At 33.1% G+C, this 72,089-nt stretch overlaps 6 protein-coding genes and 1 pseudogene across 10 annotated transcripts in view; 3 read left to right on the top strand and 4 right to left on the bottom strand.

Annotated features, from left to right (window-relative positions):
- Positions 1-3,365, bottom strand: part of LOC130826170 (kinesin-like protein KIN-10B) — a 6,206-nt gene extending 2,841 nt beyond the window's left edge. The window contains exons 1-11 of the mRNA XM_057691732.1: positions 2,962-3,365; positions 2,230-2,395; positions 1,715-1,915; positions 1,465-1,630; positions 1,157-1,362; positions 767-1,068; positions 628-670; positions 485-538; positions 356-409; positions 211-270; positions 1-34 (exon numbers count right to left, since the gene is read on the bottom strand). The exon at positions 1-34 is cut by the window's left edge and continues 35 nt beyond it. Of these exons, the coding sequence (XP_057547715.1) occupies positions 1-34; positions 211-270; positions 356-409; positions 485-538; positions 628-670; positions 767-1,068; positions 1,157-1,362; positions 1,465-1,630; positions 1,715-1,915; positions 2,230-2,395; positions 2,962-3,164 (1,489 nt within the window). The 5' untranslated portion in view covers positions 3,165-3,365. The remainder of the gene's footprint in view (positions 35-210; positions 271-355; positions 410-484; positions 539-627; positions 671-766; positions 1,069-1,156; positions 1,363-1,464; positions 1,631-1,714; positions 1,916-2,229; positions 2,396-2,961) is intronic.
- A 14,617-nt stretch (positions 3,366-17,982) lies between these two features.
- LOC130824898 (uncharacterized) lies at positions 17,983-18,654 on the bottom strand. The gene has a single exon (XM_057689919.1). The coding sequence runs from the start codon at positions 18,652-18,654 to the stop codon at positions 17,983-17,985; it is 672 nt and encodes a 223-aa protein (XP_057545902.1).
- Positions 18,655-27,323: 8,669 nt separating this feature from the next.
- LOC130825794 (pathogenesis-related thaumatin-like protein 3.5) lies at positions 27,324-29,848 on the top strand. The gene is made up of 3 exons (XM_057691201.1): positions 27,324-27,461; positions 28,644-29,319; positions 29,444-29,848. The coding sequence occupies exons 1-3, from the start codon at positions 27,395-27,397 to the stop codon at positions 29,577-29,579; spliced, it is 879 nt and encodes a 292-aa protein (XP_057547184.1). The 5' UTR covers positions 27,324-27,394; the 3' UTR covers positions 29,580-29,848.
- Positions 29,849-34,788: 4,940 nt separating this feature from the next.
- Positions 34,789-40,169, bottom strand: LOC130825860 (uncharacterized). Of its 2 annotated transcripts, XM_057691306.1 has the most exons (6): positions 40,051-40,169; positions 38,715-39,517; positions 37,617-37,675; positions 36,634-36,762; positions 36,391-36,526; positions 34,790-35,503 (listed from the first exon to the last, which is right to left on the bottom strand). In XM_057691306.1, exons 2-6 carry the CDS (start codon positions 39,417-39,419, stop codon positions 35,177-35,179), a joined length of 1,356 nt encoding a protein of 451 aa, XP_057547289.1. In that variant the 5' UTR covers positions 39,420-39,517; positions 40,051-40,169; the 3' UTR covers positions 34,790-35,176. The 2 variants fall into 2 exon arrangements, with proteins under 2 accessions (XP_057547288.1, XP_057547289.1); XM_057691305.1 differs by having other exon boundaries at positions 34,789-35,503; positions 38,715-40,154.
- Positions 40,170-49,489: 9,320 nt separating this feature from the next.
- On the top strand, positions 49,490-51,461 carry LOC130825988 (60S ribosomal protein L36-2-like). 2 transcript variants are annotated; one of them, XM_057691450.1, is made up of 4 exons: positions 49,490-49,682; positions 50,133-50,243; positions 50,913-51,112; positions 51,251-51,461. In XM_057691450.1, exons 2-4 carry the CDS (start codon positions 50,142-50,144, stop codon positions 51,279-51,281), a joined length of 333 nt encoding a protein of 110 aa, XP_057547433.1. In that variant the 5' UTR covers positions 49,490-49,682; positions 50,133-50,141; the 3' UTR covers positions 51,282-51,461. The 2 variants fall into 2 exon arrangements, with proteins under 2 accessions (XP_057547433.1, XP_057547434.1); XM_057691451.1 differs by having other exon boundaries at positions 49,554-49,682; positions 50,139-50,243.
- A 1,078-nt stretch (positions 51,462-52,539) lies between these two features.
- LOC130825990 (uncharacterized) lies at positions 52,540-61,536 on the bottom strand. Of its 3 annotated transcripts, none has more exons than XM_057691452.1 (10): positions 60,830-61,536; positions 59,730-59,816; positions 58,618-59,537; positions 55,760-55,848; positions 55,573-55,676; positions 55,379-55,478; positions 54,321-54,396; positions 54,131-54,245; positions 53,513-54,044; positions 52,540-53,378 (listed from the first exon to the last, which is right to left on the bottom strand). In XM_057691452.1, the coding sequence occupies exons 1-10, from the start codon at positions 61,146-61,148 to the stop codon at positions 52,886-52,888; spliced, it is 2,835 nt and encodes a 944-aa protein (XP_057547435.1). In that variant the 5' UTR covers positions 61,149-61,536; the 3' UTR covers positions 52,540-52,885. The 3 variants fall into 3 exon arrangements, with proteins under 3 accessions (XP_057547435.1, XP_057547436.1, XP_057547437.1); XM_057691453.1 differs by lacking the exon at positions 60,830-61,536 and adding an exon at positions 59,927-60,785 and having other exon boundaries at positions 59,730-59,827; XM_057691454.1 differs by having other exon boundaries at positions 52,541-53,378; positions 59,730-59,827; positions 60,830-60,968.
- Positions 61,537-66,097: 4,561 nt separating this feature from the next.
- Positions 66,098-69,076, top strand: LOC130825991 (60S acidic ribosomal protein P2-4-like; annotated as a pseudogene).
- Positions 69,077-72,089: the final 3,013 nt, after the last annotated feature.

The raw sequence follows: 72,089 nt of genomic DNA on the forward strand, positions 1-72,089 counted from the left end.
AAGCAATACTCAGTGCACTGACTGCTTTCTTTTCCTGAGATAAAAAGCACTCAGATTACCATTCTTCCTTAAACAAAGTCGAAAACTATATTTCTAATGTTAAAAAATTAAAGTAGTCTTATTGACACTATTAGATGGGTGTTAATCAGGAGCTCGACTTTTAATTTAGGTGATAGGTTTCACAGGGGTTACAAAGATAGTAAGCACTACCTCTTCCAAAGGATGCTGAGAAGAATCCATATCTAAAGAAGTATTTGATGCAGACTTCTCCTAAAATCAGAAGTAAACAATTTATAAAAAATATCCCAACATGCTCATATACATAATCTTATTAAGGAATGTCAATTAGACCTACCTCTTGCTGTGTAGAAAAACTAGGTGCTGCCTCACTTGCTTGTGAGAGACTTGCCTGCATACAAGAATCACATTACTTGCATAATCAACTAAGCATAAGTTTTCTTGTATAATGCTTGAGATAATTTACCTCTCTATGGGCTGAAGATTCCATGGTTGAAGCACTTTCAGGGCAGATGTAACCCTGCAAAAAGGAGTAACTGTAGTTAGCACTATGCTTCAAGAATAAAGTTCATAACAAAGTATGAACAGAAACGGTGGATGAAACTATACCAGTTCCAACTTTTTTGATGGATTAGCATCATCAAACAATTTCCTGAACAATATAACAGCACATCCCATTTTTAGAATTCAAGTTAATCAATCACAATAATGTAATAAATAGGCAAACATGTGTAGTATAATCACAGACCTTCCTTTCTCTTCAATAGTTTTAACTTTAGCCTTTTTCATAGACATGCCCAGTTGTGATCCTGCTTGTTTTCTCCCAGAAGCTGAAGCACTCATGGGTTTCACAACTTTAAGAGACATCATACTCGATCTCACATTAAATTTTGAAGCTGATTTTAAAACTTGTGGGGATGATTTTTCAATTGTCTTAGAACCACTTCTACTACTACTCTTTCCAGGGTCTAAACAAGCCAAAAAGCCGGCCATACAAGATCGAGAAGCTAGACTGATTGTTTGCACGGTTTCTTGGCAATGAAATGGATTCTACACATAAAAACATTATCACGATTACATCAACATCCAATTTTTCGAACTTATACTAAGTACCAAAACCAAGAACAAAAATACTAACCATGCATGTAACCATCAAAATCCTGCTTTTGCCACCAAGGGAGTCCTGCAGCATCCTAGTTAACTTACATTCTCTAAAGGGCACACGAGTTTCATTCGCATTAAGTGCATACAAAACATTGTGCACGGCATAGAGGGACTTGTTGATCCTTGTCGCTTCTATTAAGTTAGAGCCATCATGACTCTTTCTCCTAGAATCTTCATAGCCTAATTCAATCATAAATATCATACATCAATCAGTAATTAAAATAAGGAAGACATATAAAAATATTTTGATATTGGACGAACATTTGGAATAGAAGAACATACTTGCCAAGTCAATAAAGTTCATCTTGCCCAATAATTGAGCATTTGATTTCTCGGTTTGAGGTGATACAACATAAATAATACAGCCTACATGGCTTCTACTAGGTTTGCGCGCATTCGTTGCCTGAAGATATAATTTCTGAAAATCCGAAGTTGTATTAACTTTCACCTGAAAAAATTGAATGAAACAACCAACAGGGTCAAAAATGTGAAAACCTATTCAATCAACATCCTTATAAAACTCTAGCTTCACCTTTGACAGTCCCTTGAGTCTAATTTTGCCTTGTCCATCCTCAAATACAGAAACCTCCGGCCTTTTAGCATCTAAAAGATCGGAAACTCGGTCCTGATACACCTCAAATACTGAAACAGTGACAATTTTTCCTTGCTCTTCTGCTCGAGGTAATATTGCATCCACAGTAAGCGCAGTCAATCCAAATTGTTCTTCACATCCCTACACCATACATGCAATATGATCCATGAGTGATCTACTTTCTCAAAAGAAACACTAATTGATAGTATCCTCGTACCTTTTCAATGAAAACACTCCTCAAAACAGGCATATCAATGCACATTTTTTAATTCTAAGATCTCTAGCTATAGATAGCTAAAATTCGGTGTCATCATCACGTGAGTATTTGACTATATATTTTTATTAAAGATAATAAAACAATGAAAGCCAAAGCAAAAGTTATAAGCAGTATGAAAGTCTATATGTTGCAATTAAATATAACTAGAGGATGTAGTTCTACAAGAAACAACACTAACCTGTATGGTGTAAGTCTTGCCACTCCCTTGAGGTCCATAGGCAAAAACTGTGCTATTCTGACCTCCAAATAACCCAGAAATCAGGGGTTTTATCTCTCTAGAAAACACCTCCTCAGTGCCCACATTTTGCTCATAACATTCATCCACTTCATAACACTGTTTCCCACTGAACAAATCCCAAAAGTCATTAGGTAGTTGAATCACACCATTTTAGTTACTTATCAAGAAAAGCAAGCAAAAATAAACTACTTATTTTCCCTAATTCAGAACAAAAGAATGGTACTTTTAAAATCTACACCAAAAAATCTAAAATTCATTATGAATAATGGATGAATTGATGTTTCCCAAAACACCCAAGAAACTAGTTAGACATTTCTTCAGTTTAGTCGTCATTCACTCAACCCAATTAGAATTAATTACATGTTAGCTGTTGCAGTAACAACAATTTTTTTAGTTGCCAACCCAGAATACTATTCAGAAATTAGCACAGAACATTGAAAAATTCAATTCAATAATCACCAAACAAGATATCATTTTATACTACAAGAAATTTATCGAGCAAAAAGATGAACAATTAAATTATAAAAAAGAATTAGATTTTAAAAAATGCTATAATCTTGGATTAGCCCAGTAGTTGAGGGTTTTCCCTCTTCTTTGCATGTAGGAATCTTTAGTCTATCCCTAAATCAAATAATAATAATAATAATAAATTAAAATGATGCATTCACTAACTTGGAACTAGAATTCTGATCTGACCCAAATGAGATTTTAACCCTTTTAGACCTCAAGTTCGAATTGGAAACAGGGTCAGGTCTCAATACAGAAATCCAGGGATTTGAAATTGAAACCCCGTCTGAATTATCACCATTACTGGTATTCAAATCACCTCTAATCCGTGCAATAATTCTCACTTTTCCACCTTGATTTGAACCCATTTATTTCTTGATTTTATTTGGTGAATTATAAGGGTTTTAGAACAGAAAACAAGAAAATGAAGATTTAAAGAGAATTTTTAAAAAAGCGATGAGAGTATAATTTGTTTGGTTGATGATTTTTGAGTGAGTTTTGATATGATAGATAGAAGTAGCCGTTATAAGTATATCGAACTTCTCCCCGAACACCCTGATATTTGATTAATTTGAAAATTATATTTGTTTTTTATTTTTGTTTTGTTTCTGGCGCTCCTCTTAACACTGATTGAAACTTACGCTGGAAGCTTTATTGAAATTGGGTCATTTTAGTCAATTCATATATAGTGCTGGGCCTGCTGGCTGCTCGCCCAAATTCATCCGGTTTAGCTTTAAATTTTGAACTACTTTTGTATCGCCAAAACTTGCGAAAGATACATCTCATATTGTGGTCGTTCATATGGATTGGCTCAAATGCCAAAAATTGAAGAAAAAGATTTAAATTCTATGAATTAAAAAATAAAAATTTAATTTTGACGTTAATTTCTACTTATAAGTTTATAGCTTTAAATTAATCAACTTTTAAAGTATTCAATTTCAACGTTAAAGTAATTAATTTAAACCTTCAAGTGATTAATCAGTTATAACTTTAAAAAGATATCTATTTTAACCTTAAATGTATCAATTATAACTTTAAATGTATTAATTATAACCTTAAATAGACCAAGTATTGATTATGTATTGAAAAAAACTATAATTGTGCTGATTGGGCTATTGGTCTCGTATTGAGACGGTCACACGCAAGATTAGTTGCTTTGTATTACCTTTGTTCGGAAATACTTACAGCTGATTACAACATGTTGTGTGGAAAAATGTCATTATCAGTTGCAAGTATAATGTAACAAATGAAGTAAATTTTATCACATTGTCTCAAGGTGAGATAAATTTGTACAATAAATTTAAATTTTTTTGTAAAAAAATATTTTATTTCAACACGTCTTCTACTTTCTCCGTTCTTATTTGTTTGCACCTAAATATTTTTTTGCGCATTCCAATGCATTTGTGAAATTGTTTATATCTAGAGTAATAGATAACTAAAATTATAAAAAAAATAATATTATGAAAATAAGTGACGAAATGAATAAAATAAAATCCCACATGACTATGTTCTTTTCTCGTATCATATTCACAAGATGCAAATTATCTGAAATGATGGATATTGCAAAAGTTAGTTTTTGTGCAAGTAAAAAGGACGGAGGAAGAATGAAACTATTTTACTATGATATAAGTCCATATAATTAGTTTAATTTCAAATAAATAATTATTGTAAAGTTATAATAAGATTATAAATGATCACTGTAAGGTTATAAGTGATCACTTTAAGTTATACATAATCACTTTTAAAATTATAACTTTGTAGTGATCAATTTAAAAATAAAAATAATATTTAAAAAATTTTGAAATTTTTTTAAAAAACTTTTTTAAATATTATTATTATTATTATTATTATTATTATTATTATTATTATTATTATTATTATTATTTTTAAAAATATTATGTTTATTTCTATTATCATTATTATTATTTTTATTATTTTTATAATAACAATAATAATAATAATAACAATAATAATAATAATAATAATAATAATAATAATAATAATAATAATAATAATAATAGTAATTATTATTATTATTATTATTATTATTTTATTTTTTTATTTTTTTTAAATATTGTTTTCATTATTATTATTATTATTATTATTATTATTATTATTATTATTATTATTATTTTATTATTATTATTATTATTATTATTTTAAGTTTAGGAGCATTTTTGTCATTTCATTAATATAGGGGTGGCGATAAAATAAAAAGGGTGGCGATGTTTAACCACATTTTACACCAATTATAAATCCCAAATACCCAACTCATATCATACCCAAATAATATCTACTAATGAAATACCCAATTGATACTTATGTTCCCAAATTTGATAGTAGAACCTAATACACATACTAATCAAATAAGAACCCGTAACTCAACAATACCAACCAATAAAATCCAATTGAAGGATAAATAATAACCCTAAACACTTGATAAAAGGAGTAATCAATTTGAATCCCAACTTTAATTATTAACAAGTAAATTCAAAATGTTACTTCGGATTTTTAGAATAACGCGACCGTGACTTAGAGCTCTAAAATCTTATGAAGAAACCACAACCTAAAAATGATTGTAACTGTCACGAAAACAGATGAGAACAAACGGATAAAATCTTGTTCCAATGAAATGAACATTACTCTCAACTACATGAATCAAAATTCCAAATTGTAACCACTAATCAAATATTACCACATGAATTAGAACTCAAAAAGAACCCAAACGAATCCAACATCAATACTTGAACTAATTACCAAAGATAAACAAATTCTGTAACTTCAGATTTGAATCAAAGTATATAAAATCTCAAAATAGAAGAAAGTATAAAGTGATTCTAATTTTTGGTCTTTCTTTGAATGAATAAAATGACGAAGATGATGACTATAGTTTTTGATAATGGAATGATATGGGACTTTCTTTTCTGATATTGGGGAAAAGTAATAAGGATTAGTGTCCTTTAACACCTAACTATGTTGTAGAAATGCAAATAGATGATCAAGCAACAAGAGGGGGGTGAATTGTTGTGTATTAAGTTTAAGATTTTTGCCTCTAATTTTGCGGAATTATAATAAAATAAAACTTAAACTTAAAATGAAAAAGATAAAAGGAGACAACGATTTTACGTGGAAACCTTCTTGGCCTAATAAGAAGGAAAAACCACGACCCCCCGGGATTTCAAAATTCTCACTATGTTTTAGGCAATCAATTACAATCACATAAAACAATTTGCTTCACTTGAAGCTTCTCTATTCTAGGCCTATTTCTCTTTCTCTTCTCTTTCTCCTTCTCTTTCTCTTCTCATGCTTCTCTTGAAGCTTCTCTATTCCCCTAGACTTCCCTTAATTCTAGTTACAACAAAACACACAAATACCCTTACAAGGCCAAATTCTCAAGAGGATAAAAATTAAATAATTGCTTTAAGAAAAATATAATAAATTAATTGGCATTAGGTAGCTGAAAATATTTTTCTTAATAGATCTCCCTTTATGGACACTCTCGGATACTCTTTTCTTGGTTTGAGTATAGTCCCTCCTATTTATAGTGGGAACAGCCGGCAGTTACCTTAGACATATCTACCACTATCCTACACGTTCTCAGAAGAAAAAGATAGTGGAATGCCAAAAATAGACTTCCGGCTATCATTTGCTCAAAGTGGAAAACGGTTTTGTAACACCCCCATATTTTCCGATATATTAAATGATTTGCTAGTAATATTGTTATTATTATTCTTTTTAGAAGAATATATATTCTTTTTATTATTTATTTTGTTAGTGGGTTAGATCATGAGATTTCAACTTTTAAGTCAATTAAAACCATTTTAAGCCCAAACCTTTTCCTAATCTATCTTTAATTTCAAAAAAAAAAATAAAAGAGGGATTTGAATCAATTTGGCCGGCCATATGGGGAAGTTGGGGGATCTGTAACCTCTTGAAGAATATTGAAAGATTAAGAATAATTGCCTTCCATAATTATGCCTTTATTTCCTTAATTCCTTTATTTCCTTAATCTCCTAATTAACTTGCATCTTTTCATTATAAACCATTTGCAAGTAAGAAAACACTCCCAAAACACTCTATTCCTCACGCCTAAATCACCTTGGTTCATCAATTTTGGTGTTTTGTTCTTGTGCAATTGTGAGTAATTCTTAATCTAGTTTTATTTTTAAAGTTTTAATTTAAATTTTTATGATTTTTTTTATGTGTGTTATTTTATAATTTATGATTTGTTTATGATTTAAAATTCATGTATGAAAGTATGATGTATTTTTCTATCTAAATTAATGTATGGTTTTAGGGTTTTAAATATGTTTATATGGGTGTGAAGGATTTGTTTGATGGATGATTGAAAAGTATATATATATAAAAAAAATGGATGCTCATAGAAAAAATGTATGTGGTGCTAGAAATTTATTTTTATTAATTAATAGGAGAAATTTATAATGTTGGTAGAGAAATATACATGTATATATGTGATGTGTATGTGTGTGTACATTTGTGTAAAAAGAATTATTTTTGAGGAAAAAAAAAATAATAATAAATAATTAATTAATTAAAATTTATTTTGTAGATGATCATGAAAATTATGTAAATATTGTTGTTTAGATTTAATAGGAAATAAAGCATTGAAATTTATATTTTTGTGATAAAAAAAATGAAATGACAAAATCCCGTAGGTTTTGAAAATGGTGAAAAAAATGTGTTTTTGGAACATTTCTGGCTTTGAAATTAAGTTAAAAATACTTATATTATGTTATAAATTATGAAAATTGGTACCCGAGGATTTTGACGCCTTCCGGACGCAACGGTGAAGTCGGATTTTCAGTTTGACAGTTTTAAGTTGAGTTTCTGGACAGATTATATAGGCTGTCCTGTTTTGTGCATTTACCATGTTATAGTATGTGATGGATGTTCATGTTGTGTGTAGTATTCTAGGTATGGGTGATTTGTGTGTTATGGATGATTTGAGGAAAATGTGTATGTGTGCTTATTTTCCGAATACGATTGAACCTTGTAGGAAGTCGATTCGTGACCGGGAATTGATTAAGACACTTATGAGTTGGTTATCTTGCTTAAGGTATGTACATGCAGCGAAGTTCGCATTAGTCCGATGTATCATATAGTAATGGTATACAAAAGTAAATCATGGATATATAGTACGAATAATGTTATCCTTCGAATAAATAATTTTTATACATTGTTTTGATAAGCAGAGGTAGTATGACCTCACTAACCTTAAAGTGGACGTAGTATGACGTCAATTGGTGGAAATGAATTACTCGCGGTATATGGAGGCATTATGAGCCACCGCGGGGGTATGCATACTTAACCATAGGCACCGAAGTAAGGCGAGTGTCTATGGTAGAGACTTGCTGAGGGGTCAGCTCCCCCTAATGTATTGTCTCACTTATGGAGATTGGAGTGTACCGACAGTATGGCTGGATAGTACAGCAGTATGGCTGACTAATCTTTACATGAAAATAGTTATTCTTAATTAGCATGATCGAAGCGTACGGTTCTGTGGATTGTCAGCTATTAAATTAAAACTTACTCTTGTGTTATTATTTATTTGGTATGCGACGATTGCTGACGTGTACTTTTGGTCTTAACGACCCTGCGATGATGTTGTTTCCTATCTGGGCAATGACTAGCAGTAAGTTAAGTTGCAGGTTTGGGGAGTGAGGATTGACCCTTGAAGAAATAAATCATTAGGATATAGAAGTCTTGATAAGAACTTCTAATTAAGTTTAAAGAACATTTGGTGTTATGAGGCGATTTTCGTTCTCAAGTTGTAATAAGTAGATTTAACTTTTCGTGCTTATCCGCTGCTAAGAATTTCTTATATTTAGTAGTTCATAATAACACTAATAGAACTCGATCCGCAAGTTTTCCTTAAATTTCAAATCCGTTTTAACTGCCTTCTAACATCCCGGTTTGACTCGGATAATATTTATCTCGTTTTTTAAAAGGGCCATCTTCTCTTTTCGTACGATCCGAGTTATTCCGAGATGTTACAGGTTCCTTCAAGCTAAAAATAGCATAGGAGTTAAAACAAAAGATCCTAATTAAAAGGAGATCTTTTCTTAAAAAGAATAAATCTTAGGCTATTTTTAGATATCCTAAAAATAGTTTTGCCAACCAATTTATTAATTAATTAAGCAATTAATTTAAATCTTAACCGTTACATCAACTTAAAAACAGAAAATAACTTATTTGCAATTTTCCAGCCGATGTTTTCTTCAGACCTGCGCCGTGGGAACAGTTTACTGTCTCCATCTACAACTTCTGTCAGATTGTCAACTTTGGGAACAGTAGACCGTCTGTCTACTTTTAACGTCCTAAGCATTTATCTAACTTCTTGGATATTCTAAGACACGTACAACTTCCACGAACCAAGTCATAGGCTTCATCAACAATTTTAACAGAATCGGATATTCACCTACAAAACAATCTCTAAAACATGTTTGTTTATTTAAAAGTGAAGTCATCATCAAAACCTAAGAGGCCAACATATGTGACACATTAGTTGCATGTGTGTCATCAAATGATATTACCAAATTTTTATATGTTTTCGATTATACCCAATTTTTATCGTACAACTTACTTTTTGTCCCAACATAAATACGAATAATACCCAAATGTAAATATTTCATAAATCCCCATAAAATATCACACTTAAGATATACTATCCCATCTACGCTTAATTAATTACAATCAACTAAGCGGCTAATTTTTCGGCTATTTCATAAACATTTCTAACCACTAGTAGAAAAAAGCTCTTATGCTATGATTTTTGGGCCAATACATGCTGCGATTTTGACCCCAAACACTTATGATAGAAGCAAATGACGCTTATTTTCTACTTTGGTTCAAAATCGCATCATAAAAATGGGCTATCTACTGTGGTTCTCCCTGAACCACAACAAATAGTCCCCCTTTATTTTTTTTAAAAAAAAGAGGAACTATATGCTATAGTTCAGAGAAAATCCTAGCATAAAAGCCTTTTTTATTTTTGTTTTTCCATTTTATATGAATTCACCAATAAATAATATATATATATATATATATATATATATGTATATATATATATATATATATATATAATAATTATTATTATTACAATAATAGTCTTTCAATAAATGTCCAATCATCACCAAAATTTTCTCACATAACTCCAAATGAATCATCACTAATTAATATAGTGATAAAAAAAATGCTAATTAACATATCATAATATATATTGTATAATAATTTTAATATAAACAAATGCGAAAATATATTATATTACAATTTAACAATGTAATTATACAAAATAGAAAAATCTAACTAACTACTCTATCTTATGCATAAATTCAATAGAAACACAACAATTTTCTCCTTCATTTTATCAATTTCGCGCTTGGTCAAAGAATGTGATTCCCTTAAAGTGTTCAAAACCTAAATAATATAATATAAAAAATTATACATTAGATTTTTAACATAATATTAACAATATACCATAAGTATAATTTAAGAACGTAAAATACATACCATTTCAATATGTTCTAGTCGAACTTCCTTGATGGCTGATAAAATATCGTGCATAAAAATCTTACTGTATAGTAGCTGCAATCAATACTACTATTTGTTTGTTGAAAGCACTTACAGATCATAGAACAAATTACAAAAAGTTTAAGTTAAAGTTCATTGAAAATACACAAGCCAAGGTCTTAGAACGTATTAATTTCAAGCATATGTCTATTTTTACAGGTCTAACCATCTCAAAACCATCATGTATACTAATTATTATAGTGTGCAAGATTTCATGCTATACAAATCACGTTTGAATTAGTTTAAGCAAGTTAGTGGCATAAAAGCTTAAAAAGTATTAAAAACGCAACTTTGTACTTAATTTCAAGCGTATGCCTATTTATTCAATTTTAACTATTTCAAAACAATAATATATACTATTTAGTGTTATATGCCAAATTTCATGCCAAACAAATCAAGTTTGAACTAGTTTAGCAAGTTAGTGGCATAAAAGCTTAAAAAGCTTTAAAAATGCAACTTGGCACGTAACTTTATACATATGCTTATTTTTTTAATTCTACCCTTGGCCGGTTCAAAGGGTATCTCGGGTAGCCGACCGCCTAGGGCGCCGAGAAAGAAGGGGCCTCAAATATTATATGGTGCTATTCAGCCCAATTCTGAACAATACTTTTTAAGTGATTTGTTTGTAAACATTTTTTATATTTGAAGTAATATAATGTTATAATACATTTAGTCTTGAATTATTTTTCAGGAAGTAGAAAAAATTTTATCTTTTAATATAATAAAGGGCCTCATTTTAAAAAACACCGCAAAATTAAATGGGGCCTCTAAAATCTTTACTCTGCCTCTGATTTTAACCATTTCAAAACAATAATATATATTAACTAATATATATACCCGTGCTAATGCACCGGTGTAGTTATGTTTTCAATTTTTTATATGTCCTACTATTTTTTGTTACAATTTGGCTTATGATTTTTAGTAAATTATAAAACGTAAATGGTTGTATTGCATTACTATTGATGGAACAAAGTGTATAATTAAATACTCTTCAATAACATATAACTGATAGAATGAAAGAAGAATTAAAAACTAATAGAAGAGTAGGTATGATAAGCAATTGATAGAAATTAAATTTTGGTATGATAAGCACTTGATAAAAAAAAGTATTATTTCAAAAGAGTATTTGTAGAAAAGAATAATATTAAATCTATTTATTGGTATGACACGATAGAAAAAAAAAAAAAGAAAAGAGTATGGAATAAATTTAAATTTCATTAGAAAAGATAAATAACCAAAAATTATCTTAATATCTTTAAACCTTAAAGTCATAAAAGGCGTTTAGCATATTTTCATTATATGTTAAGTTGATTTTGGGTTACTTTAATTAATTATAGGAAAATTATCAATGATAATCCTGAGTTTTGACACTTATTAATGGTATTCGTAAGTTTTTTTTTTATTATCAATGGTATCCTCGTATTATTGAGCATTTTACAATTGTAACTTTTTTTAACTTTCTTTCGTCCAAAATATTTTAAAATCGTTAACTTTCTTTTATGTTTTGAATTGAAAAATAAAAGAAAAAGAAAAATAGTTAATGATTTTGGACGGAAAAAATTTAAAAAGGTTACGGTTATAAAACGCTTAATAGTACGAAGGTACCATTGATAATGAAAAAAACTTAGGGGTACCATTGATAAAATGTCAAAACTCAAGGGTACCTTTAATAATTCTCTTAGTTATATACTCCCTTCCTCCCATAAAAATTTGACCTTTTCCTATTGTAGAAGTCCAAAAATAAATACTTCCTCCTATTCATAGAGAATGAAACATTTGGGTTTTGCACCAAAACCAAGGAAGGGTGGGGGACCACTTAAAAGTCGGTGGAAAATTCTCTTTTTCCATAAAGGGCATTGATATTTATGTGTTATTGTGTTGTTGTAACAAGGGTAAAAGGGTAAAAAAGAATAACAAAATAGTAATGGGACATTTTAAGTGAATTGACCCAATAAGAAAATGTCTTATTCTCTATGAATAAGGGCAGTGTTTCATTTCTCATAGTAGAGTGCAAAATAATCTAATATGGTAATTAATGTACTCATATGGAAAGAATATTGCAATAAATGCTAATTTCTTAAATTTATTGACTTTTAATTTGTCACAATTTTTATGAAACGGAGGGTAGGGATGGCAATGGGTCGGACTCGGCTCCGATTATACATACTCCAACTTTGCTCCGGAGTTTAGTCGAATTTTTTTTTAGACCACCTCCACTCGGAGTCGGATTATGCATACTCCAAGTTTGCTCCGACTCGGACTCTCGAACCTCCAACGGAGTCGGATATGGAGTCGGATTATTATCAAACTTTATCGTTGTGATATTGTACTAATGATTTAAAGCATACGAAGTTAACAAAATATATTTTTCAAATACAATTTAACAAAAAAATATGTACTTTGAATTCAAGTTTAACATGAGAAATATTCCTTATACTACAATTTAACAAAATTTTCTCGCATTTTGATTTGGCGTATTTTATTTCTCTTGATCTAATTTGTCCTAGTTTGATTGATTGATCTAAATAAAAATACCAAGTAGTTTTTCAAAATCAAAAATTACAATTAGTATGAGAGAGAGCTTGAATTAGTCACGTCTAGAGTTTTTAAAGGAAACAAAATATTGGGTTAAAAGTCAAATTCAAAGTCGGATTTCCTTCAGGGTCGGAGTCGGGTCGGAGTGTCGGATTTTTAATAAGGTCCAACTCCGGTCCGTATCTAACTCGGATTCGGATCGTGAAATCGGAGTTGGAGTCGGATAACCTTTTCCTCGGACTCGAATCGGATTATTTTCCTCGGATCAAATCGGACTGAATTGCCATCCCTAACGGAGGGAGTATAAATTTCCGCAAACAAATTTAATTTAGAAGAAATCAATGTATAGAGAATAAAATAGAGAGAAGTATGAGGTGGTGAAAAGTTTTTATTGGAAAATGATGATATTTTTATACAGATAGGTTGAGACTTGCAAAAGGATATTTTTAAAAATATCTTATTTCATTTTCCCAAATATTATTACATGTAGTATCAATATTCGTATGTTTAAATATTATGTATTTTGTCTGACAATAGATATGAACGATTTTAATGTAGATAAATATTTCAAATTTCAATTTAAAAATTTTTAATTCAAATTTTAAATGAATTTGTGTGGGTAGTGCCTTATATGGTAAATAGTGAAAATAAATAAGAAAATACAAATCATGTTGAATTATTGTGAAAGATAATTGGTGTTTAAAATGTAAAACAATTGCCGAAATAAATGTTTCTCAATATTTCGCATTGACCAATTTGTTTTTTAATTTACATATTATTCTCAATTGCATGAAATAAATGTTTTCTAATTGGAGGAATACTTATTAACCAAATTGTTTCCTAATTTACATATTATTCTCAATTGCATGAAATAATATTTAGGTGGGAAAAAAATGCTTCAGAAGTTGGCATGTGCTAGGTGATAACTTCTTTAGATTTACTTATAGATTAGTGTTATGTGCCAAATTTCATACCAAACAAATTAAGTTTGAACTAATTTAAGTAAGTTAGTGGCATAAAAACTTAAAAAGCCTTAAAAACACAATTCTGCACATACTTTCAAGCATATGCCTATTTTTTCAAATCTAACAATTTCAAAACAATAATATATACTATCTAGTGTTGTGCAAGTTTGATGCCAAACAAATCAAGTTTGAAATCATTTAAGCAAGTTAGTGGAATAAAAGATTTAAAAGCTCTAAAAACACAACTTGGCACGTACATTCAAGCATATGTCTAATTTTTCAATTCTAATCATTTCAAAACATTAATATATACTAATTAGTGTTGTGTGCCAAGTTTTATGCCATACAAATCAAGTTTTAACTAGTTTAAGCAAGTTAGTGGCATAAAAGCGTAAAAAACATATAAAACTCAACTTGACCCATAACTTCGTACATAAAACCTTAAAAAGCTTAAAAAGCAAGTTTCATGCCAAAAAAAGGCTTTTGAGAAACTTCTGTCAATAAGTCAAAAATACAAGGGCGTTTTTCTAACTCATCCTCGACCCCCTCCATCATCTTATCAACATGATCTACTTATTCATTGACATTCTCTTCATCTGTCACATTCCCATTATTATTTCCCCTGTATGAGCAAACCCTTCTTGTTCGTGCATATTTTGCGGAACACTTTTTTCTTCGTAAACTCCCTCCTCACCATGCCAAAAATTACTTTCTCTGCTTCTTCTTTTATGATCCAGGGCCCTCACTTGACCCTTCCTCAAGTTCTTGGTGATCTACATCAAGGACTTTACTGCACAAAACATTAATTCCAGTCTTCAACAAATCAACTACAAACTCTTGTTCCTAGTATCTCTTGTCATGCTGTTTATGTCCAAAATGCAGAACTTACTAAGCTGTGGCATCTCCGATTAGGTCACTTGCCTTTTCCTTAACTACAAACAGCTCCAAAGAATATTGTTACTTGTCCTTCTATAGAATGTATCTGTCAAGTTTGCCCAGTAGCAAAGCAAACTAGATCTCCTTTTTCTCTTAGTACAATAAAAACAACTAAAACTTTTGAGCTTATTCATGTTGATATTTGGGGACCTTATAGAGTTCCTACCTATACCAAATGTAATCTTTTCCTCACTATTGTAGATGATTTACTCAAGAAATACTTGGGTTCATTTCTTGAAATACAAATCTGATGTTTCAATTCTAAAAAATTTTGTTGCCTATTTTTCTTCACAATTTCATTTGCCTGTTAAAATAGTAAGATGTGATAATTCTAAAGAACTCACTGAAGGTGATATTCTACAATATTACTTAACACAAGGTATTTTTTTGCAAAAGACTTGTGCTGATACTCCTCAACAAAATGGCATTGTTGAAAGAAAGCACATGCATCTCCTTGAAACTGCAAGGGCTTTGTTCTTTCAATCAAAAATTCCTATTTCTTATTGGAATGAGTGTTTTCCCACTGCTGCTCACCTCATAAATAGAACCCCATTGAAGTCCATAAACAATGTTAGTCCCTATGAAAAATTATATGGAAAATCACCTAGTTTGCACCATTTGAGAGTTTTTGGATGCCTTTGTTATGTCTCTAGTTTGAAACAAAACAGGTCAAAATTTGATCTTAGAGCTGATTCATGTGTATTCATTGGGTATCCACCAAATCAGAAAGCTTATAAAGTGTTAAATCTCAAAACATTCAAAGTTCATATCACAAGGGATGTCACATTTCATGAAAAACATTTCCCATTTCATTTCTCCCAATCTCCTTGAACTCCCTCTACCTCTACTTTTCAAATTTTTCTTCCTTCTACTACCACTAATACTAGCTTCTTTGACTGTGATATACCTGATATCTTCACCAATAACATAAATCCAACAAATACCACTCAGTCCACAAGCAGCCTTTCTACTTTCTCTTCTTCTGTCTCCTTAGATTCTACTTCTACTTCCACTATTTCCTTCAATTCCAACAATCTAGATCTTTCAGATATTTCCTGTACCACTTCTTCTTCTACACCTGATGTTCCTGAACCCAGAAGATCTCACAGACCAACTAAACTTCCTCAACACCTCAATGATTTTGTTTACTCACTTCCTGGATACTCAGCTAACACCAGTACTCATTGGTAGGGGTGTTCAAAAATATCCGTATCCGAAAACCCGATCCGAAAACTCGCTTTCCGATTTTTAAAAGGGGATAAATTACCCGGTTTCCAAAATTCGGATAAACCGGGTCGGGTACCCGGTTTTAAAACCGGGTATTCGGGTCGGATACGGATCGCGAATTTTGGAAAATCGGGTACCCGGTATCCGTTTTTTTTATTATTATTTTTTTTAATATAAATAGAAAAATTGAAAACCCTAAAATCAGATTCCTTCTAAGTTCTACCTTGGGCCGCCTTCTCCTTCTTGTTCCTCTGATTCGCCATTCGAGTCCTTCTTCTTCCTCCTTGATTCTTGATGCTTGCCTGGTTCCTCCTTCACCATTCACGCCGTTATCTTTAATTGGGTAAGTTTGTTTCAATATTTTTCCCCTGTTCTTCTTCAGTCGTTATTCTTCTTCTTCTTTAGTATGTATTTATTTTTTTTTTTTGCCATTCTTCTTCAATATTTTCGATTTCGATTTTATTACCATTTGATTTCGATTTCGATTTTCAGTACTTATTTAATTTTTTTTTTGCCATTTTTCTTCAATATTTTCGATTTCGATTTCGATTTTCAATACTTATTTAATTTTTTTTTTGCCATTTTTCTTCAATATTTTTGATTTCGATTTCGATTTCGATTTCGATTTCATTACCATTCGATTTCGATTTCGATTTTCAGTACTTATTAAAATTTTTTTTTTGCCATTCTTCTTCAATATTTTCAATTTCGATTTCGATTTCATTACCATTCGATTTCGATTTCGATTTTCAGTACTTATTTAATTTTTTTTTTTTTGCCATTCTTCTTCAATATTTTCGATTTCGATTTCGATTTCGATTTCGATTTCATTACCATTCGATTTCGATTTCGATTTTCAGTACTTATTTAATTTTTTTTTTGCCATTCTTCTTCAATATTTTCGATTTCGATTTCATTACCATTCGATTTCGATTTTGATTTGAGAAAATAATTGATTGGGAATCACTGAATTTTGATGAACTGATGAATGAACTGATGAATGAACTGATTGAAATTGATTCATGTAAGTTGTGAGTTGTGATTACTGATTAATTATTGTGTTAGCTGAAGCCTGAAAGGTCTTGGATGAAATGATGATGAACTGATTGTGAATTGATTGTGTACAACTAATGAATTTTTAATTATTTTTCAATTGATTATTTGATATTTAACAGTAAAAATATTTTTCCTTTAACCTTATATTGTTCGACTGTTCATGCTCTTGGTTTAGGTAATGCATTAACTTTGGAGCTTCCGGAAGTCATAATCGATGAAACTCTTGACGCCGTTGAAGATGAGTAATGGAGCCTGAAGTTTGAACTTATAAATTTTAATAGTTTATGGAATTATGAATTTGAGGAATTGTGGTTGTATTTTAATTAACTAATGCTTGTATTTTAATAGTTTATGACTAAGTTAGTTAAGTATTTTAATATTATTTGAATTATATGTTTAAAAAATTGTTAAAAGAATTAAGAAAAAAATAAATAAATAAACAAAACCGGGTAGCCGGTTTTCGACCCGGTTTAAACCGGGTCGGATCCGGAATACAATTTTAGCTATCCGGAAAACCGTGTACCTGGTTTTTCGGAACCGGGTCGACCCGGTATCCGGTTTTGAACACCTCTACTCATTGGTGTAATTTAACCCTTTACACTCCATCTCACACAGTTCTTCTTGCTCATTCGTATATTCCAAACGAACCTACCTGCTATAAAGAAGCAGCAAAAGATCCTAAGTGGGTGGCAGCAACGACAAAGGAATTACAAGCATTAGAAAAAAATCATACATGGGATGTTATTTCTTTACCAACTGAAAAGAAACCAATTGCATGTAAATGGGTATATAAAACAAAAATCCATGCTGATGGTACTTTGGAGAGACTCAAAGCTCGTTTGGTAGTTATAGGTTACACACAGAAATATGGCATAGATTATTCAGAAATATGGCATAGAACATTACTTCTAACTTGTTTGAAATCATCAGTTAACTTCATCAAGAACGACATTACTCTCCTTGGCTGTTGTGATCTTAGATTTTTCTGGCTAGAAGTGCAATTGCAAGCATTACATGAACATACAGATAAGGGATCATGCATATCAATTTCATCCCAAATCCTTTTGATTTTGGTGTAGAAATCAGCAAATGATTCATCAGATTCTTGTTTAACATCCAACAAACTTTGCCTTAAAGAATATAATTGTGAAGCTATAGCTTGGCCATATCTTTCTTCCAAATCATTCCATATCTCAGTTGCAGTTTTGCAGTAATACACACTCTTTGCAATATTTTTCACTAATGAACAATGTAACCAATTTTTGACCATGTCATTACATCTATGCCAAGCTGCATAGTTGATATGATTTAAGAGGGGTTCAGGGAGGGAGCCATCAATGAAACAAAATTTGTTTTTAGGGGATAAGGTAAGCATAACAGATCTTTTCCAATCAATGAACCCTATGCCATTGAAGGGCTCAGGAACAAGTTTAATAATAGTAGTATCTGAGGGATGAATGTAGAAATGACTTCCATAAATGGTGCAAGTATCTTGATTGTTTTGAGTATTATTGTTGTTATTTGGTGGATTTTGTGGTCTTTCAGACATATTGACAAACAGTTGATCAACAAAGAAAGAAAATGATCAAGAACAGAAGAAAGAAAAACAATTGAAGCAACAAAACACAACTCAAAAACAGGAATGAGAAAAGAACACAATCAATGATGATTTAAACAACAAAGGGTGATCAAGCAACAAATTGCAAAAGAAACAATGAGGCAGTGCAGCAACAGAAAAATACCAACAGATGATCAATTAGCACAAGATTAGTTGAACGCAGAAGAATCATAAGAGAAAGAGCAACAACAGAAGAAAGAAAGGATCAAAAATCTTTAATGGCGTCTGATACCCTGTTAGAACTCATTGGGCAGTTGATCAATAGATGAAATTGAAGCAATACAATAAATTGGTTTGAGAGATGATATCATCAACATTGCATTTGTTATTTCAGAATCAACATTTTGTACAGTATTCTTTTTTATATGTATCCTGAATATAGGAAATCAGACCAATATATAAAGAGGAGGCATAAATACAAGCCTCTAACAAACTAAGGACAACTAAGCAATCATAACAGAAATCAGTTATAACAAACATAACGAACTTCTAAGCTTAGAGCTTAATAGAATGTCCAACACAAAATAAAAGTATTATATAGGGCCCCTAAATTTTTCAAGACGTCTCTGATTATAAAAATAATGAGGGATGAATCTCAATTATGCTGAAGAATAGAAGTAGTTTAGTATACTTGTATGAAGGTGATTTTGCAGTTGATATTCAGACTTTAGTTGGTATTTCAAGAAAAGGTAAACGTTCATGATTAGAAAGAAAGATAAAGTTATGGTAACATGGGTTTTCTTGAATATTTGAGTATTAGTTCTTTATGTTTAGTGAAGTGATGTTGCATTGATTGTTGGGTAAATATAAAATTGGATACGACCAACATTTTATCATTAATAACTATACCTAATAGTTGATGTCCTTGAGGACTATGGTTGAAGTTCGATTCACTCTAGAAATTTTCTAGTCTATCCTAAATAAAAATTCATTTTTAATTTACTCTTATTAAATTTAGTAAACATTCCAAAGCTACACTTTTTAATAATGTGTACCATAAATTTTGATAATAATTTTAATTGAAATACATATTAACGTTCAATATTTATATCAATTAAAATGATTAAAAATAGAAAATGTTAAATAATATGAATAATAAGTAATAATAAATAATAATATATATGAAAAATTAATAAAAAAATAAAAAGTAATTAATAAACAATAAATAATTGCTAAAATTACCAAGAACAAACAAAAAATTTAAATAGAAAAATGATAGACTAAATAATAGTGGTATCTATGATGCATAATTAATTAATTAATTAATTAATTAATTAATTATTGATTGTAGGTATTAGATTTAGATGGTGAAAGACTAAATAATAGTGGAATATTTTTAAATAAGAATTTGTCATCTTAATATCTAGTTAGACTAATTAATTTTAAAATTGTTTGATATGAACGAATTATTAGGCAGTTATTTTTCTAGTTAGCCTAATCTTACTAAAAATTTATATTTAAATTATTTAAACATAACGTTAACATCAATTATAATAAAAAAAAAAAAAAAAAAAGAAAAAATATTGCAAATTGTCTAAATTTAAACAAATTGTTAGGCAGTTAACGCCCTCCCCTTTGTTTTAGGGATAAAATTAATTAGATTTAAAAATAACGTTAATATTAATTAAATAAGGTAGATTACTTATAAAATAACTCTGTAGCTTTCTTCATTGCAATTTGCAACAACAAAAAACCCTTTGCTCATCTCATTCTCATCTATTAGTTTTTGAATTCTCAGCTAAAAATAATTAAAAATAAAAAGGCATGGATGAAAAGGATGTTATTATTAAACCAAATATAAATCCAATTGGGAAACAACATGAAACGCTGGATTATTGCAGATTATTACGCTTAGATGAAGGCCATCGGTTGCTTCAAATCGGATATCATAAGGATGAAATTCCACACATTATGAATCGTTTGAAACTTCAAAGGCAAAACACATTCTTCTCTTCAGCCACTATTTTTCCTGTTTCTGATATTAAATCGTCTATACAACATTTAGAAGATTTCTAAATTTAGAATTTTCCTAAACCTAATCTTAAGCTTTACTTTATTAATTAGCTTTCTATGTAGATTTAAGATTTGTATTCGTATTTTTTTTTTTTTTTAGTTTGAATATGTATTTAGGTAACTAATTAGTTAATCTAATAACAAACACGTATATTTCTGTTCGTTTCGCTTTTTATTATAAACATAAAATATATTTCTACGTGAGATCTCGTTGGATTCGTCTTAATATAATTGATGGTATTTTTTTGTCTATTTTTCACATATATGTTTTAAATAATTGTATAATAACAAATTATTTCTTCATTTTGATAATTGTATAATAACAAATTATATTATCTTATCACTTTAACTAGAAATTACAATGAACTTGAATGAAATTATTAGCTTAGATTAAAATATTTTTAATTGTGATAGGATGTTAGGGGAACAAAGGACTGATGTTCTAGAAATTTCTTCAAAGTACATCATATCATACATTACACTTAACAGATTGGAAAGTTCCATGTATCACAGTTAAGGAGTGCTTGTCAAATAGGATTCACTTATTGCCTAAAGAAAAATGACATAACTATTGATCTTGATTAATATATCTACCATTAAAGTATCTTTGCATTTAATAATTGTTGATTCGAGTAAATTAGAAAATATAATTATACATTATACTAAAACGCTTGAAAAATTCCAAATGTCACAACTAAAGAAGCTACCAAATTGATCGAATTCACTTATTGGCTAAAGAAAAATGACATGACAATTGATCTTAACCAATATATCTACCATTAAAGTATGTTTGAGTAGCATTTATTTATAGTTAAATTGAGTAAATTAAAGAATATACTCCCTCCTATTCAGCTTAAGAGTCCCATTTGATTTTTCACAGATTTTAAGGAGAGTCAAAATGGGACCCTTAGGGTAGAAAAGAGAGTGGTATTATGTTTTTTAATGTAAAGATTAAGAATTTAATGATTCCCACCAATTTCAAGCAATTTAATGGCACCAAAAGTCTGAAATTGTTTTTCAATACAAGGCCAAAATTACATCGATCATCTAATTAAGTCCGGAATTACATAATTAAGTCCTACATTTACAATAATTTTTGGAAATTACATAAATTTCTCAAGAGCACTAAAGAAAATTAAGTACATCAGTTACGGTATCTCAGATAGCCTTCTCAATTCTTCAACAGCTTTGGTGTAGTTGCAGTCGTTACTAATCATGTGAGTGCGAATTTTTTTGCGATCATTGACTTCAGATTTTTCAAATTACCTAAAACGACGCATTAATAATTTCATAAATAGCCACCAAATTGTAAACAACCAAATTTTCAAATTGAAAAAATTCATTACATTACCCAAATTTATTTGAAACCCCAAATTAAAATGTCCAAAAGTAAAGAAATCAGAAGGAAATCAGAAACTGCCGCCAGTGCAAGAAAAAAAAATTGGTGTCTGGCGCCATTTATTCAACAAAAATTTCAAAGCACACAGCAAAATGAAATGGGAGTGGCATAAATTCAGATTAATGGGTATTAGGCGCCAAAAATGAATTGTAAAACAAAAAAAATAATCAATCATTACAAAAAAAAGAAACAATAAATAGACAATGACAATGGTCATTTATTACACATTCATCTAAAAAAATGGCTCCTTCAAAAAACTTAAGTACTCAACAAATAACACAAATAATGCAGAAGCTGCTGTCTGCATTAAATAAGAAGGGCAAACCAATGCTAGGCACAATCAATGCAATTGCGATTGAGTTTCAAGTGTGTAGGAAAACAATCACACGTTTATGGATTGAAGTGAAGAAGCAGATCACGAATAACAATACAGTGATTAACCTCAACAGCAAGAGAGTGGGCAAAGAAGCAGCAAACAAAATCAAATTTGATGAAGAAAAGTTTAAGGCCATTAAATATGAAATCAAGGGTACTCAGCATTCAGTAGCAAAGCAGATGGAGGTGTCACAAACAACGGTGTGTAGGTGGAAGAAGAATAAAGTCATAAGAAAGCACACAAACGCAATCAAACCGACTTTGAATGAAAACAACAAGCTACACAGGTTAAGCTTTGCATTATCTAAATGTGAATATGATGAACAAAATGATGCATTCAAGTTTAAGCCATATACTAACGTTGTTCACATAGATGAAAAACATTTCTATCTAACTCGAGAGACACAAACTTATTACCTAGCTCCGGGTGAAGTAGAACCACATAGAGAGTGTCAATCTAAGAGGTTCATTCCAAAAATCATGTTCATGTGTGTTGTCGCAAAGCCAATATTTACAACTAATGGTGATGTCTTTTTTAATGGTAAGATAGGAATATGGCCATTTATTACACAGGAGCCAGCAAAAAGAACCTCGAAGAAAAAGGGAGGGGAGAGTTGGAAAGAAAGCCAATACAGGCAATAACGAAAGAGCACATTAGAGCAATGCTTATAACTAATGTGTTATCAACCATAAGAGCAAAATGGTCTCAAGGTTTGTCAAGGCACATTTATATTCAACAAGATAATGCGAAGCTACATATAGCACATAATGATAGAGAATTTTTGGAGGAGGCTATGAAAGATGGATTTTATATACAATTAGTGCAACAACCTCCAAATTCCCCTTACATGAACGTACTAGATCTAGGTTTTTTTAGATCAATTCATGCTTTGCACTATCAAAAAGCTGCTTACAATGTAACACAATTAGTTAGGGCTGTGAATAATGCATTTCAGAATCTAAGTCCACAATGTTTAAGGTTTGTATTCATCACTTTACAGGCTTGTATGATAGAGCTCGTGAAAATACAAGGGGGATTTGACTATCACATTCCTCACATGAACGAAACAAAGGCAGCAAAGGCAGAGATTTTACCAGATTACTTAAGTATTGAAAAACAACTGGTTGTTGATTCACTTCAACATTTATTCACAAAGCTAAGTACAGATAAAATGAATCAACTTGTGGAACTGATTGGCTATGCAGGGGGGATTGATCAAGGGACTATGCAAGTCAATGACAATGTTGACATTGGAATGTAGAATTATCAGAAAACAGCAACAACCAATTTTAACGAATTTCAACAGGAGAAACAGAAATCAGCATATGAACAACAAAACAGCAACTAACACATTTTTTGGGACACACAGTAAAGCAACAACAGCATAGAACAGCAGCCAACACAACCTTAACCAACACAGCAACATGTTTCAAATGTAAATTCCTTTTGACTTTGGACATATTTTTGGGATCTTTAACATGGAATGTTTCAGATGCAAACAACAAAAATTTTATGTTGTTTTCAATGGAACATTTGTATTCAAATATTCATTAATGAAAAAATTGGTTGTTTTAGTACTCTCAGGTAAACTTTTTTTTTTTTGAAATCATTGAGTGAAAAATCGAACATCTTTGTGCTTAAAACGTTGGAAAACAATCCAAACCCCGTTTGTTCAATTTTATGGTGGCTAAAAAATGCTCTCACTTGCACATCACAGAGCAATGAAATAAAATGCATACAAAAACGTTTAACTTAAAAATCATCATCAGTCAAAATCAACTTGCACCAACACGAACAGAAACTCACTTGAGAAAGGACCAAGCTTATCAAGCCAATCTTCTTCACAATCAGTATTCGAAAAAACAACATCAATGGAAGAATATTCATGATTAGGATACATATCAGGCTCAGGTGTGTAAATAGGTTCACCTTCAGAGTCAAGTTCTCTTCCCCACTTAGGATCAGTCTCAACAGAAGTTGAGTCATCATAGTAATCAAAAGACTCTTCCTCAAACGATTTCAGTCCAGATCTAGGGTTTCCATCATCGAACCCTTTATACTCTATCTTAAAAGGCGATTTGTAAGGGGATTTGGGGATTCTCAGAAGTAAAGAAGTATGCGAGTTAGGGTTTTTCATGGATGAGTTGGTTGTCGAGTTAGGGTTCTTAATGGGTGAGGTTAATGGCAGTTGAGGGTTCTTCAGGGGGGATTTAAAAGGCGAACTGGAGTTTGCCATGAGAAGAACACGAAAGAAATTAAAGAAGATGGTTTTAGGGTTAAAAAGGGAGGGAGTGTTTAATGGGTGGGTATGTTAATTAGGATTTAGATATGTTGATTAATTAAAAGGGAGGAAAATTAGTATGGGTAATGGAGGGTATAATTGAAAATAGGATAAAGCTACTAAGGGTATAAAAGTCAAAAATCCATACCAAAAATAGAAATGGGACAATTAAGGTGACTTGACCATAAAAGGAAATGGGACACATAAGCTGAATAGGAGGGAGTATTAAACTGCATAATTAACTGTTGACAATTTCCAAAATTATAGAGTTCATTTATACATATATCTATTAAAATTGAGTGTCTATACTGTATAATATCTCTAACTTTATTTTTTAATATCGTATGTTTATATATATTAATGCTAAAGAATTATGCATTGTACGGGTTTCTACCTTAGTAGATATATAAAATGATAACTAGGTTAATGTATACGGTATACTCCTAGCAACACGTTTGATTGTTGGTACTAATTAAATGGTCGTAATAGATATGATTTAACAGTATTTTCCTGAAATATAAAAAGTCATTTCTATAGTAATGCAACCTTATTTTTTTTGAATAATATATGATTCATTATTAAAGAGTCTTACGACATCTATATTAGAGATAAAAATTAGCAAGTACATAGCAACTTTAACTAACTATAACTCAAAATTAACAAAACTACGATTGTTGTTTTGAGATCTAACAATTTTGCATATCCTCTTCAACATTGTTATTTGATGTAGTCTTCTACGAAAGGGTCTTTCGATTTGTTGTAGTCTTGAGATAGAATTGAATTTGATGTTGTTGATTGTAATTGTAATCTTGGTGTCTACTGTATTATCGCATTAAACTCTACCAACAAATCAACTAGAGACCATAACTCATAACCCCAAACTCGCACGAGGAGAGAGATCAAAACCCAATATAAGGGTAGAATCAACCCAATGAGTAGGTAGAACAATCAAATATTTAATTATATTCAAAAAGTTTAAAAAACGAAGAAATTAGGAGCTTACCATCCACCAAAAGGTTGATGATGATCTCAAACCAATTATAGAGATTAGGCTTCTTTAAGAGAGAGAAGAGAGAGAAAAAAAAAGAAAGGTCTGAAAAATTGGGAGGTGGCTTGTTTTATAGTAATGCAATCTTGATTATATAAAAATTGCATTATTCATAATTTTTCATTACCACTTAATATAAGTTGGGTCTACTTTTACCAGGCCTACCCAGGACAATGCTCTCATACACAGTTATTAGGATCGGGATTCTACCTAGGATCATTGAGGGGATAGGATAAAAATCAGTAGAATCGGATCGTAGGATTGTATGATCCCACAAATATGCATTAATGCGCTTTGGACAATTATAATTTTTCTCTTTTTAAGTTTTATGGTGTAAATAAAAACTTATTTGACTTTATCTACTAAGTTTTGAAAAAAAATATATTTTTAATAATTATTTTTAAACTGCAAATTAAGAAAAACTTGAATTTTATAAAGATAATGATATAGTATTTTTAATTATATATTTATACATAAGTGAAATGTGTTTTATATGAAAATATTTTACGATTAAAACTACCCATGTAGGATTGGATTATTGGAATGTAAGATCGTATAATCTTATTATGATCCTACCACTTAAATTTAGAGATAAGTAGGATCGCACGATTCTACTATATTAAGAACTTACCCACGATTCGAATTCGTCACCTATTTTTGAATCGTAAGATCGTAAAATCGTAGATTAGAATCGAGATTTTGATAACTGCTCTCATATATGATACGCTATGCTATTGAGCTATGATTGCTTTAAGATATTTATTTCATTGTTATTAAATATTTCCATTAACATTGAGTAGTCTTGGACATTAGTTATAAAGGTACAAGTTTGATCGACAAAATTATTAGAACCATCAAAGTTTCACTTTGATTTATATATGATATTAGATTAATAATATTGTAACTAATAGCATCATCATCATATTTAGTGTATCTCTTTTATAGAAATATTATAGTCAGAGTTTGGGGAGAGAAAGAATACGGTAACCCATACCAAAAAAAAAGAATGCGGCCAAAGAATCTCCCAACTAATATTGTAATTAATGCAATTTACTCTTAAAATTATATACCAATAAAATTCTAAAGTTGGAGTGACCATAATGAATTGAGAAAATATAAAATAGTTTTATAGTTATATTAATATTGTAATTAATATAACTATAAAATTATTTTATATGGTTTTTCAAAAATGAATGAGATGGCGGTGACTCGTACGTACTTTTAAGAAGGCTTTGTTTGAGATTCTATAATATTCTACGGCGCCATGCATGAATCTCAAAGTAGAGATTCCCAGAATTAGAACGAAGGAGAAGTTAAACATTGCATATGGAAAAAGAATCTTACAAGTCCAAGTGCAAAGGGAATGTAAAGGATTACTTATTTTCATGGTTTAAATGTCTTTATCCTTTACTTCAAGTATTCCTTTCTCATCCTATGTTTTGGAGCAATATATCCAAATGCATCAAATAATCTCTTCTTCCTACAAATACATTAAACCAAACTTACAAACTCTAAATGAAAAACAACATACTTTAATCATCTCTCTATACTACCATGGAAACAAAACCAACTACTTCACTATTTTTATGTTGTGTCTTTATCTTCTTACTTATTTCTCAAGGTTAGTGCCTTATTCTTAATTGTCTTTCTAAATTTGCTACACTATCTATTGTTAAATTATTTTTAAAATTTTGAATTACATGATTGGTATAAGAAATTAAATCGTTATAAAGCTTAAACTGATGGTTAAAGCTCCATAATGCTATAACATACAATAACCTTTTGGGCTATAGTGAGTAGGGGTGTGCAAAAAAACTCGATCCGAAATATCCGATCCGGATTACCTGGTATCCGGTTTTCAAAACCGGATAATTTCACCCGGTTTTTGTAAAGCGAATAATCCGGATCGGGTTCCGGTAACCGTTTTTTTTTTAAATAAATAAAATAATGATGGTATCTATTAAGCTAATTTTGGGTTGAATGTTAATATAATTTTTCTCCCGTAGATAAATTCTTTTGTATAATTGTTCTTACTTAAACTAATGTGTAACAATATTATTCTTTAATTTTCTTAATTTTTCTTTTATGACTAGTTAAGCTAAATATTTTTAAAGAGTTAGTATTTGAATTTTATATAAAAAAAATATTTTAAATAAAAATAGAGATAAAAACGCATAGTTGAACGAAAAAAAGACAAAAAAAAAATTTTTTTAAAAAAACATTCTAAGAAAACCAGGTATCCGGTTTCCCACCCGATTTAAACCGGGTCGGAACCAGATCACAATTTTAGGTACTCGAAAAAGCGGGTACCCGGATTTTCGGATCCGGGTCGATCCGATACCCGGTTTTGAACAATATGTGACCCGGTACCCGATTTTGAACAATATGTGAACAATATTACAAACCCCCCATATACTTGGCATTGAATATTCCCCTTTAAATGATAGTTTATTGAACCTTTTTGCTACATATTACTTCATTGCTTTGCTACATATAATACTATTTTACTTTGTTCTATATAATTTGCAATATTGTTTTTCTTGGACATAACCCTACATATGGCTACAATATCCCACTAAATCACCATTTATTTTTCTCTCCTAGCTTAAAACCTATATACTCCACTAAAATACCTATTTTCTTCCTTTTCCTTGATTGGTGTGCAAACTTTGTCTAGCAAACTCATGGGGACGGACAAGAGTATTAAAAAACATACAAAATGAAACTATATTGCCAATTCAAAACAACACCATTTTACGTTTAGTATTGTCTTTGTTTGACATAACGCATCTAATATGTGCAGAAGGATGGAGAAAAGCTGAAGCAGAAAGAGTATTCACGATCACAAACCACTGCCAAGAGACAATATGGCCAGCTGTTACTCCCGGAGCGAGCTTTGGGGGAGGAGGCTTCGTCTTAAAGCCGGGTCAGTCTATGGTATTCAACGCACCGATAGGATGGTCTGGTCGCATATGGGGTCGAACAGGATGTAATTTTGACCGAACTGGAAACGGCAAGTGCCTCACTGGGGCATGTGGCACATCCCTCCAATGCTCAGGCGGTGGTGAGACCCCTGCATCCTTAGCAGAGTTCACCCTCGCAAAACTCGACTTCTACGATGTAAGCCTTGTAGACGGCTTCAACCTTCCTATAACAATAAAGCCATTGAACGGCCAAGGAAATTGTTCGGTTGCTGGGTGCGACCAGGACCTTAGAAAGAACTGCCCGAAAGAGCTGGCAGTTAAAACTGCTAGCCACGGAGGAAAAACAGTTGCATGCAGAAGTGCATGCGACGTTTTTAATACAGACGAGTATTGTTGTAGGGGACAATATGGGAATCCTTCGTTATGTCATCCCACCTATTATTCCAAGTTATTTAAGCAAGCCTGCCCTACTTCTTATAGTTATGCTTATGATGATCCTACCAGTATCTTCACTTGTACCGCTGCTGATTATGTCATCACATTCTGCTCTTCCAGGTTCGATATACATTCTTATATTCACATGTGACCATTTATCTCTCTTAGTCTTTTTATTAACATCTTTCGTGATTTAATATTTAGTTAATCAAATTTTTTGTTTGGAATTTGTGGGAATGTATAGGTCTCAAACAGTGTGCACATATCATCACAACAAATTAATATGCAGCGGATCCACGGGGTTGAAATTAATGCTCAAAACATGGTGGTCTGTCACATTCGCATTAGTATCGCTATTAACTTTGAGTAATTACATGTAAAAGCTTCCATGTTTTTGTTGTAGAGGAGAATAAAAGGTTTCTAATATCCATTGACATCAAGTATTGAGAACTTATAAATGGGAGATTCAGTTTATCCTCATCCATGTATATAGAGATATGCTTCTCGATCATCTTAATTAATTTTTTGTTCATAGTCATATTTTCACATGCTGTCAGAAATTCAGACAGGGTATATTATCATTATAAGTTGCAATCATTTGAAAAATGATCAACTTTAAACATATTAAGTCAAAATTTGCAATCATTGGATAAATGAGAAACTTTTGATGAAATCTTATTGTATACTTTTAATTATACTTTATTACCTGAAGGATTAAACCCATGATTTTGCTTAAGATCTATGATTAAAGCCTTGAAATTGAATTGGGGATAAGGTTGATTAGAAACCCAAATTGTTGAATCAATCTAATGAGTAAAATTAAACAACAATGAACAACACGATGTAATTAAAGTGGTTCACTCAATGTGAGCTATATTTACAATCTAACATGACAGAAAGATACCTAGAAAAAATAGGGGGAAAATGACTGAAAATGTTTTCCATGTAGCATATTAAGACGAGTCGGATTTTCCTATGGTCATTAGAAAACTCGACTCGACTTTACCTTTAGTAAAGCCTTATGAGTCATTTTCTGTTCTTTTTTCAATACACCATATTGAACCACTATTATTATTATTTATTACTAGTGTTGTCCCAAGCTTATCAAAGGTCCCTTTTGGACTCAAGGAACCCCAAATATGTAAACAACATCATATCAGCAGCACATAGCACAAAACATACAATACATCATCACAAGCTAACATGATGTTCAAATCACTTGAACATTAAAGGTGGTAAATTTACTACACTATTCTTAGTGAGAAAATTATACTCTCCTTTTATATGCAAATCACATACATTAACTCAATACTCCACCTTCGCTCCAACGTTCAATATATATGCCCAACATTTTTGAGGTTATATTCTCATTATCATTAGAGATTGGGTTTAACTCAACCCTTGTTGATGGCTTGATGATAATAAAGACTTAGGAAAAGGGTTGCTCTGTCCATTGTTAGAGGGTTTCCATGGTTGCTTTTGTAGGCCAAAGAAGGTTTGATCTTGAAGTAACCTAAACCCTTTCTCAATGAATGAATTCGGGTATAAGGGATCAAAGACAGTTAAACCTTACATTCGCTCCTTAACCGAGAATTTTCCCCTCCACCTACGAGAGATGGGAAGGAATAACGGATAGTGGAGTTTTATTGCCTGATTCACTTGTCTTTACTCTTGAGAGTGAGAAGGATAACATTGTCGGAGGTGATCCCAAGCCGATCCAGGATTGGATCGCTCCCCGTATTGTGTTCCACTTCTTTACAATCAAACCAAAGAAAATCAAAACTTTAACCATAGAATAACCATCATAAGTGAGTTAACCTCATCTCATTTCTTCTTTGTTTGTTATTTTAATAGTTGTAGGTGTAGTCTAGTTCATCATCTATCTTCCATTACATCTTCCCCCAACACCTAAAGAGGCCCTAAGTCTCACAACACACTCCTCGTAAATGTGATATGCAAAGTGTACTACAACACCCATGCACTTGCAGTAATCCAATTAAAAGATAACATTTGTATGAACACTTGCTATCTTAGTTTTAAGAAACGCGAGGTGCACCTAGGTGCAAAAGGTCTTTTTTTCAAAGCACAAGGCGTAGGCGCGAGCTTTTGTATGCGAGACGCACAATTTCACTAAAAAGCTCCAAAATCAATTTTAAAACATATCTCATACTTAAAATAAAGTAAAAGTAACATGAAATTTATATTATAATAACATATAAGTAAGCTAAACACTAGTTTAGAACATAAAGTCATACGATAACTCGATAAGTCAGTAACTTACTCTTGAGTTAGCAAAAGAAATAAAAACTAAAACAGAGATAAAGGTACAAAAAGAAAACAGTAGTTCTTGATGCGTGAAATGTTTTTTGACACACTTAAACAAAAACTTAAAATCTAATTAAAATGATATGTTGACCAGTGAAGATGGCGACACTTCAAGGTTATTTTCTCTCTTCCGTCTCACTCCATATTTTTACTTTAGGACAAGAATGAGGGTGTATTTTGTTTTCTATTTAATAAATACAGCTAAGAATTGAGGTGTAATTCAGTATTATTAGTTAAAGACATATAATTTATCAAAATCACATCTAGCATACATGAGGCGCATGCGGTGTATAAGGCGCAAAAAGGCACGCCTTTGAATAGCATCTTATATCGCAATGCACTTAGAATCGATGATGCTTTTGAGTGGTCGCCTCCTAGTGCATCACACTTACCTCGAGCACACTTTTTAAAATATAGCTTCCTATAGGCATAATTTTCACAAAACGAGAATGTACCAAGTCTCTTCCCATCAGACGCTCCTTGTTTACTCAACTCGTTCATCCTATGCTCACTTATATGACCAAGTATCAAATGCCAAAGTTTGGTATCATAATCGCCATTATAGAGGTGGAAACATTAGCTTATTTTGTAACAACAATCAACAACACAGAAATTAAGGTGATTCACCCAATATAGATTATATCCACTATCTATCCAAGATGCATCATTAATGAATCACAAGCTTCCTTGAAGCTTTGATGGCTACAATGATGATTTTTGGAAAATAGGAAAGAAGAGAGATTACGGTAGGATTCTAGATAGAGAGAGATTTCGAGAAGGAAAGCTATTTACTAAACTAATGTAATTTGGGTTAATTTATTAGGCGTAGACCCAATTACATACAAACAATACCTACCAAACATAAAGGGAATGATAGAATAATAACAAATTAATGCAGCTGAGTCGGCTTGTCACGTGACCATCTGAAAGTATGACTCGACTTATGAGTCATTTTCAATCATTTGTTCAAAACACTCCATATCGAACCACTATTGTTACCATATATTCCTAGTGGTTTTGCAAGCTAATCAAAGGCGCCTAGTGAACTCAAGACACCCCAAATACCAACATTACCAACCGGAGACAGAGTAGTATTTTCACAATTAATATAGGTGATATAGCTTCTTATAAACATCAGACATAAATATCGATCTCTTTCGTCAAGCACAAAAGGTATTCAATTCAAACAAAATGATTATGCCCTTTACAATAGAAAAATGTACAACTTACTTTTGAATTTTGTATTTTTTTGCTTTCGGAGAACCTTAATCTGTAGTATGATGAGTTATAAAGACGTATATAACAACAACATTTCATTACACCATTGTTATTATGAGGCTCTCGTTTAGGATGGGGCTTGGGATGAAACGTACACCATCTCACCCTAATTAATTATAACATCAATAAAGAGGTTGTTTCAGATAAATATTTGGTAGCAAACGTTATGTGCAACTTCACATTTATAAAAGGCGCACATAATTACAATTGACAACCTAAGTGTGGATCATTCTTTAAGCCAGTTTGACAAGAACAACAATTATATCCTCAAAACCGAATCGTTGTATAAACAAACATTACAACTCTTCCTAGCAACTGTGGACTATTTTCATCTTGATTGCTAATCATTATTCACTGATTTAGATGGAGTGTGTATTTATTTCTCGAACATGTGGCGCACCACACTTCACCTCAAGAACCTGATCTTTTTCATGATGGATATCCATGTCAAGGTTTTCGTTGGGCGGACTGCGGGCATTGAAATAAGAAACAAAAGAGCATGTCAAGGAATCAACTCAATCAAAAATTTCAATTAATGGTTAAAGCTCCAGTAGACGTTATATGCTTTAGCGCCCATGTCACGCAAGAGCTTTTAGGTTGTGGATGCAGCACAAACCCTTCTCATACCTATCACTCAATATTCTACATTGAATGAGGGGTTGATGAGATTCGAACTCGTGAGCTATTATTATACTGACTTTTAATGCCATGTCAAAAAAACCAATTCAACCAAAAAGTTAAACTAATGATTAAGGCATTTAAGTTTGTTATAAACCCTGGCACTAACATTCCATTTGATAAGGGTAATCAGACTATTATACTATTTATTAGTAGAGTAAGACCGCATTTTAGTCTTCAGTTAGAAGATTTTGAGTTAAAAGTTACATGTAGTAGAAAGCTAATAAAATACTAATATAAACCAAATTAAAGTATTGTTCAAAAAAGAAATAGTTTTGTCAACAAATCAATTCAACTAAAAGTTTACACATAAATTCCAAATAGAATCAGATTCTCTTTGGTATATATTTCTTGATAATATAAGAATTTATAGGTATAGAACTTTTTGACCCCTCTAAATAAGTAATTGATGGATACGCATTACAAAGTTCATAATACATAACTTTTTAGTTCATTCTATCGGTTCTTAGCTCATCCAAAAGAAAACATTTTCAAATCTCAATAAACTGAATCACACCCCATATATAAGAAACCAGCCAACTCAAGCAAAAACTTAAGTTGACGGTTGAGTCTCACATATATTATATACTCTAACTCAAAGTCCGATGGAAATTATACATCCAATGTAGGGATGGAAAAATAGGCGGATGGATGCGGTATGTCTTTCCATACCGACACCTATCTAAAATTTTCATACCCTCCACCTACCCACCACCCATGACGGATAAAATTTTCACATTCACGTCTGCTCATTTGGTATGCATTCAAACACATTCCTACCGACTATGGCCAACTAATTATATCATCATGGGTATACCCACCTCACATTCACTTTAAATCCGCATTATATACTTCATAAATCCTTAAAAATTTAACTACACATCTAATTTTTATAAACTATACAAAATAATAAAATAAAATTTTGATATCCTTAATTTTTTTGTCAATAGTTTTTCAATAAAAATAAGCAAAATTAATATAAATTAGCACATTGTATATAGGGTGGGTGGCTATCGGGTGGGACGAGTTGGATATTGGGTGGGGCGGATGGTTATGGGGCTGATAAGACCTCATATCCTCCACTTACTCACTACCCAAGGCAGGTAGGAATTTTCATGTCCATACTCACCCACTATCCACTAAAATCATACTCATACCGGCCCCAACTAGGGGAAATACGAAGCAAAACTAGTATAATTTTACCCGCCTATCATCCCTAATTCAAAGCTCCTCCAATTATTTTCAAAATTCAAGTATCATTAAGGTAGGTATTCAGTGGTGTGGAATTAAGGTTCGATTAATGTGCTTAGAATTGTGATTTGAATTAAGCGTGAAGAAACAAAGAAATGACCTTCGAGCTTAACAAACTTATTGCTTTAAATCTCTTGTACAAAATATAATGCTCAATCTCTTAGAAAATTCATAATAAATCCACATAGCAAAATCCAAATACAATGAACGCGGTAGTCATTGTCATATCTACACAAGTTTATGCTTTGAATCGAGTTGGACGAAAGAATAGTTTGATCCTTCTAATCAAGTTGAACAAAAGTTTATATGGAAAAAATGACAAAATTTTGATAAAGAATAACTCATTAAACAGAAGACAGAACATACACAATCGTTTTATAGACCAGTTTGATCGTCGTTGGAAAGGGCAAAGGAAGGCTCTACGTATGCATCCCAGGCCAGCCAGCTAGTCTTTTTTGGGGAAGAGATGACCACTTTCATCCTTATCGAATAGACGAGCTACCAATTCATCCCAACTTTCCTTCTTATTCTTCCTTTTAGACGATTCCCCAGAAGATGTTTCTTGATACGATCCATCTGAATGCTCATATTCATCATCCAAATCGTCAAAAGTTCCATATTCAGAAGGTACAAAAGCATGAGGCACAGATAGTGTAACGGCCCTCTGTAGCGCTGCTTTGTGTTCTTGACTATGTTCCCTGGCTATCGTCTCCTGCCTCTCCATCTTTTGCTTTACTGGAATATCCATCACATCATCTTCCTCTTGCATTAACTAGTTCACCAAAATTAGAATACAATCACAATTTAGAAGGTTATTGTGCAGTGGTAATCTACACGCTACGGTTTTAAAATTGGTAATAGTCCCAAAATGAATCTTGCTTTCCCACAAGTTTTTTTTTTTTTTTTTTTTTTTTTTTGATTTCAAGTTAGGGGGAGAAGGAATAATCGTTCCTGGTGAGAATCGGACACCTAGTACAAGAAGGGGCAAGGGATGGGGAACAAACTCTTCTCGAGCAGCCAATGATAGGTCTAAGCATGTCTTGTTATTGGTATTTGGATTTTCGGGTGCCTTGAATCCTCAGATATACTACTAGGTAACAAGAGCGGTATTATATGGGGTGTTTTGAAGAAATGATTGAAAACGACTCATAATGCTTTCACAAAGAGTAAAGCTGAGTCAGTTTCCTGATGGCCATGGGGAAAAAAAGCCGACTCGGCTTTATATGCTGTTGGCCAAATATCAATTCGTTATTTCTGCTTTTCTTCCCATGTTTTTGTTAGGGTCGTTTTGTATGTAATTGAGTCTATGTATTCTAAATAGACCTAATTACATTAGTCTAAGTATGTTCCTCATCCGCATTATCTCTCTTAAGCAATAATCCTACTCTAATCTCTCTTATTCCAATTGTTAGAAAACGCCATTGTAGCCATTGAAGCTTAGCTTGTGATTGATTACTAATACATCTAGGCTCGATAGTGGATGTAGTTCACTTTGGGTGAACCACTCTAATTGCTTTAGGTTGTTGATTGTTGTTTAATTTTTGCACATTTAGATTGAATCAAGAATTATGATTTCAAATCAACTTTCTGCAATTCAATTGCAGGACTTAAATCAAGAATTATGTAATGTGGATCGTAAGGTTGAATTTCAAGACTAACCTCCAATGCCCTTTTGGCTTCCTTCTCTATCCAAATAATAGCATGATCAGAAGTCGCATTACAAGAAAGAACAATGTGCTCAAACCTCCCATCTACAGGAACTGCTGTCCTAACAACCGGAGGAAACCGTCCACATCTATTCAATTAATGTAACCCAAAATCAAATTGTTTCATTAAAAATCAAAAGATGAAAGTTTGTTCTTATAAGTTATAAATAATTGAGTAACGAATCTCTGAGATTACCTGCAAAGTTTTCTTTCTACAATGTGATACAGACGACCGGGTGCATACAGCCTCCTTGGATCTTTAAGCTTGTTTTCCTCTGATGTGCATGTATCCCTCATACACCTTAAGCATAGAATACAAGGCAAACTGTACAACAAAAAAAGCTGCCAATTAATGAATTAACACATCAAAGAAAAAAAATTCTAGAACAAGTTCTCGCCTTCATTTGATGATTTATCTCTCACAAAGTATTGTGAATTATCAAAGTCGTGTAATAGAACATTGGTTGCTAGTTCAGGTAAAAGCTCATATTTTTTGGCATAATAGTATAGGTTTATTGATAAGATGATTAACAAGAATCGAGATGTGGAGAACAAAAAATCTGTCTTTTGCAGCCATGTACCGGAAAACATTGTTCTTTTGATCATTCAAACATATTCCGCTTGAATATTCTTGACTATTGCTTCCAAAATCTAACTTCAAAAGAATGAAGGATTCGTACACAATTTCAATTGGAATCTAGAAGCAGCAAGAAAGCAGATTTGGTCTGTTGCCCAGAAGCAAGACCATCTTTGAGTGAAATGGGTTAGCTCAATTTTATATTAAAGAGAAACAACTTCCCAAAATCTTGGTCTGTGCGGATATCTCCTAGTCCTCTCCTTGGAGGGGGCACGGGTGTGATCTGCCTGCTACCTCCCTCCCCCAGCCCCCCGACCCTGACTTGTGCGGGATACTGGGCTACTAAATCTGACTTTGAACTTCCGAAAAACAATGTCATTAATTTAATTATGTGGCAGTGAGGGGAAAGCCATAACATGACTATTAGAAAGGATACTTTTGAAAATCATGGCATATCTCTAAGTATGAGATGTTGAGATACTTAACGAAGTGAGAAAATAAGATTACCCCGACAAGCAAATCAAACTGTCAATACAACAAATGTAAGTAATAAGTTTTCTAATCTAATTTGAAATTAATCACTATTGTCAGAAGTTAATTACCATAAAAGTGATTTAAAAATATCTTCCAGGGGTGTGGCAGTCCTCGGCAAGAAATCATCCTGGTTTGAACAGAATTACAGAATAAACATTAAAGACATGGGTAGTATGAGGAATAAGAAAGACATGTGAGGAGACGAAATCGAAAGCAAAGCACTGAAATCAGCACATCAAGTTTGAACATAGATAAGCATCAAATCTAACAAGCATACAACAGTTATGTAGTACTGTACGCAATGAATTACATTATCAATGTTTCGGACAACCATCCATTCTCATTCATAGTAAAGATCAGCCCTCGGTTTAGGATGTAGTAAACCTGGAATGATAGGTTACCCGTCACCATACTTATCTTCTTCACCGGGCACCTCCTCTCCTTTCTGAGTCAACTGCACATTCTTATAGTTATGTAGTACTTATTATGGCATATTTCATCCTTCGAGGTACTAAAAGCTACTACAGTTATGTAGTACTTGTTATGGCCTATTTCATCTTTCTGAGTCAACAGTTATGCTCAAACATGTTACTTGAGCTAATTACTATGAGCTATAGTACACAAAGAAATCATCAGCGAACACTAACCTAAGACAAAGAAGAAGTTATCATCCTAAGATTATATTTTCTCGAGACCAATTAAACACAATTAGAATTCTAATAATACGGATATCTATAGGAAGCCTACTCGTAGATAGCTAAGCTAAAAAATGTCACAAGAAAATTTTATAGGTTATGGCGTACAAAATCCAAATCAATAACAAAGTCACAAGGCTTCCGACCATCAAACTGAGTATAACACTGTCAAGGAACCAAATCAACCAAAAACTTAAGATTATGTTTGAGGCCTCATGATATGTTATAAACTCTGATACGCCCCTTCACACAAGAGCCTTTTGGGTTAGAAGTGTAGATGCAACACATGCTCTCCTCATACCTGGGGCTTAATATTCCACCTTAAGTGAGGGGTGGTTGAAATTTGAACTAGTGACCTCTTGTCACGCTAGCTTTTGATACTATTCAAAGGAACCAACTCAACCACAAACTTAAGCTTATAGTTGAAATCTCATAATATGTTATATAGTACAACAAACACAGGAAAGATACCTGCAGCACAACAGAGTTGATGACATCTGCATATCTGACGGCAAGATTAAGTGAAACACTCCGAGCTGGAGCAATAGCATAGCCTCTAATCTTTTTCCTGTCGATATTTCCTAATTTTTCTCGATTTTGCACAGCCACCATTGTTAAAAGTGCAGCAACACCCGAGCCAAGGGAATGACCAGCAAATGTTAATGTATAATCTGGATGCTTTTCTAGCAGCTCTCTCAGCAAATCACCCTCTTTCTCCAATACCCAAACCGCGGCACTAAACAAACCATTATGCACATAACCTCCATCAAATTTCTTCTTCCCCAACTTATTATCCAAAAGCACTGCATAATCTCTACCCTTGGCCAAATTTAAACCCCTAAAGGCAAGAACTATATCAGCATGATCATGATCAAGATACACTATATAAGGAGGGGCATGTCTTTGTGTATCTTCATATGTTCTTTTAGCTATCAAACAATCTGGGTTTATTCCATAACCTCCAGGTGGTTCAAAAAGAGGTTTTCTTATATCATCTTCATAAACAGCAAGAATATACCGACATAATCGAGGTACGGGGTCAAATTCTTCAGCAGTAGCAAGCCCCCAATCCTCACTGTCATGGCCACTCGTGTGAAGACACCGCTTCCACGCCCACCGAGCACAGGCTAAGCAGTATACACACTCGAGAAGAGGTAACCCACAGATGATGGACATTGTCCTCAATGTTGCAAAAACTTAGCATATATCAAAAGCTCAAATGGTCTTGCTAGGGAATTGAGGTAACATGGCATGATCCCATCAAAGTTCAGATTCTGAAACATGGTTTAGTGACCAAAATAACTCGACTTTGAGCTCAAAAATCATGATCATAAAGTTCAAAATGGTATAAAAAATGTTGGAATTCTCAAAAGATCATGATGGGATGATGGAAAAAGGTTATAAATTAATTCAAATAAGCAAATTGAAAGCATAAAAAGATGCAATCTTTAGAGTTTTAGAGCAAAAATGTTATAAATCCAACAGAATATGCAAGCTCAAAGAGTAAAATCTCCCAAAACTAAAGAAGGGGTTATCCAAAATTCAAACATTTAGTAGCAGCAACAATGGTAATTCTACTTCTAGACTAGCTAATAAATAGAAACAGTATAAATAAACAAAACCCAAAATCCCAAATTGAAAAAAGTAGTTTTCATTTCTGGATGATTAACCATTGTCTCAGATGAATCAAGTAATGAAAAAATGCTAAATAAAAAAATGGATATTAATGTATAAGTAATTACTAAAAATAGATGTGAAAATCAGAAAAGATAGAGTAAATGAGAAAGAGTTGGGATGGAGTAGCTACCTGCAAAGTCAAATCAAATAAGAGCTGCCAACTCCAATGAGAAGTTGATTTTGGTGAGTTGGATATGGTGTGAATGAATTTTTGGATGGACATAACATGTTTGACCAAGGGACAGGGAGGTTCTCAATGTTTGTAGAAAATTTGAAATACATAAGTGAAATTATCAAAAAAAAAAAAAAAAAACCAACAATAAAGATACTTTTCAAGTTATTTCCATTTATAAGCGTGTAATTTCATGACTTGAGGTTTGGTGCTATTCGCAGTTACTAACTGCGAACAGACTGCGAACAGATGCATGTTGGTCAAAAAAAGTCACAGTTAGTAACTGCGAACAGAGTGAAATCAGGTAACATAGTTGTTCGCGGTTAGTAACTGCGAACAATTTTGTCACAAGGTTTCATTCTGTTCGCAGTTAGTAACTGCGAACAGAGCTTTGACTTTTTTTGACCAATTCAAACTAGTCGTTATACTGTTAAACTAGCCGTTACATTCATCTTCTATAAATACAAAAACCTTATAACTCAATTCACTCATTCATATTCTCCAATTTATCATCCTAAGTTAAGGTAATTTTCTATATTTAGATTCATTGTTTATTGTTATTATTGATATTTATTTAATGATTCGAATTAAAGTCTTTATGCTTTTTCTTTAATATATCTAAAAGTTTCATTCAATGGAAGAGCATTGTCATTGTGGTCATGAAGTCGAATACGGTCGTGATTGGAGCGATTTTGATCCTAACCGTCAATATGTTGCCTGTCCACTATTCCAAGATGAAGGATTGGGATGCACCTACTTTAGGCGGATTGATCCGAAGGGCACCCAATGGACAAAAGACATCATTATTAAACTCAATAAAGAGAATAAAGAGCTTAGAAATGAGATACATAACTTGAGAAGGGAAGCAATTGATAAGGCGCGTAGGAGTGAAGAAACCGAGAGGATATTGAAAAATTTTAAGAAGGAACCTTAGGTTTTAATGGTTGTATTTCATGAAACTATGTATTTGTATTTGTAATCGTTATTAATGAAACTATGTTGAACTTTCAGCATCAATTCCCTAATTATTGAGTCGGTTTTGTTTGATATATTTGCAATAGAGAGATCATCATAAGTTTTTACACGTCAATGTATGTTCCGGGCAGGATGATTCATCGCCAAAAGTCCGAGCAGTCGTAAGTCAAAGCTTGGAGATTATGATAAACTAAATAAACATATATATATATATAAACTAAATATATACAAATGTTTAAATTATACAACTAAATAAACATATATATATATACAGTTAATCAAAATGCACAAAACCTAATGCTAACGCTCATCACCCTCATCTACCCTATCCAACTAGCTTGGTCTCCTACGCCTCCTACGGTAGTAAGAGGCGTTCATGTGTCGCTCTGGTAGGGGAGGGGACTGGTATTGTGTTGGCCCAGCCTGCGAGGTCCCCGCAATGTCACCAGGGTATGACAAGTCTATCTCCTCCAAATGAACGTCATGAGGATGAGATGAGACGTGCACATCGGCATAAGCCGTTGATGAAGTCGTACTGAATTCTGGTATGAAGTGTTGGAACTGCGTGCCGAGGAGCATACCTTGTGCAATCTCCCATACCGGCTCCTCGTGGCTAGACCCGATCACGGTCGCCGCACCTTGTGCCTGCAATTAATAGTAAGTTAATGTAATATTATATTATGTAGTCGACAACTTAATCATTTAAATGCAAATGAAGACTTACAAATTGGGTCATCGTAGGCGCAACAGGAGCATATTGTGCTGCTGCAATGATGCCGCGTGGTGTAATCCATCGGCGAGTGATGGAGAGGAACCACGGCATGTAGTCAGGTGTAGCTGGTGCGCCAACAACATCTATTGGCGCACCTTGGGCTAGCAGCTCCAGTCTTTGATCCCAACGAGCAATGTGGCACCAGTAGATCTCCGTCTAGTTAGCCGTACCATGATTCTTGCACGAAATAAGGTGCAACTCGGTTCAGTATCGCACGGTGGTGGAATGCCTTGTACCAACCCATATTGGCGCAGTACGCGCTCCGGTAGATGTACTTCGACAATGTCGAAGCATATGAGTCGCACAAAAGCCCTCCACGCACTTGACTGAATTCCCGAGTGTGCGGGCACAGTTGCGTAGGCTTCGACAGGGTAGGGGTCCCATAAAAACTGTCGAACATCATACCCTTCTCCAACTCCCCTTCTTCAGTGTAAGTGGTATCACAAGCCCAAGTCCTCCAGGAGTTGTCCTCCTCATAGTCGTCTAGGGGTGGACATAGGGCATAGGGTGTAACGGCCCAGTTTAAGCGACCCCAAAATCCATATGAAAATACAAATTCCGGTTCACCCTTGGACTCTAGAGAAAAGCCTTCTCTTTCCGTCGATAAAGAAATATAACTAAAATAGGAAACAGTACCAACGTGAAAGAAAATACGTCAACGGAAGTTCTGAAGTACAACTCGAGAGCTACTGGCCTCTAGATCAACTAAAGGAATTTGACGAAAGCGAAAAGAAAATAACTCTATCGATCTTGTTACATAAATTCGGAGTTTCTTTCTACTCATAATCTAAATACAAAGACAAAAGCATAGTCTTGATGATTACTGGTTCTAAGTCGAGACCTCACTCCAGTCCCCACCTGCAATCAACCTACCAGTCGTCGTATGACAACACGTAGTAAGTTCCAAAGAAACAATCCAATACACGTCAGAGACTTCATACAAATGTGAAACAGAATGAAAACAAGCAATGTGTTTATCCTAGCATGCATAGGCTCTAATACATTCATTATTAGTTAACCCCAACTTGTAACGTTGTCCGTCCTATTCGGGTCATTCAAGTATAAATCCAAATCTTTTGGAGGAATACACTTGGGAGAGCTAATCCCAAGGCAACCACCGACCTAAGACGTTGCCCGCCCTGTTCAAGTCGTCAAAGGCTTAAGTATGCATACTCCCATGGTGACCGTAATGATCCAAAACTGTCATGGGAACAATAATTGTAATAATCCAAACCAATATGTTAACCCCTTTGGGTAACATAATACAACCAAACGTCAACCCCTTTGGGTGACAAACACATAAATTCTCAATTTCCAATTAATTTCTTTCAAATTATTTGAAGTGTCTAATCCTTATGTGATTTACAATGCCTCCATTAAAAATGAAACAACACAACTTGCACAACCACATAAACAGTATGGTCTAAGTGTGTACCTTTAAGCGCTGCAACCAAACGATGTTTATTCACAATAGAAATTTCGCCCTCTTATGAATCGAGGTCCTAATAACACACACAAAACGATCACATATCAGAACGTATTTACACATTTAATCCACTCCATACTACTAAGATATTACAAAGACTTGATAATTTTAAATGTTTTCTTCCAACACCCAATAGTTCCAAACTTTAAACTTTAACCAGAAACTTAAACGGACAATTTGGACAGTTTAGAAAATTTAAATGGAAATTCCGACTTTGCCACTGCGTCCGGAACGCGTCAATTACCTTGGGTACCAAATTTCATAATTTCTAACATCCAATTACTATTTTTAATTATTTTAAGCGTTTAACGAGTTTTTAACGCATCGGTACATAAAACAACAACGGAACACGACTACGTTTCCGGATCAGCAACATTACCGAGACAGAACTTCTGCTGCCCCAATTTTTTTTATTATTTTATTATTATTATTATTATTATTATTATTATTATTATTATTATTATTATTTTATATATACATTATTCTAATTATTAACCCTTTAAATCTCATGACCAAAATAACTATAACAATGCCACATTCACAACTACTAAGATAACAAACAAGACCAATTTTTTTCTATCACACAACCACCTAATATTTTCACACATATATTAATACACAAAACCCCATCAACATTGCATATAAGTCATCAAATAAAAAGAAACATACCCATCCACAAAAAAATCCTTCAAGAACTTAAAATTTCATAATTTATGTTAATTAAATTAAATTCTTAATTTTCTTAACAAGTTAAAATTTTATAGAGAATCATAAAACCAAATCACCCTTTTAAATCAAGACATATATCTAACACAATCCTTCAACCAAATCAATTTTGCTAAAGGATTTACAAATTCTTGGATGATTACATAACTTGATCCATTCCATTTAAATTTCATCTAACAAATTGAAATTTTGTTAGAGAAATGTAAATCATAAAAGAAATTTATTTAAATATCAATATAAACTTAATTCTTATAACAAATTTAAATTTTGTTAAAGAATATAAATCAAGAAAAGGTTTTTTTTTTATAAAAGAAACATAACTTAATCCTTTTAACAAATTAAAGTTTATTAAAGGATTATTAAAGAACACAACATATACAAAAGAAAGATACTCAATCCTCCTTAAAAGTCATAGGATATCATCATACATAAAATATATTTCATCTTAGAAATCTTGTATATAAAATAAACAATTCAATTAAACTTACCCTTTGATCAAAAGATTGGATGGAACAACATTTTTTTTTCTTTGAGCGTGCCGAAAACAAAGAGCAAAGGGAGAAAATTTTCTGAATTTTTTTTTTGTGTTCACTTGAAGATTTAGAATGGTGATGAAATCAAAGGAAGCTTAAGGATTAATAGGCAATTAAAACTATGGTTTTAATATGCCATAATACACAATTATGAGGAGTTACAAGACTCCTCGCATGCTCCACACAACCGGCCACCCCCTTCATTTTCCCCTACTTTTTATTTTTTTAATCAATTAATTAATTAAGTAATTATTATATTATTGTTAAAACAGAAAAGAAACACCACGCGATAACATCGTACGCGATAAAACCCGTTACCGTTAAAATTTAACTTACTTTATTTCTTATAATTATCTATGTAAAATAATATAATTTAATAATACTTATTTATTTTATTTTATTTTATTTTCTTTTTAAACCCGATAAATTACGGGGTGTTACATAGGGTGTAGGAGCAACAATTGTAGGAATGTTGCCTAGGGTCGTGTCATTTGCTAGAGCATCCTCATCGACATCTACATCATCCTCAGAAGGATCGTCATCGAGCTCATTACTCTCATTACCATCATTTCAAGGTCACTTTCTCCTAGGTTGACCACTGCATCACTTGAAACTTGATTCGAAGGGGGTTGGGAAGGAGTACAAGATAGGGAAGGAACAAAGGGATTTTGAGTTTCTTGAGTTGATATGGGCATAGGCGTAGGAGAAGGATTAGAAGCACCTACATTCCCTAAGGGTACTTCTTCTACGTATAACTCCAAAGAGGGTATTTGGATAGACTTTGAATGCTCCCACATAGCATCTATAGCCTCATCATCCTCAACCGGAAAGGCTATCAATTCTCCGCTCATGTCATATTTAAAGCTTATATTTACAGTACTTCTAGTGGAGTCCAATCCAATCATAGAACATATAAAACGTTTAAACTCATTCAAATTCATGTTCGTGTTACATGCAAACAACCTACCTCTACCCGCAACATAATGAACTTTGCCACTACTTTCTCGAATAGAACTATTCCAAAAATATACCATAGTGATACAAAATGATGTCATTTCTACATGAATACAAACAAAATCAACATCATCATCAACTTCTTTTCAATACAAGTACATTATATTCATTTGATTATAATCTTTTTGGTATATATAGTAATAAAGTATATAATGTAACTAAGTTCATAAATATATGATGTACATAAAATTCAACTAATAAATCAATTAATAACAACATCAAAAAATTCAATATGCTCATCAACAACAATACTTTAAAAAAACCAAAATAAAACTATTAAAACAATTAAGCATTACCTTGATTAGTTGTAGATGATTAAGAAGAGTGTTGATTTTAGAACTAGTTACCTACATTTGAGTAAATAAACAAACTTCATTAAAACCCTAAAAAACAAAATATAAACTCAAAAAAAATGCCTAAAATTTCACCTTTGTGCAAGTTAGAGTATCCCAGACTAAATTTGAAGTGCTAAATTGGAAGAGGAATGTAAGAATTGATGGATTGAAGGTAGCCTAAAAGTGATTTTTGAAAGTGGAATGTCGATTTTTTTAAGTTAGGGTTACGAATTTTGGGGAAAATGGGAAGGAAGGGACCTGCTGTGAAATTTATCCTCGATGGTGTTCGCAGTTACTAACTGCGAACAGAGTTAACACAGTCAACATACCTGTTCGCATTTAGTAACTGCGAACGGCCTCTTTGCTTTTTCCACCTGTTCGCAATTACTAACTGCGAACAGCCCGTACCTTAGGTTTGGAAAAAATATGCTTATATTTGAAAATAAGTTTAATTTCATCTTATTCAATGCTTTTTTTTTTATATTTTGTCTTACCTTTTTCAATTTTTTATGTTTGTACTCCCTCCATTCCATATTATACTTGGATTTTTACTGATAATGTCTCATTTGCTTTTTAGACACTATTTATTACTTACTTTTAATTTGTATTTTATTATTAATCTATAAGTTAAAATATAGTCAAGTGAGATCTTATGCACTATTAGAGATGTTAATGATTGAATAAATGCATTGGATAGAGTGCATAAAGCAAATGGGACATTACTAGTGAATTGGAGGGAGTATTAGATACTCTTTCCATTTTATTGAAGTTTTCATTTGTTAATGTGTGTATCGTATTTGTTATTTTGTAAAGAATCTTTATATTTATATCACAAATTTTAAACTAAAATAATTATCCATCCTCATTTTTAATATTTTGATATTTCATTAACTTCATTTTAACATTTTTATGTTCCTTATGATCCACATATATTTCCCACTAATTTTATTATAAATGTTTTTTGTGATCTCCATATTTTTTCCACTAACGTTTCTTTAAGAGAATTTTTTATGTTTGTGGTCCATAATTTTCCTCTATTAAATTTATTATTCAATTAAATAATAAATCTACTATCTAAAAGATTATATTTTCCTTAATTCTCGTGAAAATTTTATGAGGGAACTTCACTAAGGAATGGAAGGTGTATATTAGATGTATTGCATTGTTCATTCATCATAATAAATTTTTGATTAGTTTTTAATGTATAAGTTAAAACATAAACAGTAGAATCTTGTTTTACTCGTCTCAATGCAAAAATTATTTTTATCAAATTTTCATGAATTTTTTATTACACATAATTAAAGATATTAAAAATTAAATTAGTTTATTAAATAATATAAAAAGTCATATATTATACATATTTTCGAACAGTACTAAATTTAACCACGAAGAAACGTGACAGTCACTTTTGGTGGTTCTTAGTTCATGGTTGAGTGTTGTCGATGTTCCAATTCCATAATAATAATCTCAAAAAAAAAATCTTAAAAAAAAAAGTTCCATAATAAGAGTAATTATCATTACTCCCTCGTACGAAGTACAAAGAATTTTAGTTCCAACAATTATAGGTAATAAAGTGCTACTATTCGTTCAATTATACTACATGATTACTCTCTCGTCTCTAATAATTTTTTTAGTGGGTCTATCTGTTTCTAATAAATTGCAAAAATGAGATTTTAAGATTAAGAAATAGTGAAGATGTGAAATTATTTGAGTTATGTGGATAATATTAAAAAGAATAAAAATGTGTGTTCTATAATTGTAACAGAGTAAAAGTGACAAACTGAAAAGATAAAATGTGGCAATCTCTTATGGACAAAGAGGAACTTTATTTTTAAGCTTTTTATTTTTAAATATTTAAAGTTATGAGTGTCATCTGAAAATATTTGCAAAATTGAGTCTTTAGTAAAAACGTACAGTGTTTCAGAGCCTGGTGGGCTGGAAGTTGGGTTTTGGGGCAACAGACGAGAAAATGTCTAGAACGGCACTTTTTTATTGGTCAAGGAAAACATTGCCCTTGTATAGTTATTTTTTCTTTTCTTTTCACTACAACGACTTATATATAATTTCTTGTGTTTAAATTATCAAGTATATATAATATCAAACATCAAAATATTTAATTAAAATGCATAATACATCGTCAAAATGCATAAAAAAATGTTCAACTTTAAAGTACAAAAATTGGAACATTACACAAATTGTTACAGTAGCTACTAACCACCTTTACGTGTGTGTACAATCACATATGTTATGTCATGCTCCGTTGCATAGGCACATTTGACTCCTCTATCAGTATTCATCATGGTCATCCATCTCATTATGCAACCACCTTGGACGTCCTTTAGTTCGTACTCCACTTGCATCAGCAATCGGGTGTGGTCCATTGCATTCTCTCCATTGACTAGAATCAAGTACATGTTCAAATTGTGGCTCATAAATCCTCATATATTTAGTAGCACGAAAATGACGATCCACAAAAGGTGCTTCAGATAAGGTATTAGCTAAACATACAACTAGCACATGTGAACAAGGATAGTGAAATACCCGAACCTCTTTACACGTGCAAGAGCGGTTTGAAAAGCTAACAATGTAACGTTTCTCGCCTTTGTGTTTTATTCGTTCATCCTTCTCGGTTGTGGCTCATATTTTCAATTGCTTATGCGTTATGTCAAATGGCTCCACACTGTAATATCTTGCCTTACATTTGTTTGACTCTATTTTTCTCTCAATGTAGGCATTGTACTTATTATTAGCAACAAGTCATTGTCCAACAATTTTCCTTTTCTTCACAAACCACTTGTTCACATGGTAAAAAATAAGTTCAACAATAGCTGCAAAAGGTAAGAATCTGGTGCCTTTCATGACACCATTTAAATTCTTAAAACGAAATATTTCATCAAATCTTTTGATTTTTAAAGTATAGACGCAACAACCACATTTTAAATTACATGAACCAACAAATTTCAAATCACGTAATGTTATAAAAATATACTTCCTTCGTTCCATTATACTTACTACGTATGAGTTTTTACGTAATTCGATATGTGATTTTGTTCATTTATTATTGAATTATATCTAAAAATTATTAAAAGTTAATATTATGAATGTACATATAACCAGACGATTCAAACAAGATTTCACTTGACTACATTTTTGCTTACACATTAAATGTAATATATGAAAACACTTGAACGATAAATAGTGCTCATAACCAAAATGTAGCAAGTATTTCAAACCGGAATAAATAATAAAGTTGCATTGTAAATCTAACAATTAAATATAATTAGGTTCATGGAATGGAAACCCGGACTCGAACCCGAACCGTAGGATCATTGATCCAGATCCAACCTGGACCCATAGGATCCAAACTTAGGTGGCACCCTTCAACCCATCTATTTTCTTCACCATCTTTAAAGACAAGCCTATTCTCGAAGGCAGCTAAACCGTATAAAAACCCCATTTCTAACAATTAAATACACATTGTAGCTAATATATAATTATAATTTTGAACAAAAAATATAAATAGGTTCATGAATTGAAAACCTGAACTTGAACCCGAATCATAAGGTCATTGACCTAGGATCCATAGGATCCAAAATTAGGTGGCACCTTTCAACCCATCTAATCCTTTACCATCTTTAAAGACTAAGCCTATACCCGAACACAGCTAAACGGAATAAAAGCCCCATTTCTAACAAAACATAACCGAGAAGCTGCAAGGTTTTTTAGGGTTTCTTATCAGTCGCTTCACTGTAAGTCCACTCTTCCATCTCTACAATGCATCGTCTTTTGTTACTTTATCAGATATTAGAGTAATGAAGGGACACTCAAGTCGGTTAACATTAAGTTTTACATAATTGATCTTTATAATTTTCATTTGTTGTTTTTCTTTAAATTTTTATTGTGATCTACTCTAGGGTTTAAGAATGAATTGTGATTGGTTTTCGTTTAGTCATTTGAGTAATGCAATATATTTATCTGTTTTGAAAGCCTATTGCTGGGTGATTGTATTTGCCAAATTTGATCTTAAATCTTGCATTTTTGATTCAATAATCATATTCTAGTAATAATGTTTTATGAGTGCTCAAATGCTATATTTAGTGCTCGGAAAAGCTATCTTTATGATGCAGATCCCTGTAAATCAGATGAGAATTGGTTTTGAGTTGTTAAGTGTGAAGAATAATGGTTGTATGTTGGATTAGTTTCAGAAGATGGCTCCAAAGCAGCCAAATACAGGTCTTTTTGTGGGTTTGAACAAAGGTCATATTGTCACTAAGAAGGAATTGGCACCGAGACCATCTGATCGCAAAGGGGTAAGCTTATTTTATGTTTTTTTTGGGTAGATTAACGTTCCTTCAGTTGTGTTGAATAGAATTAAAAGAAATCCCATGGACTGATGTTTAGCATTGTATTGATTGGGCTTATGATGTTTTCGAAGTTGATGATATATATGCACCTACGTTAGTTTCTGGATCACCTTTGAAAAGATGTGGGCATGTGGCATGAGAAATGTTGTCTTTGCTACCAAGACCAATGCTTGCTTGAGTTATACAGTTTTGTGGTGGTGTTGTCAAATGCTTCATTGATGTCTATATTCATTGTTTTAGATGAGACTTCCGGAAAATAATCTGGAAACATGTAAGAGTGATACATTGTAAGATAGACATTACTGCAGTTGTAAATTAGCTGATTTGTGGCATCACGATGTTGAGAATGTAGGGTATTTTTCCATCCCATATCATTGCTCTTGTTGGTGATAACAAAGAAGTTGTAGCTTAATATAAATAAGAATTACATATGATTTAAATAAGCTATCTCAATATGGTACATTGTATAATCAAATTTAAAAATAATAAATGTTTGACCCCAATCGAGAATGGACAATAGAATGTTGGCTGTTTGTGATGTTGGAAATTGGAAACTTCAATGAATATAGAGTAGTTGAAGTTCAATTCAATATGTGTGCTCTTCATTATTTACAGAAAACGAGCAAAAGGGTTCATTTTGTGAGAAGTTTGGTTAGGGAAGTTGCTGGATTTGCTCCATATGAGAAGAGAATCACTGAGCTTCTTAAGGTTGGGAAAGACAAGCGTGCACTCAAAGTGGCCAAAAGAAAGTTGGGTACCCACAAGAGAGCGAAGAAGAAGCGTGAAGAGATGTCCAACGTTCTGCGCAAGATGAGGTATATATATATATATATATATATATATATATATATATATATATATATATATATATATTCTTCCCTGTTCTTTTGTTAGGATGTCTTATTCACTTTTGATATCAAAAGAAACCTAACTTGTGAACTGTCTTTGCACAGGTCTGCTGGAGGAGGAGAAAAGAAGAAGTGATGATCCAGCAAAATATCTTTTAGGAACTCAATGTTTTGATTACTTAAGCTCGAGTAACGTCATTTAGAGAGATTTTTGTGTCCAATTTTGATTCGCCAATTCCGTTATACATTATTTGGAAACTGAAAACTTTTATGTTGTAAGCAGTGATTTTGGTGAATGTAGTTGTGTTTCTGTGTACTTTGTTACATTGCTTTTAAAGTTGTCCATCTATTATTGCAGTTTCATTATCTACAAATCGTTAGTTTTAGGGAAAAGTATCAAAAAGTGCCTAGTAATTTTTTTTTCTAAAGAGTACCTAATAAAAAAAGTTGTCAAAAAATACCCAATAAAATTTTTTCTTTTCCAAAGAGTAACAATTAACGTTTCATTTTAATTGACCGTCAAATATAACGGTTGGCTGGTCAAAATCAAAAATTTTTGCTCCTCATCTTCCATTTTTTTTTCAATTCAATTTCCTCACTATTTTCTTTCTCTACTTTTTACTCAAAATCGATATTAAATTGGAAAAGAAATTGATAACATGGAAGAATTTTTGATTTTGACTAGTAAACCGTTATATTTAACGATCCACTGAAGAAAAACATTACTTGGTACTTTTTGGAAAAGAAAAAATTTTGTCCGGAATTTTTTGGTAAAACTTTTTTTATTAGGTACTTTTTGAAAATAAAATTAATTAGGTACTAGTTGACACCTTTATGTTAGTTTTATGAAAAAAATGAATAATGATCAATGTTGAATAGTATTCAGAAAATTTTCACTTTTTATAATTTTTGAATTGAAAATAAACTGGATGTATTAGGGTATATGACAGGGTGTTGGCTAGGTAATAGTATTGATTTTTTGGTTAACCGTTGAAAGAACTGATATGAAGATGTTTGATATAACCAACTTATTAGTTGTTTATTAGAGGAAAATGGGTAAAAAAAGATAAAAACCAATGAAAAAGCTCCATATAGCAGCTAATGGTGTACACTCGATATTACACTAAATTTCAGGTATGATATCTTGAGTAGGGTTATTATTAATTCTTGTGTGTATTGAGTTAAATTAAATTTCGATTAATTTGGTCAATTGTGGACAACTATAATAGTAAATTTTGATTTCAATTTTAAAATTAGTTTTTCCAAAACACTTTTAGAACCTTGTGTCATATTTTTCTCTAACCCACAAGGGACAAGAAGTATTAAGATTTAGAATTCTAGTTTTTGAATCAAGTCTAAGTGCATTTCCTGCTACCTTTGTTTGACAATGCTTGTAATTAATGTTGCCCAGGCGTGAAGAGATGAAGGTTAAAATATCCTCAGAAGAGAATATCAAAAATTACATTATTGAATGTTAAAGCCAAAACAATTACATTATTGAATACTACAAGGCCAACTAAATGGGTTTCTATCTTACGAATTAGTACAATGATTTCCGATTTGGTCATATGTTGGCTTCAGAACTCTCCTATTTGGATCATCTGTGTGTGTCGCCAGTTATGCCAATCGCCCAAGTCTCCCTATCTCTAAGGCATCATTATTCTCGTTGGCCAGATGATCAACGGAAAATACATACAAAGTATATTGTTGGAAACGTGACAAAAATCCGAAACAATTACATTACATTTTAAACCTCTGAGTTAGCTTCTCGACACCTTCTCTACAGTCCCCAAAAGCACGTTTAGTTCCTTCCTTCAATGTTGTACCGAAACCAGCTGCATTTTGTTGCAACTCTTGTACTGATCCACCTACTTTTGCAACAGCAACGTCTTTGAACTCTGTTGTTCGCTTGCATGCGTCGAAAATCCATTCTTTGACTGCTAACACTAGAGACTGTATCTTCTGGATGATCTCGTTAATTAACTCTTTCGATTTCCCACCAACTTTCCTTGCCATGAACTTGAGCTTGTCCATCAAAGTTTCAGCCCTCCCAGCTGTTTCTTCTACTGAGAGCTTTTTCCCCACAGTAGTCCATGTAGTATCAGGTGAGGCCTCTTCCAGAAGATTCTCATCAACGACCACTTTCAGGCCTTTTCTCTCCCAGCGATCTCTAGCCTCCTCCAGTGCTTTTGCATGCTCTTGTACCCTTTTTGCTTCATCCTCAGCCCACGCCCTGAGAGGGAAATGAAGGTTACCAACCAAAGATGTATTGACCATGCAAATAATGTTTTTGGCATGTTTACATTTTATTCATTTCGATGTAAACTCATCAAACTCGAGACAATAGAACCAGGAATTCATACTAACCGGGCGATGGAAAGAGCCTTTCGTTCAACCTCCAATTCATATTGCAATCGGATAATAGCTTGGTTTTCTTCTTCAGTCTCTTTCTTAAGCTTTTCAATCCGTTCCTTCTCATATGATATTTCAACCTTGTTACTCATGACATTTTGCAATTGCTCCTCCAGTTCATTTCTCACTCTAGAAAGAACTCCCATTTCGGATTCCACAGTAGCTCGTTCCTTCATTAGGACAATGTGTTTTTCTTCTCTCTCTGCTCTAAGCCTTTCCACTTCTTGCATTGCTTCTTCAGCCATCTTCTGCACAGCGTCTATTTTTTCTTTTTCCAACATAAGCTCCTTCTCGAAGCTCGCATTTATATCCTTCTCAACTTCTGCCACCAATGCGTTATGTGCAGCAACTGCTTTGTCAGCAATGGAGTCTGCTTCAATACGAGCAAGCTCTTCACTGACTACTTCAGCTGCCTCCCCAGTTGTAAGAGCAATTGCAGCCTGGCCTTTTGTAACTGGTTTATCAGGCTGAAAAAGCCTCGTGTAGCCTGCAAAGTTGTTAATAACCATCAAAAATTACATCAAGTTTTTTGAATGATTACTTTACCGAGTCGAATACAGAGCTGAGACTAACCGAATGCAAGGGCCACAATCCCCTGATCTGCTGCAGATAAGTCAGCCACAAGTGCAGGACATGCATCAGGGTCAATTCTGTTGATGTCTATGAAACCTGAAATTTTGCGCAGAACCTATCGAAGAATGTAAAATGCATAAGTTTTCTACATTTGAATAATCTGCGAATGTTAGTAAAAACAATAATTAACCTCTCTGTCAGCTTCTGGTAACGGCCTTTTCTCCAGGGCCATCTTCCAGGTCACAACATCTTGACGAGATAAAGGGCTGTAAAGAAAGAAATCAAGATAGATATACACCAATAAATTCGGTTCAAAACGCGGAGTAAAGCAAAAAGCAGGAGTTAAAAATATGGAAAAATAATCTATGAAGTTGCAGCTTGGATACTCATATGGTCAAACGGAAAAAGAGATAGATAGACGATATTTTTAAACAGCTGAGGATGACATTAGTTGACATCGTCCACAATGATTACCAGCCAGGATCTATCCCACTTAATCTTACAATCTTAACCAATCCTACTAGTATACAAATGCAGAGACAGCAATTACAGAAAGTGACATTAGTAATGGAAAAAGTGATGGATTACAAGAATACACTAAATAGCTGTTAGACATAATAACAATCAGCTAAAAGTAACACAAAGTTTCTGGCCAAGTGGTCGAGGTCAAGATCTTGGTAATTGAGTTCTCATCTTAGTACCCTCAACACAAATAGCTAAAAGTAACACAGTAGTCAGAAAGCACACACACAGACGAAGAATAGATACTTCATATAACTCTACAAGCTTAAAGTGTACATCAATCCTAAAGGCCAACAGTTTCCTATCCCAGCTCGTATTCTACAGGTTCTAGATTGGGCTCCCCGCTACTCTGTACATAGTCACTCTCAAACAGTAGATTTTAGGTCAAGCTCCTCCTCTCTAGTTCTTCACAGAAAAAGTCAACTGACTTAACCAAGCAAGGCTCAAACAACAGCCAACACGTTACATTATCCCAATGTTGTTAAATTGGCTTCCAACTAGGTGGTGGGGTGAGGAGGGTTGAATTTAAGCAACCTTACCCTTGTAAAAGAATTGGGTTGTTTCAGATTGACCCTTGATTGCAAAATACCATCCGTAGCTTCACTTAAATAAGGTGCACATGATTTTAATGACGAATTTTACTCTAGTCCATCATAACCCAAATCTAACAAACTTAAAAACTTTGATTCCATTGAAAATAATCACCTATCAGGATAGAATAATCACCTATCGGGATGGAAGTAGAAGGACCCAATATCTCCATCAGTAGAAGAAAGCATATCATGTTTTGAGAGCTTGCTAGATATAAGTCCAGCTTCTGCCAATCCTGGAACACGTGATTTGTTAGTATTATCTAATTTTTATAAAAGTATGTCAGACAATATTGAAATGCAGCATAGATATATAGCAATAATATTTACCTTGGATGGCTGTGAAGTCCGAATCTTCAGGTCCAATATCATCAAATGCAAGCTCGGTAACATTTTCAATATACATAGCTGGATAAACCTTCAAGATCAAGTTTCTGAAAAGGGTATATGACAAAGAAAATCAATGATTTCATGCATTAAATTTACATAGAAAAAGCAAAAGAAGAAAAGTACACACCGTGAAAGAGCACTACTTGCAGAAACCAACCAACGGGCATACTCACGACGAGTGCAGATATCACCAGGTTGAGCATCACTCTCAATTACCTGAGATTAATTAAAAAAAATAAAAAATCATTTAAGGTTCAGAGAACATAAAAGAGGAAATTATGATACCCCAAAATCACCCTAAACAGAAAAAATAAAAAAAATAAAAAAATAAAAAAAAAGCCTAGGAAACGTTAAGTTGTACAGAACCGTATGTTAAGCAAATCAAAAAGCACTCTTGATTTCCTTTACACAATTCATTTAAATCAAAGGTTCAACTCCCAACGACAATAAAAAATTAAGTTTCCTAAAGAAGATGCTAACCTACAAGAAGATTAGTGTCATAGGACATTCAATTTCCAGGTGTTAAAGCTCTGATCCATATAAAATATCAGAAGAATAGCTCAGCTACTAAGCGATAACATAAACACCAAAAAGAAAACACGGTTCAAAGAGTAATAAATATTATGGATACAATTCAATCTTCTCCAAAATCTTAGGAAATGATTCCCGAATTGTTGATTCCTGTAGTCAAACCAAACTCTCTTATGTTATCTCTTTCTTTTAACTTTATATATAATTCTTTTGTGTTAGGAATCAGGATACTAGCTTTCTGTAAATAATACATTTCCTTGATGTGTAATGTTATTGCTTTTACTTTGGTTTTAGGATTTTAATCAGTATTGTATATTAGCATATATAATTAGTATACCGGTCATTTAATATAATCAAGCTTGTGATTTTCAACCTTTTAACGTATCAAAGACTCCGAGCCTAGTAATAACATAACTTGATCACTTGATGGATGAATACAATGCTCTCACTAATAATATTATTTGACATCTTGTCCCCTATCATCCGTCTCAAAATTTTGTTAGTTGATATTCTGAATTAAATACAATCCTAACACAAGTACCATTCAAACAGATTAAAGTTTACACTCCCTCTGATCCCAACTATTAGTCTCATTTGGGATTGCATGCTTGCCAATGCAATAATTCAATTCTTAACATCTCTAATTATACATGATTAAAAATTATATTAAGTAGACATTCATAAAATTTACATTGAAGTAATTAAATAAGATCTTTCTTGACTATGTAACTTATAAATTAAAAATAAAATACAAATTAAGAGTTATTGATGAATAATGTCCAATTCCAAATGGGACATTTAGCAAGGATAAGAGGTGTACTAATAAGAATCAATTGAAGTACACCTAACTCCTAAGGGCCTTTTTGATTAGAAAACTAACTGGAAAGATCAAAGCATAGAGTTAAAAAGTGGTAACGGTCACGATTGCGATAACGGACACGATGATGCGGTAACGGAGATGATGCCGTTGCCATACCATTAAATATAAGCCTAAACCATGAAATATCGCTTGGAACAACCTAAAATACTGTTTTTTACACTTTTAGGATGCAGGTAATACCGTTTAGTCAAATTCGAAAACCTTTATGATACAATCAATACTACACAATGCAACCCTGTTTTGCACTATTGATCAAAGGCAGCAATAAGTTAGGGAGAATAGATGCATAAGAAAAATGATTGCCAAAAAAGGGGACGAAAATCTATGGTAGTTTAGCTTTACATAGAGGCCTACCTGTGTACCACCAAAACCAACGTGCAAGACAAGGGCTATAGGATACCAATGTTTTTGGACAAATGGCATGATTCTCACCTATAAAAGGATTAGACGAATTCTCCTAAGCCAAGATGAGATTCAATATAGTTCTCGACTTGATATTCTCAATTTATTTTGAAGTCACTATTCATCCAAAGTTTCAAAAGTAGTTGTACACAAGAAAGCCAACATCGCAATCATTGCAAGGGGTACTGGTGCTACAACACTCCTGGCGCATTTCTTATGATGAGAAACACGATATATGCTAGATCTGGTACATCATGTTTACTATGAACTGATTAATTGAACTAAAACAGTAAAACAAAAATAAATAACAAAAGGATAAAGTGCAGTTATATCATAAAATGAATAAACAAAGAAAGATGACAACCCTAAAAAGTAAAATAACAAAAGATAAAACAAGCTATTCGAGATGCTTGCAATCTCCCCAAATGAGTATAAAGTCACCCGCCAATTGTTTATTGATTTTCTTTGATATCATAACTCCCTAATTCCCCGTTATTTATAATAACCTCTTAATCCTAACTTATTCCTCAAGTCTTCCCTAATATGACAATTACCTATTTTACCCTTTCGTAAACCAAGTATCCCAATATCAGTTCATTGCACATAATTTTGATATAATTGTCCAATTGCGAGAAGTCGACAAAACGTGCTAGGGTTAAAGTATTCAGAATTTAGCTCCCTTCTCCATTCCTTTGCAAACATATACATTGTGGAGGTGGGTTAAGGTGGTTTTACTTTAAATCAAAAAGGAGGTAACAGCTTCGCCTTCCCAGCTTTTTTAATAACAGATTTTATATCCATACGTCAACGCACTATCTTACAATTAATGTTATCATTAAAGAGGAAGCTTAATGAACCTAAATGATCAATGAACAAATATCAATACCTTTATGGTGCTATTTAATGATCAGGTAACCAATCATTTAGCTATTTCTGCAAATCTGATTACAAGGAGAAAACACTTTAAAGTTCAACTAACCAAAAACACATCAAAAAATTCCACTCACAATCTGACGCACAACATGACATATTAGATATACTTCAGAAAACAAACCCTTTTTGATAGAAGTTAGAACTAGTGAGTCACTGAGAAGTTAAATTAATAATTAAAGTGATAAGTAGAGGGGTTGAATTCATATGAAGAGGAGAGATGACGTCAAAAAATACAATACCTTTAACACTTGCAATGCCATCAAAGCTTGTGACTGAGTTTGATCATTGATTGCGGGGACCAAAACCTTTCCAGGAGTCACCCGAAGTGCTGCAGAGAGCATTGAAGGTGCAGGAATCCCACGAGAAGTAAAGGGATTCTTTGAAGATTGTGATTCAGAAACAGATCTTCCAGCATCACCAATACTACTATCGCGCTGTTCATCTGCAGATAGTTTAGCAACAAAAGATGCCGCCCCAGAAGCTGCAGTCTCCATTGAACTACTAGTGCCAATGGATACATTATCAATTTCAGCAGGAAATGAAAGTGCACTGTCTTCCTTGCTTACAACTAATGGAACTACCAATACTTTGCCTCGGGTATTACTGTCTGTTTCTGGAGTTACAGCGGAAGCTGAATTATCTAGAACTTCAGAATCTGAAAGAAAAGCAACACTAGAAGATGACTGAAGTGTAGACATGGAAGCATCTGTTTGGCTTGCAGTAAGGGTTTCTCGCTGCTCATTTTCACTTAGCCCAACATCCAGGCTGTATTCTGTTTTACTCACCACAATGGTGCTTCGTGAATCTACAGTGCTAGAAGCCACAACGGAGTCGTCTATATTTTCTATTTGAGGAATGTCAGGAGACATTGTGATTGTATCAAGATTGTTTGTGTCTGATGTTGATTCTTCTTGAACAGATAAAGACTCTTTGTTGGCTTCATCAAGGTATTCCCTTTGGCTAACATCTGCTGGTTCTGATGATAAGGAAAGATCATTATTCGTTCCTGCCTTGCTCTCTAGATGATGACTATTTTGTGTGTTAGCTTCATCCTGAGTAATGTTTTTTACATCGTAATTATTCTCTGCTTCCCTGTAAGTCTCTTCAGAAGTCAATACTTCTTGCTCTTCCGTAAGTGGCTTCATTTCTGGCATGGTCCCTGCAAGAAATAAGTTCAGAAGATGACATTGTGACCCAGTTCGAATTTAAAGCGAACTTTAGAGACATTAATCTGAATGGGTGAAACAACACAGGAACCAGGAGAGAACACGCGCATTTCATAATTAATTGCTAGTTTTACAAAAATATGTAACCTAAGTGTTATAGTTTCACAAAAGAGAAAGGCACTTACTAGAGCTGCTCCTCTTGCCTATTGACAATGCCGCAGAGGTAATTCCTGCAAAAAGTAAAACACCAGCAAGCCCTACTCCCAGAATTCCTGAAATCCAGCTACTTCAAGATCATTAATGTGATTTCAAAGATAACCAACAAAAAAAATAGAGTAGTCAATATTGTTGCAATTCCAAATTTATCAAAAATCCCACTCACAATGGAACAACAAGGCCGCATCGCATTGGTCGTGTTGTAAAGGTTTTTTTGAAAAATCAAACCAATATTTCCGCATTGTGTTTTCGACCAATAATACCGCGTTTTGAGCCATTTTGAGGGACATGTCATGTCTTCGACCAATATATGGCATCATGATAAACACATCACTTTCATTGCTGCAACACCATTCTTTTAACCACATTTTTGCACTATAACCCCCTTTCAGACAATCCCAAAAAAGAACCCATTAATCAACTCAGAAACCTTTCCCAGATTCAATTAATTTCAGTGAAATTGTGTTTAGATACTCAAACTTTCCTTGTACTAACCCTTTTGATGTCTCTACATCAAACATATTATTAATATGTTTATTCAACTTCCTGATAAACTAATACAACACCCTTCTCTACTCAACTAAGAATTGTCACAATCTCAATCCGGGGTAAAGTTAGGACATGCAAGGTGTACGAACACATGGCCTTAAATTAAGGGGTCGCATATATTAGTTTACATTTTACATTAGTTTATAGGATAAATTATCAAATTCTACCTACAGAAATTAACAAAAACTACCTGGAGTAATTTTTTTTTTTTTTTGTCATAAATTATATACAATTGACTTATTATTAGAAACTATATACAATAATTGAATTATTTTCAGAAACTACCTAGAATGTTAGTACCAAATTCATCAAGTACAAAAACAATTTACATTTTATTATTGATTCTCCACAGTACTTAATAACCTAATTCAAATATTATATCACTTCCTATTCCAGAAACAAGGGAGACAACCATAATAACCAAACCCCATAATCCCAAATTAAACCTAAATTACACTTATATAAACCTTCATCAAATCAAACCAAGCATGTAAAATGAGAAAAAGAAGAAATCTTTCACCTGCAATTCCATATGTCTGCCCAGAATCATTAAGTTGGTCAGAATTTCCAAACCAATCAGACAAAGCAGAATCCACTTTTGAAGTATTCAACTTAATCCAAGAATCACCAGAACCACCACTTTTCGACTCATTACTTTCATTCTTAGCTTCATCTTGCGCAACACAATGAACCTTGAATTTATGTATATGACGATCATTATAGCAAGAAACTTTTGCTCTTACAAACAAAAATGGCGAAAGAGATTTCCGAAACTTGAAATTCAATTGAAGTTGATAAGACCATGTTGTTGCTCCAGGTGTAGCTGACAATAAACCCATTTCTCAAAAACTGAGGGACGAAAATGTGGTAAATTTAGGATTTCTGTTGGGTTGAACCGCGGAATAGTTTTTTTGGCTACTAATAAAAGGTGATGAAAGCACATTGCTTGCAGCCAATTCCACTTCGGATCTGACGGGGTTTGGTAGACCCAGATCCAGATTCGTTTTCATAAGCAAGACCCAAATTCGGATTCGAAGTCATGGATTTAGATTTTTAAAATTGCCTAATAATTCGAAACAATGTTGCAATTTGGGAATTATTTCTATTCCTACATCCGTGGAAAACTTATTTCGCATAGTACCGTCCATGTAGGATTGGCAAGAAGATATTTTATTTATCTTTTTTTTTTAAGACAAAACAGTCATTTGAAATAACGATTTACTTTGAACTTCAAACTAAAAATAATTTTTCAGATAGCGGTTGCAATAATATCAAAAAAATAAAGAAAAAAATTATATTACAACAAAACTGTCATTTACATGTGTCAAATAACTGCCTTCCTTCATTTCCCTTACTCCAAAAATTAAAAAAAAATATATATTGCCAAACAAAACCGTCATCTCATATGATGGTTCATTATAAACAAAAATAAAAACCAAAGATCAAAATAAGTCAAGTAAAACCGACATTTCAGATGGTGGTTTTTATGAAAATATTAAACACTATCTAAGATAGCGGTTTAGTTTGGCAGAATATGAAAAAAAAAAAAGATCCATCTTATGTGGACGGTAGAATGGGAAATATGTTTCCCGTTTAGTAAATAATTTTATCTTTGGACCAAATTTTAATAATTCAATATTTGCTATGTATTTGCTTGTGGCATGCTCTTTATCCTGCTATAATAAATTAATAACTTGTATTTTTAACAAAAAAAAGTTTTAGAAACGCTAACCCCTCCTCATGTCCCTTACCTCATCCACCACCCGTACTACACCTCCTGTGCCACACAACCCCCTCAAACCTTCCCCCAGCCACCTCTTTCACGGTGCCATCTTTGCCCAACTAAGCCTATACTCCTAATTAGGGGAGTTCAAAACTATCCAGTTTGAAAAACCCAACCCGAATTATCCAGTATCCGATTCTTTAAACCGGGTATTTTACCTAGTTAGTAAAAAGCGGATAATCTGAACCAGGTACCCGGTTTCCAAACCTGATATTCAAGTCAGATACGGATAGTTCTTTTTGCAAATTCGGGTACCTGGTATCCGGTTTGTATCTTATTTTTTTAAATAAAAAAAAAATATAGTGCAGCGCCTCTTCATTTCTCATGCAGTTCAGTGCCTCTTTTCTTCATTCCATTTTAATAAAGCTTCTGTCTCAAATTATATAGTTTGTGATATCAATTTGACTACCTAATTACTACTTCACCGTAGCTAGTGATATCATTTTAAAGCTTTTGACTAAAATTTCACGTCTTTCTGTCTTACATTTCGATGTTTTTTTTTTATTATTCATGAACTAAATTAAGCAATGCTAGACAAAAAATATTTTTCAAAAAACAACCTAATAAAACCTGGTATCTGGATCCGACCCGGATTAAATCGGGTATCCAAATTTTGAATACCCGGTTTAATTCGGGTCGGAACCGGATCACATTTTCAAGTATCCGAAAAACTGGATATCCGGATTTCCGGATCCGATCGATCCGGTATCTGATTTTGAACCCCTACTCCTAATCACATAACCCTCCCAAACCCTTCCTTTCTTACCACCTTATAAACACCACCTCTAACATTCAAACCCTATACCTAGCCCATGAAAAACTCTTCGCCTCTTTCTCTTTTCCATCGCCTTAACATTCTATTTCTCTTTGTCGGGTGGAGCATCACTGGTGTGAAGTTATCAAACAAAGACATCGGGAAATGATTGTGGGTTTATGGGGTTGCAAAGATGGTTAAAGTGGCACAAAAGATAATGTTGTGTGGGGTGGGGAGGTGAAAAGGCGAGTTATACATATGGTGGTGGAAGGTTATGGTGGTGATGACGAGAGGGGGAACAGAGGCTTCTGTAGCGGTGGTGGAAGGGGATTAAGGTGGAGAGAGGGGTGGGAAGGGGTTATGCGTTTTTATTTCTTTTTTTTTTTTCTCTTTTTATAAGGGTAACATGCTATAGCAGATTTTTAGGTTTGAAGGTATGTACATCAAATGGGTTGCAAAGGTTGAATTATTAAAAATAATCCAAAAGTAAGATTATTTACAACGAATGAGTAAAAAGTGGTATTATTAAGGATAATTTTTTCTTTGTTTTTGAGTACGATTAATCAAATAAGCAACAGTAGTATCACATTCACCCCAAAATCAATTGGCAAATTAGCCTGGAAACGCAAAGCACTAGCCATATCAAGGATATGTTGGTACTTACATTCAACACGACCATTTTGTTGAGGAGTATCAATACACGGGTTTTGATGTCTTGAGTGGCATAAAAATGAAAAAGAGATGTAAATTATAAGCCATTATCACTCCTTAAAATTTTCACACATTTATTGAACCGAGTTTAAACGATGACACAAAAATCTTGAATTATTTGTTTAAACTCACTTTTTACTGACATAAGGTAAATCCAAACAGCACGAGAATGATCATCGACAATTGTGAGAAATCAATAAGCACCACAACTAGAAGCAATTGTATATTCTACCTAATTATGACAATGAATTAGATCAAATATAGCATCGACTCTAGTATTACTTATTGAAAACAAGCTTCTAGTTTGATGAGCATGTAAACAAATGTCACAATTACATAAAACCTAGCTAGAATGATGTGATGGTTCATTATTTGAAAAAAAGGAAGTAAAGACAAAAATTTCAAGGATGTTATGAATGGTTGTTTGATGGATCCATCAAGGAAGCCAAGTTAATAATTGGCTCTAAACGCATATTGGAACAATCAAGCCCATTAATCATAATTATCACCGCGTAGTACTACGGGTAGGGCTGAACACGATTTGGTCTAAACCGTAAACCAAACCGGACCAAACCGTAAATTTAATATTTGGTCTGGTCTACGGTCTAAATGGTCTGGTCTGGTTTTTTTTTTCAGACCGTAATCCAAAACGGTCCGGTCCCGGTTTTAAAATTTTCAGACCAGACCGGACCGGAAAACCGTAATAAAATCAAATTTTAAGGGATTAGGGCAATTAGTCGTGAACTCCTGCTGGCTGCCTCTGCCTACTGCCTCCATCTCCAATTCTCCATTTCAAAAATCGCGACATTCACATTCTCCTCTCTTCCTCCTCTCCTCTCTGATTCCTCGCCTCCTCTCTCATTCCTCGCCTCCTCTCTGATTCGCCTCCTCTCTCATTCCTCGCCTCCTCTCTTATTCCTCGCCTCCTCTCTAATTCCTCGCCAGTCGCCTCCTTCGAGGCTTCAACTCTTCGACAGTCGACAGTGCTTGTGCTTCTTCGAGGCTTCGACGCTCCTCCTCCAATCTTCATTCTCCAATCTCCGCAGTCACCACGGAATCAAGTGTAGAATCTCGTAATGTAAGTATATTGGTTGATTTTTTGATTTTTTAGGGTTTTTTCAAGCCTTCTGTTTTATTTGTTTCATACTTTCGTTTGGATTTTTCTTGTTTTTGAACTTCAGTAGATGGATTTTGTAGTGTTGTTCTTGATATTTCGAATTTCAAGTGATGAATCTTGTAGTTTTTTCCTTGTTTTCGAATTTCAATAGGTGAATCCTGTTTTGGTTTTTCCTTGTTTTGGAATATAGATGAATTTCAGCTGATGAACACACAACATTTCCAATTTCATAGTCCGTACTCTGTAGTTCTTTTTTTTGAATGATTGTTTGGGAATTGGGAATTTGGGATTGTTGATGATTGTTGATGTAAGTAATTGCTTGTAAGTAATTGTTGATGATTGTTGATTGGAATTACTCAGTTTCAGTCCTTTACTCGTAATGTAAGTAATTGCTTGTAGTCTTTGTATACTGAATAGATTGTTGATGATTGTTGATGTAAGTAATTGCTTGTAAGTAATTGTTGATGATTGTTGATTGGAATTACTCAGTTTCAGTCCTTTACTCGTAATGTAAGTAATTGCTTGTAGTCTTTGTATACTGAATAGATTGTTGATGTAAGTAATTGCTTGTAAGTAATTGTTGATTGGAATTACTCAGTTTCAGTCCTTTACTCGTAAATGTAATGTAAGTAATTGTATTGGAATTACTGATGATTGGAATTGTATTGATGATGATGTATTTTGGATTTGATGATGTATTTTGTTTACAAATTATCGTTTATCTTAAATTCTCACTCAATTAAAAAAATTTTAAAAAAAAAAAAAAACCGTAGACCAGACCAGACCAGACCGTTCTAGAACGGTCTGGTCTGGTCCGGTCTGGTCTTTTGACTGGTCTGGTCTGGTCTGAAAAATTTCCAGACCGGAATTTCTGGTCTGGTCTGATTTTTCTGTCAAACCAGACCAGACCGGAGCGTGTGCAGCCCTAACTACGGGGGAAAGAACCAAGTTTATTTGTGTTGCACGCAGGAGGAAGATATTATGGTGACGTTGTATCAATATGTGTTGATTGGTTTTCTTTTGGTGCAGCATCTGCTATTATATTAGAGTACATGAAAAAAAATGGAATTAAGGAATGAATATTGCTATGGATATTAACCCGTTTTTGATACCATGTTAAATAAACGATGAACTATGGTAGATATGAACAATGATAGATACTTTTAATATAGTTATTGTTTTCTGTGTGTTTTACAAAAGAAAGAATACCGCCTGCTTATATTAATATTTTTACCTAAATATTGATTACAAAAAAATATGAGCAATATTTACATAACTAAATTAACTCCGGTAAACAAGGGAGATTATTCTAATATACTACAAAAGACATATGTCAAAAATTTGGCTTAATATTTAGCTTAATATTTACTTGACTAATAATACTACTCCCTCCGTTCCTTTATAATTTTCCACTATTGACTTTTTGGCAAAAATTTGGAGAGGAATCTTTACTTATATAGAACATTATTTTAAAAAAGAAAATAAAAGTTCATTCATGGTTTTATTGGCTTTGATCCCTTCACCGATTTCAACTTGTTTTCTTGGTTTTATTGGCATTAAATCACTGTAATTGGTGTCACAGAATGAAGATTGTTTGCGCCTACTTATTGGCTGCTTTGGGAGGAAAATCCAGCCCAACCGTTGACGATGTAAAGGATATCCTTTCATCAGGTATTTTTTCATTTTTTATCAAGCTTAGACGCTTCTATCGATTTATTTTGAGGGTTTTTTTTGTTGCTATTCTAGGTTGAATTTGTGTGGAAATTGTTGTGTAAGATGTAGTAAGTTTACTAATTAACGAGTTCATCGGAAGTATGAATCATGTTTTCACAATCTAGTCATCAATCTTTCGATAGTTTTAGTGAATAAGATGTATCTAGTCACGTTTGTATGATTAAGTATTATATCAGGAAAAAAGAAACTTATTAAATGGTATTTCTTTATTACTATGGTGTTTACTTGCGTTTAGTTTATGCTAATTGCGCTTATAATTTTGGTGTGGGGACAATGAATAATGACACTGTAAACAAGAACACATTAACTATATCATACGATTAAGCTACCTGTATGATGTCCTATTAGGTGTAGCCATATAGGTATCAAGTGAATTACCCGTGATCTGTGAGTTTTAGGTAGTAGCTTTTTATTTTGGAATTCCAAAGGTCCTTTGCTCTCTGTAGTTTATTGACAATACTAACGCGTGTTGCTTTGCTTCTGGGTTTTTGAATTGGTTATTTAGGAGTCAGGATTATGCATTATTGGATTTGCTGTATTGTTGTAAAAATGAGTCTGCTTGAATGTGATTGATTTATTGGTATGCTAGAAAATGTGACTATCTAAATGTTTATAGTGGACACATTTAAGAAATCGGGGTAAGTACATGATTTATTTTTGAGTGTGATTGTGCACATTTATGTGAACTAGTATGCTGTTTATGTATCATTTCACATTATTAGCAAACTACTTTGCCAATGAATTGTTTTTAAGCAAAAGATAGATATTTATAAGCTTTTGAACGAAAAAGGTGTGTTTTATGATCTACGAAAAATTTGCGCTTTTCCCTAGCCAATTGTTATCAATTATATTGCATTGCCCATAGTTACCAGAAATCGGAAACTTTCCACTGAATTTCGTTTTAAACCTTGGTTTTGGAACTCTAAATCAACGTTTTTGAAACTACATGTTGTAAAGCCACTATATTTGAACTAAATTTTATTATACTCTCAAATATTTTTACAACTCTTACACCTCTACTACTTATAATTTTCTACCCTCTAACCTATCACTACAGCACTTTAGAAGAGGACACTACTTGGAACCCTTACTTGCTCTCTTGCTTAGTACCTACACTTATGCCATGACCACCTATTGATATTACTCCAATGGAGCTATCTAGGTACAAGATATTTTCCAAGAAAATTCTAGGTTTAAGATATTTATACTTAGATATTTTTAGAGCACATTCTAGAGTTGAGATATTTTCGCATTCTCTAGCTTATTATTCCAAAATATTTTCATTCTTTATTATTCTAGAATTCTCTTAATCTTGGGCTTGATAGACTTGGGCTTGATAACTTGGACCTCAGCGTTAATCATCAACACTATATTTTCCAAATAATTTTTTTAAAGCCCAAAACTATATATTATAACAAAAAACTTCATTTATTTTTTTCTTATCTTTTAGTCATTTTCTTATCTTACCTTCTTTTACTCTCTTATTTTTTTGTTGTAAAATAAAATGAATGTTTTTTTTTTTCTGCTTCTCGTGTCGAATTGAATTTCATTTAAGGTAACATTGGCATTGCCCATTGGCACTAGGACTCTTTTCCGCTGTGTCTCACACCTATCAAATTCAAAGCTAAGGTGTGTGGTATGGAAATGCACATTACACTTTTTGTAACATCATCAAATAGTAATCGTTGCAGAAAAATATGATTTTCTTTGATGTTTGATGATTGATCTTGCTTTTCGCCAAGCACAACTAAAGAACTTATTGATTTTAGATGTCAAAGGAGTTGCCCTTATTATCTAATTAGTGATTCTTATTAAGAGCTGGTATGGTTGGAATTGAACTGATCATGTATTTACTAACAAAAGTTAGGTTAGACTAGTTGCACATGACCCTAGTTCTCTGGGTACCCGTATAATTCGAGTCTGAACACAAGGTGCTCGGTTTGTGTGTTGTAGAATAGTTATTTGACATGTTTAGTGGATTCACGGCAGTGGCTATTGTCTAATGTGTTCTGTTTAAATGTTCTTTGATTTCAAACTGATGATTCCTGGGTTTAAATCCGAATTACTTTTTGGTTAAATTATTCGATAACTGATCGTCACAACGTCTTTATTTTCTATTTGCAGTTGGTATTGAACCTGATGAATAAGATAGACTTCAGTTATTCTTTGACCAGGTATCTGGCAAAGATCTTGAAGAATTAATTGCTTCCGGAAGAGAAAAACTCGCCTCAGTTCCTGCTGGAGGTGATGGAGTTTCAGTAGCAGCCGCTCCTTCTGGTGGCGCAGGCGGTGTTGCTGCTGCTGAACCTGAAAAGGAGGAGAAGAAGAAGGTCGAAGAGAAAGAAGAATCTCTACGTATTGAGCTGACCTTGTACATTGTTTCTTTTGATTTGATAATTGCAGGATATGGGTTTCAGTCTTTTCGATTAAGTGGGAGGATTATTGTTCTTGTCTAAAAATGTATTTTCAAGTTTTGTATTCCGTTCCGATTTTTCTAGATTTTATTTGAAGTAATTAACCATTTCTTATGGAAATTATTATTTGTCACCACCTTTTTCATTTTATCGTCACCCTTCTAATGAAATTACGATATTACCCTTGAAGTTAAAAAAATTACAAAAATGCCACTTCACTTAAAAAATGTTAAAGAAATGTAAATGGCACTCAATAACATTGTTATCGCTTAATAACATTATTATCGGAACTATATATATATATTGAATTTTCAGAGGCGTTATTGTAATATATTCGAATTCAAACACGGTATTTTCTCTCTAAAAACACTACGTTAAGTTAAACAAGCTAGAACTCTACATCGAACATCAGTGGCATACCAAGACGAGCATGATAACGATTCGATAAGTAATTAACCGGTTCGATTTTTGTCTTGAAAAAAAAAATTGGGAAGCAGTCGCACAAACCAGTTGCACAAAACCTGCGACTGGACCTAGGCTGAGTCGCACGTTTTGTGCGACTGGTTTGTGCGACTACTTGCCAATATTTATTTTTTTAAAAATTTTTTTTTTGTGTTTTTCAATTTCGAAATTTAAAATATCTTGCATGTAATTAATTTATTGTTAAGTTGTTGTTAATTAATATATTTTAATTTTTTATATTATGATAATGTTATTATAATAATTAGTGTAGTAGTGTTGAATATTAAAAATTCGAAAATTAAATATATATATATATATATATATATATATATATATATATATATATATATATATATATATATATATATATATATATATATATATTTATATATATATATATATAAAACTAGTCGCACAAAACGTGCGACTGTGCCTAGGCTGAGTCGCACAAAACGTGCGACTGAACCTAGGTGGAGTCGCACTTTTTGTGCGACTGAAGTTTAAATTTTATTTTTTATTTTTTTTATTTTTTTTTGTTTGAACTTCGAATTATAAAATTTATTTTGTTTAATTAAATTATTTTATTTTAATGTATTATTGTGCTATAATAATGTTATTTTATTTTAATTATTTTATAGAAAAATTAATTATTCTGATTTTTTATAATTATTTTTAAAGTTATTATTATTTTGATATATTATGATAATGTTATTATAATTATTATTTGCAGGATTTTGAAAATTTAGGGGATAATGTAGATTATTCTGATAGATTTGTTACCGATAGAGAATTTGATTCGGCAGATGATTTACATGATTGGGCTAATGAGATAGCAGTAACAATTCGTTTTCAATTTACTCGTGCTTCATATAAAAAAAAAAGAAGGACGTTCTAGAGTGAGTCTGTACTTAAGATGTCACCGCTACGATAATAGAAGGGTTTATTGACATAACTTAGACAATGCTGCCCGACCTGGTTCCAAAAGTAAGGGTTGTGGGTGTAAATTTATGATTTTAGGAACTAGTCGTAACCTAGAAGAAAGACCTTGGACTGTTAGAGTGTTTCCTGGTGAAAAAGGAATACATAACCACCCGTTCTGCATGTACAAAGATGGTCAAATAAGAGTAAATATGATGACTGTGGATATCAGGCAGCACATACGAGATCTAAGTGCAACTGGCATGCAACCAACATTTATAATGTCTTCAATTAGAAGAAATTTTCCTCGTTTTTATGCTAGTTAGAATCAAATTTACAATGTGAGACAGTCAATCAGGAGAGAAGAGATGGATGGTAGGACTCCTCTTCAACACTGTCTGTATATGGCCACGGAGCATAATTATGTAGTTTGGACGGACTTAGATAGTGAGGGTCAGTTGACTAGATTATTGATTGCGAATCCAACATCTATCCAGATGCTACGTTCGTGGCCCCATGTTGTGTTGATAGACACAACGTACAAAACGAATAAGCAAAAGTGGCCCCTTTGCGAAATCATTGGAATGACGCCAACGAATCATAATTTCTTGGTTGCATTCTGTTTGATGCGAGATGAGGCGGCTGTGTCTTATTCTTGGGTGTTGGAGAGGTTGAGGGATATTTACGGGAGAGTCCAGACGCCTGATGTAATCGTAACGAATCGGGATGAGGGTTTGTCTGCAACTATTCATGCTGTCTTTCCAGGTAAACAGGTTTTAATTATTAATTATCGTCGATCTATATATTATATATATCTCAATTAATTTTAAATTTATGTTAAATGCAGATGTACGACATCTATTATGCGTATGGCATATTGGCAATGACGTGGAGAACATGGTCGATAAATTGTGTGGCGGCAAGAAAAATCAACAGGGGCAGTTATTCAGGCAAACAAAATGGAACCCCTTGGTTAACAGTATGACGATCACCGATTTTGAAAACAGATGGGAAGGGATTGTGTCCACTTAGTCGACTAGGAACCGGAGGGTCGTGCGATATTTGGCTAGAACATGGATTCCTCACAGTGTCAGACAACCAGCAATAGTCTTGCACCCAGTCCTTGTCGCCATACCCAGTTGGCGATACAAGTGAGCAAGCATCAATGCACCCCAAGCAATATCAGCCTGATCAGCGGTGACAACAACAACAGGGTGAGGACGCATCCCGACTCTAGTCTTATCCACGAGCAACGTGGAACCCACTATAGCCATGTAGTAGGCAGTAGCTTAAGTATCCATCGACTGTGCTTTGATATCGGCCTTCGTGGAGAGGTGGCAGCCAGATACGAACACCTTCCACATGCCATGGGGGGAGATGACGATTATGTTGCACGACGTGCAACGCATATTAGGCATAGGTATTGAAGATTCTCTACCGGCTGAGCCTTCTGAGGGGGAGTAGCAGGTCGATATTACTAATTTGTTTGGGGAGCCCATGTCCGAGCTACGACGGAAAGGGATATTCACCAGCGGTTGCGTCAACATTGCTGAAGTGATGCAGTTGTGTCATCGGTCCCAGGCTATGGAGACCAGTCGACAGCCTACTACATGGCTATTGTCGGCTCTACCCTGCTGGCGGATAAGACCAGAACCGGCATGCGACCTCACCCGATACTTGCCGTCAACGTCGAGCAGGATGAGATCGCCTGGGGTGCGGTGACGCTGAACACAACTGCATCACTTCAGCAACGTTGACGCAATCGTTGGTGAATATCCCTTTCCGTCGTAGCTCGGACATGGGCTCCCCAAACAGATTAGTAATACCGGCCTGCCACTCTCCCTCAGAAGGCTCAGCCGGTAGAGAACCTTCAATACCTAAGCCTAA

Source organism: Amaranthus tricolor, chromosome 10 (genome assembly GCF_026212465.1).
Source record: "Amaranthus tricolor cultivar Red isolate AtriRed21 chromosome 10, ASM2621246v1, whole genome shotgun sequence".
NCBI classification, from domain to species: Eukaryota; Viridiplantae; Streptophyta; class Magnoliopsida; order Caryophyllales; family Amaranthaceae; genus Amaranthus; species Amaranthus tricolor.

Excerpts from the sequence above, each read along its gene's own strand:
- LOC130824898 (XM_057689919.1), bottom strand. The coding sequence starts at position 18,654 with ATGTCTGAAAGACCACAAAATCCACCAAATAACAACAATAATACTCAA.
- LOC130825794 (XM_057691201.1), top strand. The coding sequence starts at position 27,395 with ATGGAAACAAAACCAACTACTTCACTATTTTTATGTTGTGTCTTTATC. Across the intron at positions 27,462-28,643 it reads CTTCTTACTTATTTCTCAAG|AAGGATGGAGAAAAGCTGAA; the intron begins GTTAGTGCCTTA and ends TAATATGTGCAG. Across the intron at positions 29,320-29,443 it reads ATCACATTCTGCTCTTCCAG|GTCTCAAACAGTGTGCACAT; the intron begins GTTCGATATACA and ends GGGAATGTATAG.
- LOC130825860 (XM_057691305.1), bottom strand. The coding sequence starts at position 39,419 with ATGTCCATCATCTGTGGGTTACCTCTTCTCGAGTGTGTATACTGCTTA. Across the intron at positions 37,676-38,714 it reads TCAACTCTGTTGTGCTGCAG|GATGATTTCTTGCCGAGGAC; the intron begins GTATCTTTCCTG and ends TGTTCAAACCAG. Across the intron at positions 36,763-37,616 it reads ATTTTTAAATCACTTTTATG|TTTGCCTTGTATTCTATGCT; the intron begins GTAATTAACTTC and ends TTTGTTGTACAG.
- LOC130825988 (XM_057691450.1), top strand. The coding sequence starts at position 50,142 with ATGGCTCCAAAGCAGCCAAATACAGGTCTTTTTGTGGGTTTGAACAAA. Across the intron at positions 50,244-50,912 it reads GACCATCTGATCGCAAAGGG|AAAACGAGCAAAAGGGTTCA; the intron begins GTAAGCTTATTT and ends CATTATTTACAG. Across the intron at positions 51,113-51,250 it reads AACGTTCTGCGCAAGATGAG|GTCTGCTGGAGGAGGAGAAA; the intron begins GTATATATATAT and ends GTCTTTGCACAG.
- LOC130825990 (XM_057691452.1), bottom strand. The coding sequence starts at position 61,148 with ATGGGTTTATTGTCAGCTACACCTGGAGCAACAACATGGTCTTATCAA. Across the intron at positions 59,817-60,829 it reads GCAGACATATGGAATTGCAG|GAATTCTGGGAGTAGGGCTT; the intron begins GTGAAAGATTTC and ends GCTGGATTTCAG. Across the intron at positions 59,538-59,729 it reads AGGCAAGAGGAGCAGCTCTA|GGACCATGCCAGAAATGAAG; the intron begins GTAAGTGCCTTT and ends TATTTCTTGCAG.